Source organism: Panthera leo, chromosome F2 (assembly GCF_018350215.1).
Source record: "Panthera leo isolate Ple1 chromosome F2, P.leo_Ple1_pat1.1, whole genome shotgun sequence".
Taxonomy (NCBI): Eukaryota; Metazoa; Chordata; class Mammalia; order Carnivora; family Felidae; genus Panthera; species Panthera leo.
Genome location: NC_056695.1, coordinates 73425950 through 73497687, shown reverse-complemented (window position 1 = coordinate 73497687; position 71738 = coordinate 73425950). Strand labels below are relative to the sequence as shown.

General features: G+C 48.6%; 1 protein-coding gene across 1 annotated transcript; it reads left to right on the top strand.

The window, feature by feature from the left end:
• The first annotated feature begins 12567 nt into the window (after nt 1-12567).
• Nucleotides 12568-62078, top strand: LOC122210565 (potassium voltage-gated channel subfamily KQT member 3). The gene is made up of 14 exons (XM_042923332.1): nt 12568-12795; nt 14143-14269; nt 18138-18310; nt 23918-24073; nt 25553-25663; nt 27279-27374; nt 28692-28786; nt 35668-35694; nt 50961-51163; nt 52040-52142; nt 54411-54542; nt 57334-57432; nt 59116-59200; nt 60790-62078. The coding sequence occupies exons 1-14, from the start codon at nt 12610-12612 to the stop codon at nt 61522-61524; spliced, it is 2328 nt and encodes a 775-aa protein (XP_042779266.1). The 5' UTR covers nt 12568-12609; the 3' UTR covers nt 61525-62078.
• The last annotated feature ends 9660 nt before the right edge of the window (nt 62079-71738 follow it).

Below are 71738 nucleotides of genomic sequence, written 5' to 3'. Positions count from 1 at the left end.
GTTTATTTATTTATTTTGAGACAGAGAGCATGAGGGAGGGGCAGAGAGAGAGAGAGAGAGAGAGAGAGAGAGAGAGAGAGAATCTCAAGCAGGCTCTGTGATGTCAGCACAGAGCCCAATGTGGGGCTCGATCTCACAAACCGTGAGCTCATGCCCTGAGCCGAAATCAAAAGTCAGATGCTTTAACTGACTGAGCCACCCAGGGGCCCCTAACTGTGATGATTCTTTTATTTTGGTCTCCATTGTCCTCTTTAGAAGGTCTTTTGTGAAATGCACAGGATGGAGGGATCTAACTGTAAGCAAGATAACCAGGAACAGATGAGAGGCTGGTACCCTTTGCACCTGCAGTGAGAAATGCCTAAGAAAAAGATGTCGGGTGGCAATGGAAGACTGGAAGCCCCTTGGAGCAGATGTGACACTGGAAGGAAAGGGGTGCCCTAGAGCACATGCTCTGGACTCTAGACTCTGGGCTCCACCGGAGACATGAGGAGGACTGAAGAAACAATGTTGGCATCTACTGTGAGCCTGGGACAGATATGACCCTTAACTTCTGGAAGGTAGAGGGGTAAAGGGGAACCATACAACCTGTTTGCCATTCCCCCATCGCCTTCTCACCTTCCACCCTCATAGACCAAAGACCCTCTCCATGCAGGCCTGGGGAAGGCATCTGGGGAGCGAGCCTTCAATGGACCTTCCCAACCCTCTGGTGAGAGAGCAGTGACCCTACACTGAACATCTATAGGTATAGTTACTCTAGATAGTTTCTGCTCTGGCCTCCCTGGGAGAAGGTGCTGTGCCCAATACTTGCAGTCATGGCAACATTACCATTGAGCACATTTGGAACCTCCCACATATCAGAGTGTGCAATCGGAGACTTTGCATCTTTTATCACCAGTCTGTACTATAGTCCTGCAAGGTGGACACTGGTGTTACCAATGCACCAATAAGGAAGCTAAGAGGAATTAAACAACTTCACCTGGGTCACAAAAATTTAAAAAGGAAGGGCCGGGGATTGAAGGCAGTCTCTGATGGGGCATACTCTCCCCACCATGGCATACTGCCTCTAGTGCTTCATACATATAGGTGCTTCAAAAATGCACATATAAGATCCCTGCACCCCATTCTGTTTCACGGGAGGGGGGGTCCTCATAGTACCAAGCAATTCTCTGTCACCAACTGGTGTCCTACAATTTATCTCACTTCTGACACCATCTATCTGAAGATAGCATCCAATTTCATAATTTAAGAACTCAGTCCTACAAGAGTGGCCCCCTGGCCCCATTTTAGGCACCAATCAAAAATCCAAGTTGTTCTCTGTGCTAATGGCTATATAGATCAGAGATTCCAATGACCCCCTCATTGGGTTCCATTAATTTGCCAGATTAGTTCATAGAAACAGAAACATTTGACTAAGATTGCAAGTTTATGTATTTTTATTTATTTATTTTGAGGGAGAGAGAGCTCTCAGGAGGTGGGAAGGGGCAGAGCAAGAGAGAGGGGAAGGGAGAGAATCCAAAGCAGGCTCTGCACCAGTAGTGTGGGGCCCAAGAGGGCTCGAACTCATGAACCGTGAGATCATGACCTGAGCCAAAACCAAGAGTTGGATGCTTAACCAACTGAGCCACCCAGGTGCCCCTAGATTACAGGTTTTTTATAAGAGGGTATAACTCAGGAGCAGCCATATGCAGAGATGTCCAGGGTGACATATGGGAAAGCCACAGAGTTTCTATGCCTTCTCCAGGCATGCTGCTTTCCTTGTGTTGGCCAACCCAGAAGTTCTCTGAACTGAGTCCTTTGAGGTTGTTATGGAGGCTTCATTACATAGGCATGCTTGATTAAATCATCGAACTCAATCTCCAGCCCTTCTGCCCTACCCAGAGGTTGGTAGGGGAGGAGGGACCACAAGTTCCAACCCTCTGATCACATGGTTCATTCTCCTGGCCACCAGCCCCCATCCATAGATGGGTCCAAAGTCACTTCATTAACATAGCAAGAGATCCCTTGGTTCCTCTCATCACTTAGGAAATTACAAGGGCTTTAGGAGCTCTGTGCCAGAAACTAAGATGAAGACCACTTGTGTATATTTTATCATCAGTCCCAATATCACAGCATAGTAGGTGCTTTGCAGGTGTTTGTTAAATTAAACATCCTCTTGAGGTTGTTCAGTATCATTCTTATGGCAGTGTAGATGTCTCTGGAAGGATGGATTCAGACCTCAAAAATACCAGTCGTAGTGTGAAATGAAGAATATTTTGTTGACAACACTGACTGGACTTCTACTTGAAGCTTATGGATTTTTAATCCTGCCCTTGTTTTTCCACCCTGTAATGTCATGCAGACTCCTGCCATGAAGGAAAGTAAGCCCCTGAAATTTCTCTTTTCTGATTTTTCAAGGTTTTCTTTCTTATCTCTTTTGAACCCCATCCAGCTCTCTGATACTATGTATCCTGTGATAAGGTCTTGAAGAAATTATGAAAAAGTCAATAAAAATGTTCCTGGTAAAGTGTCCTGAGTGGAAATGTAGATCTGCATTTTCTCTAGCCTTCCAGGATCCACTTTCCTAGATGGGCATAAAAGAAATACTGCATTTTTTTTTTTTCTGGGCATGTGCTGTACGTGCAGGAAAGTTCTGTAAGATGATACGACCCACTCAGCATGGTTAAAGTTGGCAGAGAAAATGGATGGGGTCTGCAGTCCAGGCGCTGAGAATGGTGGGGAGGACTTTGTAAGTTATCAATGTTCATTGATAGTCACTCTTCACCTGCACTGGGATCACAGAGCCCTGGCAGGCGTTCCCACTCACGTTTTCTTAGCCTCATTGTACAAATTAGGATACTGAGGTTTTCAAAGGCGAGATAATGTGACCAAATGTACATGGCTGGAAACGTGATCCAGGATCCAAACCCAGATTTGCACCCCGCCCCCGCCCCAGGCCCTTCTCTAATAAACCAAGTTGCTCAGATGATGCTTGACTGTGTGTGTGTATGGAGGGTGGGGAGTGATGGATATAAGGCAGGGAAGGACAGCTCTGGTCCTCTCAGGAGGAACTGGAGGGGAAACAGTGGAGGGCTGCGGGAGTGCTTTCAGGAGACCCCTGGAGTGATTGGAGGGAAAAATGATGTAGCTTGACGAGGGCATTGGTCGAAGAGACAGAAAAGTAGAACGGATGTATGGTAGTACATCAGAGGAAGAATGGACGAAATTTGCTGAAGGGTCAGGTATGCCTGCAGGGGGTGGGAGGGGTCAGAAGGGCGCTCAGCTAGCTTAGGTGAGCCCCACAAATCTCATTCCATGAAAATATGGGAGCTCTGGTTCCAGCGAAATGTGTGGAGGTTCAGACAAACTCAGAGTAATGACAGCTGTGATAAAAATGGAAAGAAGGGCTTAGGCCAAATAAACCACGGACCCAGACTTTAATGCATGTGCCCCGCTAGCACTGGGGACATAGGATCTTCCTCCCGCCCCTCACACACACCTGAGTTGTGTGTGAACACCTCATCCCGTCCAAAGGGTTTCTGAGGACTTGGTTATAAGGCAGTGTTACCTACGTCTGTTTTGTCAATTCTAACTATATGTCTTTCCCCATTTTAACATCTCCAAAATGAGGCTGTGAATTACAATCAATGGCTGTCATAATTTATTTGGCAGTTTCCTCTTTTTAGTAGTTTCTACAATTATGTGTCTTACAATTAGTATCGTTGCTTAGTTTTACCCAAAGACGACATGTGTCTGATGAATTCCAAATGTAGTAACGTTTCCTCCCATTGAGAATCTATAAATTTCCCGGGCATTGTGTTTTATGAATTAATAAAAATAACAATCATATTAATAATAATAATAATTGCTAACATGTATTAAGCACTAGCTTAACATTTTATTATCCCATTTAACAGATGGAGAAACTGAGGTGCTTCAGTCCTCATAGCAATTCTGCGAGATTGAATAATCACCCCCACAACGAACCTGAGGGATTGGAGGGCCAGACGGGTTACGTTACTTACCCCAAGTCATACGCCGTTCAATAGCATAGTCAAAATTTAAACTTATTTCATGCCTGATGCCCAAATTTATGCTCCAATGATAAATATTTGGTAAATGAGCATAAATGTCAGCAAATTGGAGGGCGACTACAAATTACCGCATGCCCACTGCCTGCTGTATGCATTTTATATCTGTTACCTCCTTGAACCCTCTTAGGTAGCCCGCACTACATTCTCACCCTACAAATGAGGAGCCTGAAGCCCAGTGGTAAGGTGACCTTGAGGGACTGATGTGTCTGGCTCCAGGGCCCACCCTCTTCCCTGACAGGAGGTCCCCAGAATACTTGGTCAGGTCTGGAGCAGTTCGCCCTGCAGTCCAACGTAGTGCAATTAGTTCCATCCACAGATATGCTCCTGGGGCAGCCATAGTAAGTTCAAATGGACTGTTGCCACTGTTAATAAGACAGGGGCGCCTGGGTGGCTCAGTGGGTTAAGCGTCCGACTTCAGCTCAGGTCATGATCTCGCGGTTCCCCCATAATTTGTATTCTTTTCCCAAAATGTGTATTTCTTTTCCTCCATAAACCTGCATTATGTTCCTACTGTATTCCTCTAACCATGTTAAATATTCTGGTATTGATCTCAACAAAGGGGTTTTTAAGATTAAATCCCTAAATTTTAAGTTTCAAAATAGTTTTGGGGCGCCTGGGTCGCTCAGTCAGCTAGCCATCTGACTTTGGCTCAGGTCATGATCTGACGGTCCGAGTTTGAGCCCCGCGTCGGGCTCTGTTCTGACAGCTCAGAACCTGGAGCTGCTTCAGATTCTGTGCCTTCCTCTCTCTGTCTGCCCCTCCCCTGCTCATGCTCTGCCTCTGTCTCAAAAATAAATAAACACTAAAAAAAATTTTTAGGTTTCAAAATAGTTCTTCTGCACCACATCGGATGTGGAATGTATCTTCAGGTGACACTGAGGGAGTTAAATTGCCCTTGGCTCTCAGTGTAGGTCAGGGGTTGGGAAACTTTTTCTTAAAGACCCAGATGGTAAATATTTTAGGCTTGCGGGCCAGTCTCTCCTGCAGCTATTCAACTCTGCAAGAGCAGCCACAGATAATACGTAAACGAATAAGTATGACTGTGGTATTAAAAAAAAAATATTTACAAAAATAGGCAGCAAGCTGGATTTGACCCAAGGGCCATAGTTTGCTATCTCTTGGTTTAAATGGTCAAAATGTGCATCTACTGTATTACACATCTGTGGGTCTGTTGGTCGGTGTGGATAGGGCATAGATAGATATAAACACAGATTTGTGTGCGGTTATTTGTGTATGATATTGTTACCTCATTTCAAGACATGGAAGTTTTTATTTTTTAAATTTTTTTTAATGTTTATTTATTTTTGAGACAGAGAGAGACAGAGCATGAACAGGGGAGGGTCAGAGAGAGGGAGACACAGAATCTGAAACAGGCTCCAGGCTCTGAGCAGTCAGCACAGAACCTGACGTGGGGCTTGAACTCACGGACCGCGAGATCATGACCTGAGCCGAAGTCGGACGCTTAACCGACTGAGCCACCCAGGCGCCCCAAGAACGTGGAAGTTTTTAAAAACAAAGTGGTTTCTTTCTATATGTATTAAGGTCAATTTTTCGACTCCTCTCTATGAGCGTAAGATAAGGAAGGTAAGAAAGCAGCACCTGCTGAATGCCTGATGTTTAACAGAATTCTAGGCAGTTCACATACATGAATCTCTTCTAACCGCCATGCCCATCCCATGAGGCAGGTTGAGAGAGTCCCTTTATTCCACAGTTAATGGAATTGGTGAAAATCTACAGAAAGGGAATCTGCTGAAAATGGAACCAAACGTCACACCAAATAGTGAAGAAGACATCTCACTAGAAAATACAATTAAAATACAAAAATGTGTGTATTGTATCTCATCATTAACAAAACACAGGTTGTAATTGCAGCCGTGCTCTAATTTGTAGAATGAGCAAAGACGGAATTGAGTGTGGATCTGAGGGTGTATTTTCTATGCTCAAATTATTTGCTAATACAACGTGACTTTGCATTTTATCTTCTCGACATTTGGGGGGGGGGGGGAGGACTCTAAAAGGTTTTTAATGCTCTGAGGTATCAGCTGATTTGTCTTTAATTGTTGGAGTGAGAGTGTCACTTGTTAATGGCTGTGCTGTATTTAGAACATCCCTCCGTTGTCATGCCCATCAACCTCACGAAATCCTGCATCTTTTGTAAGCTTTGCCTTCTCACTGTGTACATGGTTCATGTTGTGCTGTTGGACGCGGTACGTGTTGGGGAGGCAGGGACTGGCCTGTGGCACATCCTCAAGGATGTTTGCATGGAGACTTCATCAGAGAAGTGGATTTGGGCTGTCACGATTTTTTCTGCCTTGCGTAATCTCTTAAAGGCTGGGATGAAGAATGCAATAACAAAAATCCCTTGTGTTGTTACTCCTGCATTGTAGATGAGAAACTGAGGCTCAGGAAAATAAACCTATCTAAGGTCATTTCGATTCTAGGTGGTGATCCAGGATTCAGATCCTGGTTAGCCAGGATTGGTTATCTATTACCGCATGACAAACTGCCACAAGATTTAGCAGCTTAACACAATATATGTTTATTACCTCAGTTTCTGGGAGGCGGGGATCCGGGGACTTCTGCTTGGGGTTTCTCACAAAGACCACAATTAAGTTGTCGGCCGGGGCTGAGGTCTCATCTGAAGGTATGACTGGTGAAGAATCCTCTTCCAGGCTGCCTTTGGTGGTTGTTGGAAGAATTCGGTTCTTTGAGGGCTGTTGGACTGAGTGTCTCGCTTCCTTGAAGACCACCTTTAGTTCTGTACCACCTGGGCCTCTCTGCTTGCGTCATCAAAGCCGCAAGAGAGAGGATCTCCCAGCAAGACGGCAGTCGCTGTGATTCTAAGAGGCTGTTGGGCCGACTCATAGGGAATCAGGAAATCCTTGGCACACAGTGGGTGCTTTACCTTTGGGGCATTTCAGCTGAAGATCGGTAGGATTCTGACGTCGTCTGAGGGGTTGGATTCTCTGCTCAAGAGCAAGAACCAATTGTGCTGCTGAGGATGGGGACGTGTGGGCTTACTCTGGCACCCGCAACACCTGCTCCCTAGAGGAGTCAGTTCTGCCTCCACCTGGCCGGGGAGAGTGTTTCTTACACGTCCCCACTTTGTGGCAGACAGACACGGATCGTAAGCAGGAGAGCCCGGTAGAGTCAGCTGCTGCCTTTCCCCCATCTAGGACCCTGGCCGAGCTCCAGGTGCTCTAGAAGCTGCCCAAGAGCAACTGTAATTGGAGCGGGAGCCAGCTGGGACCTCAGGGAACTACCTGGAAATGCAACTGAGCGTCTCTGTTCCCAAGCTGGGAGACCGGAGGAGAAGGGCCGGGCCATCAGCCCCCTCCCCCTCCCTGCCTGTTCCCGAAGATTTTCCCTCCAGGCCCCACGGTGGCTCTCAGAGCCGGTGGGTCCCCCCAGCAGCGCCGCCCCTCCTCCTATAATGACCCCATTGCCTGGGCCTGGAGGCTCCGTTCCTCATCTGTAAAGTGGGGACGCGAATATAATGGTGACAGTGACCCCACCTCGCAGGAGTAAGGGAAAATGGTGAGCAAAAGAAGTTATCAGATAAATTCTGGAGTTTCGCCACCTGTTTGTCTCGCTGCGAGGGAAGCCGGGGCTGGGGAATACTTAGCTGTTAGGCCTCGTGTCTTGTTCCCAGAGGACCCAGCTTTGTTCCTGCAAGGGAGGCCAGGCCTGGCTGAGAAGAGGGCGCAGGAAACCCGGGTGCCACTGTGGGTCCTCAGTCGCTTTCGCTTGCGCTGCGGCCCAACCGAGGTTTGGTATTAAGGGGCTTGGACCGGAAGCTCTGGACCTTACGCTTGACACAGCACACGCAGGAGCAAAGCAGCCTCCCTCCCACCCTCCGCAAGCCCAGCTTGGCTGGAAGATGCAGAGGATTCGGGGGGAAGCATGTAGGAGGTGGTGTCTGATTTAAGGGCATGTCTGAGACCCTTGATCATGACCAGCCTTGCTGGCCAGGACAGCCGGACCCCGCAGACAGGAGGACGCTGTTGGCTCTCTCCCAGACATCGGCCTCAAGCCCTGGCCCGACTTGCCGGCCCTGGGAGGAGGGAGAGTGTGGGCCGGAGGGAGGAGGGAGAGGGGAGAGGAGAAGTCAGGGGAAAGTCGGGTAAAGGAGACAGGCACAGATGCGGAGCAGGGATATCAGTGGCATGGCTAAAGTCAACAGTACAAGAGTCACACACACACACACACACACACACACACACACACACACAAGAAGCAACAAGTGTTGGCAAAGATGTGGGGAAAAAAAGAAGGTTTGTGCACTGTTGGTGGGAATGCAACCTGGTGCAGCCACTGTGGGAAACAGTGTGGAGGTTCCTCAAAGAATTAAACTGAGGGGCGCCTGGGTGGCTCAGTTGGTTAAGCGTCTGACTTCAGCTCAGGTCATGATCTCGAGGTTTGTGAGTTCGAGCCCAGTGTTGGGCTCTGTGCTGACAGCCTGGAGCCTGCCTCAGATTCTGTGTCTCCCTCTCTCTCTCTGCCCCTCCCCGACTCATGCTGTGTGTGTCTTCTCTCTCTCAAAAGTAAATAAACACTTAAAAAAAATTTTTTTTAATTAAACATAGAACTACCATATGATCCAGCAATCACTCTGCTGGGTAGTTACCCCCAAAATACAAAACCACTAATGCAGAGGGATACATGCACCCCTGTGTTTATTGCAGCATTATTTATAATAGCCAAGATATGTAAACAGCCCAAGTGTCCATCAGTACACAAATGGATAAAGATGTGGGGTGTGTGTGTGTGTGTGTGTGTGTGTGTGTGTGTGTGCCTGTGATGGAATATTATTCAGCCATAAAAAAGAATGCGATTTTGCCATTTGCAACAACATCGATAGAGCTAGAGGATGTTATGCTAAGTGAAATAAATCAGTCAGAAAAAGACAAATACCATATGATTTCACTCATGCGTGGGTTTAAGAAACAAAACAAACAAAGGGGGGAAAGAGAGACAAACAACAACAAAAAATAGACTCTTGAGAACAGACTGCTGGTTGCCAGAGGGGAGGTGGGTGGGGGAATGGGGGAAGGGGATTAAGGGCCACACTCGTCGTGATGAGCACCAGATGATGTAGGGAAGTGTTGAATCACTATATTATTGCACACCTGAAATTAATACCACACTGTGAGAGACACCAGAATTAAAATAACACACTTTTAAAAGTGACAGAGGAAGTAAAAGAGTCATCGGTGAGATGTGGGGGAGTGAGAGAGCCAAAACAGTAGGAGGGAAGACGGTGCCTGACCACAGACCTCTGGTTTCCATGGTGAGACTGGTAATTCGGTCTGCGTGTCTGAAATCAAGTGCATATCTTAAGAGTAAGTTGAAAAGTGTGAAATACCGAAGAGCATCTTCCCCTTCCCCGATTAAGGTGGGCTTCTTGATGCTCTTAGCTTTATAAATGGTTGTTCTCCAATCTCAGAAAGTAATTTCCTGAAGTTGCAGATGCTTTGAATTCCTTGAGGTCTGAGAAAATGCTTGGTGTTTGCTGCCCCCTGCTGGCTACAGCCTGGGTCTGCACACTCCCTGCAGATGGGAGTCAGGCTGACGTTGCCTTTCCGCGGCGGGTTAAGGCCAAAGGATCCCCTTTGCTGGCTCTAAAACCACAGGCTGTAAGAGCTGAAAGGAACTTAGGTTTCCACCCTCAACCTTTCCCCTGAGCTTTAGGCTTGAATTTTGATCAGCCTGCTGGATATTTCCACTTGAACCTCAAACTCAGCACGACGTAGTTAATATAATACGTTTTATTTCATATACAATGAAAACAAATGATTGCAAAATGATAATGGCTTATGCTCAGTCCTGGGATAGAAATGCAGTAGGGTGCTCCGGGACCCCAGGGGAGAGGCCACACAGGGGAACATGCAGAGAACAGCTGAAGACATAGAAGCCTCCAGAGGCAAGGCGTGACTGGTGCTACCAAGACGTCGGCAGGGGCATGAAAGGGTGCTGGGGGGGGGGGATGGGCACAGAAGAAGAGCATCGAGACCGGCACACACACACTGAGGGAGTTTGAGGAAACGCTCTCATTCAGGATAGCTAGCCTGGGAGTGGGGAAGCAGCTAAAGATAAGGCTACGAGGACAGCAAGGTCAGATCACCAAAGGCCCACATCTCTTGCTCAAGGAGAAGATTGCACTGGGTTCTGTGTCCATGAACATTTGCACTCTGCACATGCCCATGTTGTTCCTGATGCCTCGGGGGGGCATGGTCCGGGTCGACACACCTAAAATAGGCAATATCCTGGATACATTGGGACATACAGCCAGCTCTAGCTAAGCCTCAGATATACTCCCAACCCCTTGGCCACCGCCTCTTGGATGCTTTCGGTCTTGTGCTCCCGAAGCATGTGGTGGACATCCAGATCATAACCTCTATAACTGTTTGTCCTCTGTTTTCCCACTGCACTGGGAGGTCCTTGAAAAGGAGGGCTAGGTTTTATGCATGTTTGTATCTTTAAAACCAGTGCTGTGCCTGGGACAGAAGAGGCACTCGATACATTGATGTTAAGTCACCATAAAAATAATAGCTAACATTTAATGAAGACACTCTTCCAGGCACCTGACGTGGATTATCTCATTGAAGAGTTGGGGACGTGGGCACCTTTACTGGGTTCATTTTATCGATGAGGAAACCAAGACGCTGAGAAGTTGTGTTACTTGCCTAAGATGACACCACATAAAGGAGGAAGGGGATTCTAACCTAGGGCTTATCTCCAGAGCCTGTGAATGAATCAAATAAAGCCTTGAGAGAACCAGAGTGTGGATTTGCAGCATCATCCGAGACCATGTGCCCCAGGGCCTGCTGGGGAACCGGCCAGTGACGAGCACGTGAACGGGAGAACACCGGGCTTCATTTGTGTGATCCTGTACAGTTGAGCAGATAACTCCCCATCCACTGTCTCCTGTGGCCCTCACAGCAGCAGGATCTGTAGGCTGATCTGTTATTCCCATCCTCTGAATGTGATCACCGAGGTTCCCCAGGTCAATGAGCTACTCAAGATCACAGAGAAAGTGCAGAGCTTCCCTTTGAACCTGTGTCTTTGATCTCCAAACTCTGTGGTCATTTTACTGGCAACACGATTATCCAGATGGTAATGAATCCTTCTGATGAGTTTCTTCATCTGTCAAGTGGGAGTTCATGTCTACCTTGGGAGGTGGCTGTGAGGAAGGCCGCTGACAGTGGCCAGTGGCAGGTGATCACTAACAGGTGGTGTGGGGGCTGATGTTGTTACCGTCATCATCACCACCGGAGAAGATTTGGGATTCAGGGTAGGCAGATTCCAGGCATGGGTCAGGAACCGTAAGTTTAAAATAAAATGACCAAACGCGGGACGGAGTTGAAAATCTTGTTTAGGTTCCTGGAAAGCTTGGAAATACCGATTCAGATCTGCCGATCACTAGGCTTATTGATCAGAAAATGTGATCCGGGCCACCAAGGGTCAGAGCCAGGACTCGGGTCCCCAGCCAAGGCCAGGAGCAGACGTCTCCAAACCTCCCAACGTCGTGGCCCTTTCCATCGTGGCATGAGACGGCTTTCTGATTGGCTGGACTGTGGGCTCAGGAGGACAGATCCAGCTTATTCATCATAAGCCTATGAAGCCTAGCTCTGTGTCCCCAGTGACTACCATATAAATATCGAATGAATCAATGAATGAATGAATGAGTGAATGAATGCACAAGTGGGTACCCACATACACAAGCAAGCCACCAAAGCGTGGATGGGAACCCAGGAGAGTGGAATAGAGTGGAAGGACCAAGCCTCACCCATGGACCCTAAGGAACCTGGTGCTGAGCACTGAGCCAGAGAGTCTCCACCAAGGGGGAGGGAGAGCCATTTTTCTTTGCTGAAACAATGAAGCATGCACACACACACGCACACACAGTCTCCCTCTCCCCACCCTCCCCCACCACCGAATTCATGTAGATGATCATTTCAAAGGATTATTTGCAGTGTGCTCCTGCCTGAGGCAGGCACATGAACAAGATGACCTCTCTGTGACTTTTCCAGGACCAGCATTCTGCATCATGCACTGGGGTGGCTCCTCTTTTTTCCATTAGGAAGAACACTTTGTAATTTCAAAAACAATTCTGAAGGTCCCCAAATGAGAGAGGTTGTTTCCTCTAGTAACTAGTGTCTGTAAGAAGAATAATACTAAGACATGATCACGGAGGCCCTTGCTGAATTTATCAATCTTTGAAACGAATTTGTCACTTGTTTATACTAAGAATGTTTCATATATTTGAAAACCATTGTCCTATATGTTCAAGAGACATTATTGATTCATTTATATTCCTGTTGCTTTGCCAAAGCTTTGTGGTGACTTGGTCTGAAAAATTCTGCAGCACCCCCCCCCCGCCCCCCCCACCCCCGCAACTGGTTCCACTAACCAGCTGGTAAAGTAGAGCTGTGCACACTGCTTACACTTTCTCAGATCTGTTTTCTTTCACTGAATGATAATTCCTACCTGCCACCCAGGTTTGCTGTGAGGTTAAGGGGGATAACAGAGAAAGCGCATGCCAACGTCTGAGGGAAGTCATGGCTTCATCCTGTCTGACACCTTCCTCTGGAGCAAGCCAGGACTAGATGTTTCCTCCTTCCTCCCTTCCAGGTTCCTGATTGTCCTGGGATGCTTGATTCTGGCCGTGCTGACCACGTTCAGGGAGTACGAGACTGTTTCGGGAGACTGGCTGCTATTACTGGTGAGATCGCGCACCTGCCATGGTGCTGTTCCGGGGCAGACACCTCTGGTCGGACTTTCACAGTGAAGGGCAAGGGGGCTGCCCTGGGGCACCACTGGTGTTGGCTTCCTGGAGCCTGCGACCAAGTCCAGGCCCAAGAGAAAGCAATGCCGGGGTCAGTTGGTCAGGTCTGCCAAGGGTACAGGCGGAGGGGAATGACATTTGTTATGCTAGAGATGAGAGGGCACAAACAAGGTCATAGCAAAAACCAAACATTAGTTGTATTACAAACTGTAGCTTCCTAACCCTCTGAAAGCTAACACAAACACATGCTCTGTTTTACAACCTGCCTCTGCTTTTTCTCCTTGAACCCTGAGGATCTCTGACTCCCTTCAAGGCCAAGTACCAAATCCCATTTGTGCATTAAAGTCTCCACGTCCTCCCCCCCTCCCCCCCCGGGGCCCTCTGCCTATTTTCTCTCCGTGTTCACCATCTGCACAGGAAAGGGATGCCAGCCCCCCAGTTAAGGTCCACAAAATGGCAGAACCTTCGCCTTGCACTGAGCATGTCATTCGTGACACCAGATTCAGCAAATTCCTTCTCAGGTGATTTTAGTCCACACCGTCTCACGCTGAGACCTTAGCAGGTGCATCCTGGGAAGCCATCTAGCTCCAGGAGCTAAGTTTCGGGGATTATCACAGAGCGACAACCCCCCAAGGGTCCCAGGAGGTCACCAAAGAGAGGGGGGCAAAGGTGTCTGTGTCTGATCAACAAGGGAGGCGGGAAGGAAGGAGGAGGCCCTGGGTCCAGGGAGAGAGCACAGCATGATGCTTATGCCCGTGGGCTCTGAGCCTCAGTGCCAGTCCAGGAGTCCTTCTTTGCCACTTTCTAGTCTGGAGAAATGTGTTTACTCCTTGGTTTCTCAAAACGTAAAATGAGGATAATGTTAGAAAACACTTGAGGCGGTGCCTGGCCCAGGAGCCGCGCTTAGTAACCGTTGGCCATGATTAGCAATGCCAGGGGCCAGGCACTGGGTGAGATTAGTAGACTGATACTTCTCTCTTCAATTTAACTGCACTTAAGGAGCTGGAAAAGAGACTTTGAAAAAAATGATCCGTTGGAACCAAAGCAGAGAGAGGAAAGCAAGTGATCACTTTGCGAGGCTGATGTCAGGGACAGTTAGCACGTGAGAGTGGACACGGGAGCTGTCCCAAACCGAATGGCGGTGATAACGTGCTCTCCTCCCCCGTCCACCATGAAAATGGCCACAACAGAAATCCCGTTCTTCAGAGCCTCGGAACAGAAATCGCTCCTTCCAGACAACTGGGTCCTGGTCGATCAGTGTCTGTCCATATGTTCTTAACGCAGGAAACATTTGCTATTTTCGTCTTTGGAGCCGAGTTTGCTTTGAGAATCTGGGCTGCCGGATGTTGCTGCCGATACAAAGGCTGGCGAGGAAGACTGAAGTTTGCCAGGAAGCCCCTGTGCATGCTGGGTAAGCCCTGACCCCCCAGTCACATGTGGCCCTGGTCCCCTGCTTTGGGTGCACCATTTCCCCGAGGGAATTTTAAGCAGCCGCTGTTCTCCTGGGGAATCACGTGGTATTCTGGAAGCCAGCAGAGCCTCTGACCCTACCTCGATGGGGAAGAGGTGCTCCAGTGTCCGGATGCCGAATTCCTTCCTCCTTGGCTTGCCCTAACGGCTCAACAGGGCAGGGATTCTCAATGGGTCGGGGTGGGGGCCGCTCTTGGCATTGGGGCTGTGAAGGAGCAGCTCATTATAGGACGTTGAGCATCCCCAGTCGCGAAACTCGGTAGCCCCCAGTCACTGTGACAACCCAAACTGCCCGCAGCCTTCCAGACTGGCTTTGTGGGCGGGGAGGGGTGACGCCACTGCCAGTTGAGAACTCCTTCTCTAGGTCCACGTTATGCCCATTTTACAGAGGGGGAAGCCGAGGTTCGCGGTGCTGAGTCATTTTCCGGTCACAACAGGTAGTAAGCAGCAGATTCCATCCTGACACCCAGGTCTGGAAGAATCTAACACCTGTGCCCTCCCTCCCTACCATGTTGCTGGGCCTTGACCCAAAAGTTGCTTTGGGGAGATGTCACTGACACCTTTCCCTCCGGGTGCAGGCGTTTTGACAGCGGAGAAGGCGGTCACTTTCGTTTACCCCTGTTGGTGCAGCATGGACCCATATGTTCCCAACTGGAGATCCTACTAAAATCATATAGCGACAGGGACGGGGAGGAGGAGGAGTCTCAAATTCCTAGGTCACAGAACGCCAGGGCTCGGAAGGCCCTCCAAAGGCACTGAGTCCAACGTGCCACCCCGCCGGATGCTCCCGCCCCCTTTACAGCAGCCTTCAAGTGGTCACCTACTTGCATACTTCCAGTCCCGGGGCGCTCACCACCTTCCAAGGTATTTATGCCACCTTATGTCTTCGGACCATCTTCAGATAATTGAGTTCCATCATTCTGTTCCTCGTCTCCACTCCAGCAGTGGAAAAATGTGCTTCGTGGCTCCAGCTACACCTGGTATGACGTGTTCTTGGAATCATCACCTCTTCTCCGAGCATGCTCACCGCCCTTTTAAAAAGCAGCCCCCAGGACTGAACACAGCCCTTTGGGTATGGATGGCCAGCCCAGGGAAGAGGAGCTGGACCCCTCTTCGGTCCTAGGTGCCACACTTCTGTCCACGCAGCCAAGGGTGAGCTGCCTGGCGGCCACAGCTGGTGGCACCGCCCTGACCATGACTGAAACTGCTCTTTCTTCTGCCCGTCTGCTGCTGAGGTTGCATCCCTGAGGGTTTCGTTTCTGACTCGGAACTTTTAATGCAAGGAGAGGGCACGTGGGTGTACGCGTGTGTGCGCACGCTCGTGCACGCGACTTTGGAGAACTTTGCGGTTACTGATTTTTTTTCGTACTTTTTTTAACCTTTCTTTCTTTGGCCTCCTCCCCTGTCTGCCCCTGTCTTTGTCCATTCAGGCAGCTAGAACAACGCCCCAGACTGGGGGCTTATGAACAAGAGACATGTCTTTCTCATGGTCCTGGAGGCCGAAGTCCAAGATCAGGGTGCCGGGCTCTGGGCGAGTCCCTCTTCTGGGTCCCAGACTGTCCACTCCTTCTTGGTCTCCGTGCTGTGTCCTCACACCGTGGAAAGGGTGGGGAGCTCTCAGGAAGCTCTTTTATCAGGGCACTAATCCCACTTACGAGGGTTCCACCCTCATAACCTCATCACCGCCCAGGGGCCCCACCTCCTAAGACCGTCTCACTGGGGGACAGGATCTCAGCATATGAATTTGGGGAGGACACAGACATTCAGACCATAGCAACCCCAGCTTGCCTTCCCTTTTTTTTTTTTTTTTTTTTAACCTTCCTTTCAAGTCTTTTGCAAAGTGTTAAGCTGACTTCTTTTTCTTCTTTGGAGAGATCTATGTAAGTGCTGACCAGACGTCGTGTGTGTGTGTGTGTGTACGTGTGTGTGTGTTGGCAGGAGGTAGGGGAAGCGACTTTGTGCCCAAACTCAGAGGTTCCTACCCAGTTGGAGAACATCCTAGTGTTGTGTGGAGGCTGGACCCTTCCAGGACAAGCGCATTCCCCGTGGAGGAGTCTCTCCACGATTCTAAGAGGGGCTGATTTGACCGAGGTCCTAATGACACTGCAGCTGCCAGCCTCCCCTGGAGAGCCGAGCCCCCCCCCCCCCCCCCAGCATCCCCATCCTTGCTGGTTTCCTTTCTGGGGTGCCTGTGTTTTCTGCTCTCCTCATCTCGACTTCTCCCATAACATGGCTCTTGTGGGTAATGTTGCTGTTCTCTACGTGTTGGACATGAGAGCGGGTGTCCCGTCAGTGAACATCATGGCTTCCATATTCGAGGCAGCTTCAGACCCTGCCATTTCGGGTGTGAATGGATCCAACCGGGCCAGAACGTTCCATTCGCTCTGCGCATCATAGGCCTGACACATTTGCCACGCATCCAGGTTCTGTTGTGTTTTGCTTTCTACACACATTGTAAGTGGATAACTTCACACAGATAAACTGAGAAGCCTAGCCAAGGATACAGACATATTGGCATCCAGATGTTTGACACCCAAGTTTTTCCCAAAAGTTAAGCGCATTTTAGGCAACACTTTGATATGGCAAACGTAGCCAGGTGTGAATTCAGGGACCTGTTCCGAGCCAAGAGACCAACACAGACAAAGGTATGGAGGTGTGAGAGAGCGCTGTGTGCTCAGCAAACCGCACCTGCTTCTGGAAGGCTCCTAAGGGCCAGGCCACAGGGTTTTCAGGAGCTTGGACTTTACCCAGCGGATAAACATTGCTTCCAGTGTGTTCCTTAGAACCCGATGCTCTTGCAAAACAACAGTCCCATGGTCGAAATCTTTGGGGAAAGACTGTACTTCATTTGTTTAACTGAGAGCCACCGTGCATACTCGCATTTTGATGGTTCCTGGAAGTCCTAAAGCAGCAAAACCTTCTTAATGGATTTTTTTCCCCCAAATTGACTTGGCTATGGGGTCCTTTTTACCTGCTGGCCTCTGCAGTGGGGTAGGGAGATGGTCGGCATGGGTATTGCCTCCCTCGCCCCCAGTCTCCTCTGCCTCTCTGCTCTCAGTCGCCAGCATCGCAATTCATGGGTGGACCTCATGTTTTAGCACAGTCTACGCCAGGGCCTTCCCTGAAGCCGAGGGAGACCACCAGGTGGCACAGCTCAGAAGTGTGGGGACATTCACCACCCCAGGGGTGACCGTCCACCAGCAGGGGGCAGGAGCCCCCAGGCCGAAGTCCCAGCTCCCATCTTCCAGGGCGACAACCTTGGGAGGTGTTCCGCCTGCAGAATGGAGCCTGCTCACACCCATCTCACCTTGCCTTTCTCCTTCCCTGGCTCCCTCTCCCCTCTCCCCTCCCTTGTGCCTCCTGGGAGATTATCTCCCCACACGTCACCCACGGCCAAGGCCTGGATTTGGTGCCGCTTTTAGGGGAAACCTGCCTTCAACAGCGTCTGAGCTTCAGGCTTCACCTCCACAACCGGGGCAGCCCCGACCCCTCCTCTGGGGGCCGGGGTGGGGGAGGGGGGTGCCCTTGGGGAACCGCTTCCCTGGGATCGAGAGTAACGGCTCTGACAGCCCTGCCCCCAGTCCCTGCTCGGCTTGGGAAGGCGTGCGCGCTCACTTCCCGTTTCTCCATCTGCCACAGGAGACTAAGCCTGCCTACCACGTGCGACTGGTGTCACGGTTTCGCCCAGCGATGCCCGGCACGTGTGGGGCTGCAGGCAGCCAGTGGCTGCGACGGCTCCACTGCCTTGGCCTGACCTTCTTTTCCTTCTCCCCCCCGCCCCCCCGCCCCCCCTCTGTCCCCGCTGCCAGACATCTTCGTGCTGATCGCCTCCGTGCCGGTGGTTGCCGTGGGAAACCAGGGCAATGTGCTGGCCACCTCGCTGCGCAGCCTGCGCTTCCTGCAGATCCTGCGCATGCTCCGCATGGACCGCAGGGGCGGCACGTGGAAGCTCCTGGGCTCCGCCATCTGCGCCCACAGCAAAGTAAGTGGCGCGGAGAAGCCGCCAGACCGCGTGGGCCTCTCGCCCACCGGTGGTGCCTTGCGGGGCTTCCCCTCCCGCGCGGTGTCCCCCGAGGGCGGTCGCGTGCCACCACCGGTGATGAGGGGGAGGGGGAGGAGGAGGAGGAGGAGGAAGAGCGGCACAAGCAGGGGTGCAACAGCAGCAAAAGCAGGCACATCCGGGTTCAAGCCCTCTCCCGCTCCACCCTGTGGCCGAGGCGCTCAACTCTCCTTGAGCCTCGGGTTCCTCATTTCTAGAGGGAAGATGAGGATAGCTCTGCCTCCCGGTCGTCGAGGGGGTGAAATGAGCCAGCGCAAGGCAGCGGAAAGGTTCAGGGCGCCCACAGACTGGGGGGAGTCCCAACTCTGTTGGCGTGACTGGGGATTTTCTGTAACCTCCTGGGTCTTGGTTCCTGCGTTTATAAAATGAGGATGGGGCGCCTCGGTGGCTCAGTGCCTTGAGCGGCTGGCTCTTGATCTCAGCTCAGGCCTTGATCTCGGGGTTATGAGTTCAAGCCCCCCTCTCCTCCCCCGGCTTCGGGCTCCCTGTTGGACTCTATGTTGGGCTGTGTGCTGGGTGTGGAGCTTACTTAAAAAGGGGGTACCTGGGTGGCTCAGTCAGCTAAGCTTCTGAGTATTGATTTCAGCTCAGGTCATGATCTCACAGTTCGTGGGTTTGAGCCCCACTTTGGGCTCTGCACCAAGCAGAGCCTGGTTGAGATTCTCTTCCTCTCTCTCTCTGCCCCACGTCACTCTCTCTCTCAAAATAAATAAATAAATTTTTAAAAGAAGAAGAAGAAGAAGAAGAAGGGGGCACCTGGGTAGCTCAGTTGACTAAGCGTCTGGCTCTTGATTTCGGCTCAGGTCATGATCTCATAGGTTATGAGATCAAGCCCCACATCAGGCTCCATGTTGACAGGGCAGAGCCTGCTTGGTATTCTCTCTCTCTCTCTCTCTCTCTCTCTCTCTCTCTCTCTGTCTCTCTGTCTCTCTGTCTCTCCCTTCCCCCCCCCCCCATTCTGTGCTTCCCCCACTCACATTCTCTTTCTTTCTCTCTCTCAAAATAAATAAGCTTTAAAATAGATAAATAAATAATTTTTTTAAGTATAAAATGAGGATGATAATGCACTCACCTCAAACGGTGAAAAGATTTAGAACATGCTGTTCTTATGAGCTTCCTCAGCAGTTGAAATGAGAATCCTAGCTGCTCGCGTGAGAAGAGATACATTTCAGCGCCTGGATAATAGTAGGTGCTCATTTATTATTCCAAATATGCTTTTCTTCACAAACAATACAAATAAATATAGAAATAAAATGAAATACAAAGGTAGAAACACCTGGAGCCCTTCACCTCATGAAGCCATACATGCTTTATTCTGTCTCTGTTCCCTCTGACCCCAGACTCGGTGAGGTCTGAGCTTTCTTTCGAGATTTCTGTCCTCCACCTGACCGTTTACTCTCTTGGCAGGGGACACGCTAGCAGTTCCTAACCTTGTAGCCATGGAGCTGAGCTGATTCACGGCTCCGGCAGACATCAGGGCTGAAAATGGCTGGTTTCGATTCCTGTCCTGTGTTCCCTCAGATTCCAATAGAAGACTGTTGCATATTTCCCACGGAGTTCCCGGGAAGAGACAGATCCACGCCACCGCCAGACCCCACACCCGAGGTCAGGAGGGCCGAACGTCAAGACAAAATGACATCTCCGTGGCGGGAGACCAAAGGCAGAAAAAGAAACTGCTTGTCAAGCCCTACGTGCCATTCGGCCCCCAACACATCCCCGCTCTTAGCATCGTGCTGCTCCTAGGCCGCAGCATGGCTGCTGGGCCGCCATTCACTTCCGGGTCAGGCGGTGCATTTAGGAAGTGAGCACATGCCAGGATTCCAGCCCCGCTTCCCCATTTATTAACCTTACTCCCCACTCTAAGCCTGGTGAAGGAGCACTTGTCAATTCTTCTCTTCATCCACTCATTCAAAACCTCTGTCCTCCGGGCCGGGTCCCACGACTCGCTCCTCTGGGTTTCGGCAACACAGAGTGGAGGCCCGTGTTGCACGGGGTGAGGATTTCAAGGTCAGGCTAGGCCAGGCTGTGCTGCCGGGACAAAGAAGCCCAGAGTTTCTGCGACTTGGCGCAAAAATGCCGCTGCCTTCTCACTCACATGGAGTCTGACGTGAGCCTGGAGCCCCCTGCGCAGTGGACTTCAGGAACAGGCAGGAAGCTGCTGCCGGCATTCCCCCCACATGGGCTCCACCCTAGTCCCCCAGTCCCAGTCTGATCGCAGGGTGGCTCAGGGCAGGAGTCTGTGGACAGAGGGTGGGGGGGGGGGCAGCCACAGGCCGTGACCAGCAAAAAATCGTGGAAAGTCAGAATTACCTTGAAGAGCCTTCTGAATGACTGCAAAGCACAGAACTGGGACACATTTTCACTCATTTTCAGTGCCCATTATGCTACTTCTTAATAATCCAACAAAACCAATTTTCCTGTGCGCTGATGAACAGACCGCAGTTTCCCCAGCTAAGCACCAGATGAAACTTCTGACTCGCACTTGGGGGCCGGCGGGTATGACAACACATAGGAACATGAGAGCCGCGCTCAACGAGGCGAGAAGCTCGTGCCCAGACAGTCACTGGGGAAGGACCATCCAGTTCACGTTTCTCTTCTTGAACCTGCCCAGCAGGGCCGACAGTCACCAAAGGGAATGGCCGGCTGGCTGGGTTGCCTGCACCATTGAAACCTCTCTGGGCTGTAAAGTGAACTCACCAAAGGGCACTGTGCACGTGATGCTGTGGGGGAAGCCATACCTAAGCAGTGAGCAGAATAAGTGTTACAGGTTTGGAGAAGTCTACTTGGGACGTAACGAAAGCATAAGGGAACTACAGATGAGCTCCGTCTCCTTGAGCAAGTGAATGTTCGGGAAACTTGCATCATGGAGGTGACAGGAATCTCAAGATGACCCACTCCTCTTCATGGGGAAGGGCAGTGTGGGCAGTGAGACGAGTGTGAACAGCGGCACGAAGCACCCCTCTCAGCGAGAGCTGACCCAGAAGGTCAGAGAGATGGGGCATATGGATATGACCCACTTTGCTCCCCGGGAAGACGTAGCAGGGGCGTCAGATCTAATCTTCAGACTGTGTTTGCCAATAACCTTGACTTTCTTCTGCCCAACCTACCGTGCTGACCTTTGAAATCGGAATAGAATGAGAGAAATCGAAAGAGGCTTAGGGATCCTCTGGGTCAGGGTATTCGAAACTTCGGTGAGTGGCCGATCTTTGCCATATCCCTGCACCGTCCTTACTGTTTCTTAGCGTTTTTCTCTTAATCGACTCACTTTTGTGCATTCACTCCTACGTCCTAGTCTATCATGTGATAATATCCACGAAATAATGGGTTTTATGGTCATTTTAATTTATGCTAATTTTTAATATAGTTTAAATCAGTACGTGACTCTTTAACATAAAAACTGCCTGTCTTCCTTCCATGAGGAGTACACGTGTCACTTTGAGGAACTGTGATCTGGTACTTCCATTTCGAAAATGAAGAAACGAAAGCTGGGGAGGGGGATAATTTGCCAGGATCACACAGGAAATCAGTGGCAGGGCTGGGTTCCCTAGGCCACGCTAGCGACCCCTGCTGTTGATTTCCCAGTAGCGCCGAGCTTTATCTTGGATCTGAGAAGTTCTGCCCGGAATCAAGTCTCCTGAGTCCTGGGCCTTGTCTCAGAGGCAGCTGTCAGGTTTTCCTGCCTCCCTACCTCCCTGTGAAGTCTCGGGAGCTGTGATATTGAGGATCCCTGAAGACAGAACTCTTCCTCTCCTCCTAGAGCTATACACTCCTTCTGTTAATGATGGAAGGAAGGACCATATTATTACCACGAAGACAAGAAACAACAAGTGTTGGCGAGGATGTGGAGAAAAGGGAACCCTCGTGCACTGTTGGTGGGAATGCAACTTGGTGCAGCTGCTGTGGAAACAGTAGGAAGGATCCTCAAAAAAATTGAAACCAGAAATATCCTATGACCGAATAATTCCACTATTGGGTATTTACCCAAAGAAAACAAAAACACTAATTCAAAAAGATATATGCACTTTTATGTTTATTGCAGCATTATTTATAATAGCCAAGACATGGAAGCAACCTAAGTATCTATCAATAGACAAAGGGATGAGGAAAATATGGTGTATATATACACAATGGAATATTAGCCATAAAAAAGGACGAGATCCTGCCATTTGTGAGAGCATGGATGGACCTAATGGATATCATGCTAAGTGAAACAAGTCAGCAGAAAGACAACTACCATACGATTCCACTCGTCAGTGGAATCTAAAAAAGACAACGAAGAGAGCCCAAATGTCCATCGACTGATGAATGGATAAAGAAGATGTGGTATATATATACAACGGACTATGACTGAGCTATCAAAAAAGAATGAAATCTTGCCATTTGGAACAACATGGACGGAACTAGAAAGTATTCCACTAAGCAGAATAAGTCAGAGAAAGACAAATACCGTATGATTTCACTCGTGTGGAATTTAAGAAACAAAACAGATGAACGTATGGGAGGGGGGGTAGAGAAGAGAGGGAAACAAACCGTAAGAGACTCTTAATGATAGAGAACAAACTGAGGGTTGATGGAGGGAGGTGGGTGGGAGATGGGCTGGATGGGTGATGGGGATTAAGGAGGGCACTTGTTGGGATGAGCACTGGGTGTTCTATGGAAGTGATGAATCACTGAATTCTACTCCTCAAACCAATATTGCACCATATGTTAACTAAAATTTAATTTTTTTAAATTCTAACAAATAAATAAAATAACAACTAACAAATGAGTTAAGCAAAAACCAGAATCAGACCTTTAAATACAGAGAAGAGAGGCTCCTGAGTGTCTCAGTCAGTTAAGCATCTGACTCTTGATTTTGGCTTAGGTCATGATCTCACCGTCTGTGGGTTCAAGCCCCGCATCGGGTTCTGCACTGGTGGCTCGGAGCCTGCTTGGGATTCTCTCTCTCCCCCTCCGCACCCTGCCCCTCCCCTGCTCACACACATGCGTTCTCTCTCTCTCTTTCTGTCTCTTTCTCTCAAAAATAAATAAATAAACATTTAAAAAAATACAGAGAACAAACTGATGGTTGCCAGAGGGAAGGAGGTAGAGGGTTGGACAAAATGGGTCAAGGGGAGTGGAAGATACAGGCTTCCAGTGAGGGAATGAATAAGTCACAGGAATAAAAGACAGCATAAGGAATATGGCCGATGACATTGTAATAGAGCTATAGCGGGACAGATGATAGCTACACTTGGGGCGAGCATAACATAATGTGTAACCTTGCGGAATCACTATGTTGCACACCTGAAACGAATGCAATGTGTCAACTATACTCAAATTTAAAAACAGAAAGAAAGAAAAAGGAAAGAATGACCGTATTACTGATCCCCTTTCATGGTGACGGGAGGTGAGGCTCAGGGAGGTACATAACCCGCCCACAGTCACAATGTTCGTAAGCCCGGACTCCACCTCCAGGGTATCTGCCTCCAGCATGCGTCCAGAGACTTCTCAGTGACCACCTCCCTTGTCCACTGCTTGCTCTCCCAGGAGCTCATCACCGCCTGGTACATTGGGTTCCTGACGCTCATCCTTTCTTCATTTCTGGTCTACCTGGTTGAGAAAGATGTGCCCGAGGTGGATGCACAGGGAGAAGAGATGAAGGAGGAATTCGAGACCTATGCAGATGCCCTCTGGTGGGGCCTGGTGAGTCACCATCTTGAAGGCCCCCCATGGGGACTGACTGTTAGAGACAGAGGTGTGGAGGGCGCGGCATGGGTGTTCTCCTAGGTGGCAGCCGCGTGCACGCACAGGTGCATGCACTTGGAATGGGCTTTTCCTTAACGCTTACAAGTGATGGGAATAGTCAGTGCCCATCATCACCCAGGGACCTTGCTTCATTAGTTGTAGACTGTTATCAGCTGAGTTGTGCATGTGCAAACAGCCGCAGTGGCAGGTGCACACACGTGCACTCAGACCTTCAAACGCACCTGGAGACCCACAGCCCCGTACCCACCAGGGACACGTGTTACGAACGCTAGCAGTTTCCGAAGGCTTACTTTGCTCCAGAGCATTGCTCTAAAGTCCTTCCTTGTATTAACATATTTTAAACACAATTTCTATTTTGAGTCCCTTTTTTTTTAAATTTTTTTTTTTAACGTTTATTTATTTTTGAGACAGAGAGAGACAGAGCATGAACGGGGGAGGGTCAGAGAGAGAGGGAGACACAGAATCTGAAACAGGCTCCAGGCTCTGAGCCGTCAGCCCAGAGCCCGACGCGGGGCTCAGACTCACATACCGCGAGATTGTGACCTGAGCTGAAGTCGGACGCTTAACCAACTGAGCCACCCAGGCGCCCCTGAGTTCCTTTTTTTAAGTGGGGAAACTGAGGGGGCGACTGGGTGGCTCAGTTGGTTAAGCGTCGGCTCAGGTCAAACCACTTTGGCTCAGGTCATGAGCTCGTAGTTTGTGGATTCAAGCCTCACGTCGGGCTCCGTGCTGACCGTTCAGAGCTCAGAGCCTGCGATGGATTCTGTGTGTGTGTCTCTCTCTCTGCCCCTCCTCTTCCTCTCAAAAACAAAGATTAAAAAGAAATTAAAATAAAATGGGGAAATTGAGGCATGAAGCGGTTAAGTATGTAATGAAGCCAAGACAGATCCCTGAGCCAGTTAGTGGTGGAACCTGGGATTTAAACTCAGGCAGTCGGCCTCCAGAGGCCACACGCTTAACCGCTCTGCTTTCCCGTTCTCCATATTCGTAAGTATGTGTGCACAGTCAACTACACTTGTAAAAACACCCAGGACTATACAACACCCATCAGCACAGACAAGTGCACACATACAGAGATACCCATGCACACATACACAATATGTATAAACGCACTCATAGGCGCGCATACATTGGGAAACATGGCCATACCCAAAATCACACATAGGTAAATATGCCAGGAATTCCCATGCACGTGTTTGTAATTATTTGAAATGTTTGTTGGCTGATCGACTATAGGTAGGAAATCCGTAACTTAGAAACAGGTGTGGTCTCCAGGCTCCCACGTACTTACTTGGCACTTGGTACCTTGTCTCCCGTGGGGGAAACATCCCCAGGCAGTACAAAAGGCCGACAGGTGGAGCTCAGCTGACTTCCCTCTCCCCGCAAAGGCTCTTGTCTGACTTCTTCTCTCTTCAGATCACACTGGCCACCATTGGCTACGGAGACAAGACGCCCAAAACGTGGGAGGGCCGCCTGATTGCAGCCACCTTTTCCTTAATCGGCGTCTCCTTTTTTGCCCTTCCAGCGGTAAGTACCTTAGATGTTTACCCTAGAGTGACACGCAGGACCCCCTCCGCCGCCCACCCGGCCCCAGCTGAACCTCCCAGGCGGACGCTAGCCCCTGAGACCCCCTCAAGTCCACACGCCGGGCTGTTCCAAGTCCAGTCCCCAGGCTGCCTTCTCTAAGCTCAGTGAGTCCCTCCCTTCTCTGGGCCTGACTCTGCAAAGGCATCTCTGACCCCATGCTGGCTCCCCCCCGCCCCCGACAGCAGACTGTGAGCTCCCTGGGGGCTGAGATTATATCTCCCACCCACGTTTTCCCCAGCTCCTTGCACGTGGCAGGTCCTTCGTCAATGTGAGCTCCCTTCCCTTATCCTGTCATTTCGTGTCCTGGCTTCTGTAAAAACAATTCATTTCCCGCCAGAGTGAGTCTTGACTCGTGATAGAATAACCCACCAAAGCCCGGCGCCCATGAGCGTAACAGTAGCAACAGTCCTAGAAAGCACTTGTCGGACTTACCCTGTGCTGGAATCGTGCCAAATGCTTTACCTACATCATGTCTTTTAATCTTCATGACAACATCGTGAGTTTGGTGCGGTGTCTGTCGCCATTTTCCAGATGAGAAAACTGAGGCTCAATTAGGTCAGTCAGGTTTCCACAGTCACAAGGCTCTTGGGTTGTGGGTTCTGTCTCTTAATCGTGAGGCTGGAAAGAAACTTCTTAGGGAAAAATCGCCCTTCCTCACCCCCCCAGCCCGCACCCCGCTTCATCTCCCAGCCTTCCTCTTTAGCGATACTCGTCCTCCGTGGTAGCCCCACCTTGTCTGTTTCTCCTAAGCTCTCTGACCTTGGGCATATGACCTTCATGAATCTCAGTCTCCTCATCTAGAATAGGTTGGGGGCTGTGGGGGTGCCACATGGTCTCCTCTAACTTGAAAAGGGCGTGGCTTCTATCCATGTAATCCACGTGTGAGGCCGACCTGGACACCAAAACAGGTCACAATTCTGGGAACTTCCGGTAGAAGTCTTAAGGGACAATTCCAGCACTAAAATATTTTTATTATTTCTTTAACATTTACTTATTTTGGAGAGAGAGAGAGAGAACGAGTGAGCACAACGGGGGGAGGGGCAGAAAGAGAGGGAGACAGAGAATCCAAAGCAGGCTCCCTGCTATTGGCTCAGAGCCCATTTCGGGGCTCTAATCCACAAACCATGAGGTCATGACCTGAGCCAAAGGCAGGTGCTTAACTGACCAAGCCCCCCAGGTGCCCCAAGCGGCTAAAATATTCTTAAATTCCACTCAACATTTACTGGACATCTGTTCTGTGTCATACTTCTTCTTACTAAACAGCTCCTATACATGATTTCACTTTTTCTGTAACAAAATTTTGAGGAAGGTACTATTAGCCCACTTCCCAGTACAGGATGCCAAGGTGCAGTAGATAAGTGACTTGCCCAGATATCTCACCACTAGAAAGCGGCAGAGTCGGGAACTGAAGCCAGGCCTTCCTGACACCGAGATTCCACTTAACCCAAAACCTACTCCCTGGCAGAGAAGAAGGGGGTCTTTGTGGCCCTGGGAGTGGGGGTGGGGCCCCCAGAGAGGCCAGCGGGGCTGACCCGGGCCTGACTTCTCCCTCCAGGGCATCCTGGGGTCGGGGCTGGCACTCAAGGTACAGGAGCAGCACCGGCAGAAGCACTTTGAGAAAAGAAGGAAGCCGGCCGCTGAACTCATTCAGGTCTGTCCTCCTGGGGATAAGCCGGGTCGGGACTGAGCTCATGCATCTGTGTGGGGGCCGGGGGGCTGTGTGTGCTTGCACCGCAGTGGGCGTGCCTGGGACTGGGGACAGAGCCCAGGACTGTGCTTGCTTGTGGGCGGCTATGGGCGTCCTGTCTGTGTGGCACCAATGTGACAGTCCCAACGTTCTCCCATCCACGTTTGAAGACAAGCGAGAAAGAGACATGGGACTCCGAGAGGGACCAAGGCATCAGCTGTTTTACTAACCGTATTGGAAAATTTGACTCTGGGTCCATACTAGGCTTCTCCTCCTCCTACTTCCCACCCCTCTCCTGACCTAGGGACCCACAAGGAAGAGCAGACCTAGAGTCCAAGGACTTAGCTCATCAGCTACAAGGAAACGTGGCCCCTCACATCTGCCAGTGAGGGAGAACCCGTAAGCCAAGACGGAAAGAGTTGCCTTACGTGTGCCCAGTATGGGACAGCGGGCCGTTTGTCCTGCCCAGTAGACCATCATGCACCAGTGGATGTTGGACGCCTGCCAGATCCATCACTCCTGCCCCGTGGGCTGGATGTGGGGAGAATAGTGAGAGGTGGGGAGAAGGGTAGACGTGTTCCCGCTTAAACCTCAGAGGGAGATTCTGCTTCATGGTGTTGTGGGTTGTTGGGAGCACAGAGAAGAGGAGGGTGAAGTCCCCCGACTACAGCTACGTGGGACCGAACGTGTGCCTACCATGAACCTGTGTTACGGTGTACCCTCGTGTACGGATGGTCTCTGCAGGTCTGTGGGTCTGACACCAGATGGTACACGATGTTATTCTACGTAGTGAAGAGTCCAGGCCAGTCCCAGCCTCTAAGGGTCTGTTCCGTTACCCCCCAAGCCCCAAACCATCATGGTATTCCTGAAGTTCTAGTATATTCGAATCAAAACCTCATCTCCCAGGCCGTCTCTTGCACCCAAAGTGGCACAAAGATAGTGTGCACCCTCCTACCTGTCTGAGAAGGCTCAGGGAGCCTTGCAGCCAGAGTAAACCCTGCTCCTTCTGGGGATTCTATGCCCAGCCCCCTCCTCTCCTTCCTTCGCATTTCTCCACACCCCGATGGCCCCAGTTATGCCTCCAAGATGGTGGGTCAGGGAAGGTTTTCTTCCCCAAGGAGCTACAAAAAGCCAGGAAGCCTGGCTTCTCTGGATATTACCTCAATTGCATATTTAAACTCTTAAGAGTCAGGGGCTTCACAAATGTTTTAATCCTGTGGGATTCTGTGTGAGTGTTTCAGTGCTGTCTGGTCATTCCAGCCCCTCCCTTCTCCTCCTCAGGCTGCCTGGAGGTATTATGCTACCAACCCAAACAGGATTGATCTTGTGGCAACGTGGAGGTTCTATGAATCGGTCGTCTCTTTTCCGTTCTTCAGGCAAGTGACCACCTATCTGAACGCTCAGGGTGTGACTGACCATCCCCGCCGTGGGTCTGTATTTGGGCCTGTGGGCTCCGTAGTTTCTCGGAGAACAGGGCTTGGTTCCCAGACTGCGCCACACATTCGAATCACCTGGGAGCTCAAAAAACTCCCCCAGTTCACGGGCCACACCCCAGGCTATTTGATCAGAAATGCCAAGAGTGGAGTCCAGGGATCAGTACTTTTTTAATGTGTATTTATTTTTGAGAGAGAGAAAGAGAGAGTGCGAGGGGCAGAGGGAGAGGGAGAGAGAGGATCTGAAGCAGGTTCCGGGCTCTGCATTGATAGCAGAGAACCTGATGCAGGGCTCGAACTCACAAACCGTGACATCATGACCTGAGCTGAAGTTGGATGCTTAACTGACTGAGCCACCCAGGGCCCCCCAACATCAGTAATTTTAAAGCTTCCCAGATAGCCCCAGTGTGCCACCGGTGGTTACCAACTGGACAGTGTGGAGGGGCTGAGAAGAGAAGGTTCGATCATTGTTTGAGCAGGGCTGGGGTCTGAGGAAGTGGGAAGCCCGGGCAGTGGGCCTCGCTCACAGTTCTGGATGCTTCCCCCGCCTGGCCATGGCCTGTACACCCACAGACCGTTCTAGATGCTGGGAACAGGCAGGCGGAAGAAGCAGCAGGAGGAATCCTCCAATGACCCAGAGATGTCGTTTTGTGTTCTTAGAGGTGGTAGATTAAATTAAAGGCCTCGGGGGGGAAAAAATGAAAAGCATTGCCCACAGCCAGCACCTGTAAAAAGGAAGAGAGAGAAGTTAATAATCACTAGATATCCAGTCCATCCAAGGTATCTGAGTTCGTACTTCAACCAGCCCTCCCAGGCAGCCTAAGAAGCAGGCCAGAGGATCCCAAATGTTAAGAGGCGTTAAAATCCGTGGAGGGCGGATGTCTGGGTGACTCACTTGGTTGAGCATCTGCCTTCGGCTCAGGTCATGATCTCACAGTGCATGAGTTTGAGCCCACGTTGGGCTCTGTGCTGACAGCACAGGGCCTGTGTCTGGTGTTCTGTCCTCCCCCCTCTCTCTGCCCCTCCTCTGTTCACACTCCCTCTCTCTCAAAAATAAATAAACATTAAAAAAATCAGTGGAGGGCTCTGGGAGCTCGGGTCCTATACCCGCCTCCAGCCATTTCCATGGTGCTGGCCTAATAAAGCATCTTGGACAGATGCCCCAAGGCGAGTCCGACAGCGTGGCTCACGGTCCCCTCCCGGGGACAGGCTGAGTGGTCGGGTCACCAGGCTCCTCTCACAGGGGGGCGAAGCTGGGGCTCAGAAGCTTGGGGCATTTTGGCCGATGTCTGCCACGTCAAGAAGCCCCCAAAGCCCGTGATCTCTTCACTGCCTGGGCTACTGAAACAGACTGTGCTTCTCCAGGGGGTAGACGCTGCCGTCCTGAGCCGGGAGTTTACGCGTGTGGAAGGAATGCAGAATTGCTCTCGGATTCCTGGTTGGGAGGGAGAGTAGAGGGACCCCGAGCCTCACCCCTGAGCTGGGCCCTGCTCTGAAGCCCGTTTCTGCCACAGGCCTTTGGTTTCAGGGATTCTAGTGTGACCCGGTCACAGCCAAGTGGCCCTCTCGGTCCCCATCCCACCCTCCCACCCACCTGTCATGGGACCGGCAACCAATGTCAGAACCCAGCCTCACATATCCCCTCACCCCTATCGCCAGATTGCGGTACAGATTTACAGAAATTCAGGAGACCTGGGTTCTTCTGGCTCGTTTCCCTGCATAAAACCTTCCAATGGATGGCCGTGACAAGGAGAATAAAGTCCAAAACCTGACCATGAGCTGCAGGGCCCTGAAAGCTGACCCCTGCTTGCCTTCCGTCTCATTCCTGCAGAGGCCGTAGTGGCAGGTGCAGCTTTCTACTCCGGGCATCCAGTCCACCAATCACAGGTGACCAGCAAAGGAATCTAAACTTGATCCTGAGGGCAGAGAGAAGCTGCTTGAGCCCGAGTATGGCATGATCAGATCTGTGTTTCAGGAAGATGACAGGAAGGGTGTGGAGGCGGGCTGGACAGGCTCAGGATTCGAGACAAGGAGACCGGTGAGCAAAAGAGTGCAGGATTCAGGGTGAGAGGCAGCCGGGGCCTAGCCCAAGGTGGATGCTTCAGAAGGACGGTGGGTGGAGGACCAGAAAGGGAATAAGAAGAGGGGGGTATCTCAAGGAGTTATGACGGGCAAAGGAGTCAAGGGGATGGAAGAATCAAGGCTTCCAGAAACCAGCGATGAAGCTTGGGTTCCTAGGCTGCGTCTTCTTACCTGTCATTAGATCCTTTGGCTCAGGTGATGGCCTCCACGGTTCCCTTTGATTCTAAAATTCTGTTTTTGCCATCATCATTTTGGGTCGGGGATGACATCAGTTTTCTTTTGGGTCACAAGAGCCTTCGCAGGGGCAGGCGGCCTCCCTGGTAAAGGACAGAGTGACCTTGGACTTGGAGACGATGTGCAACCACACTGAGCTCAGAACCAAGATGCTTTCTGTTTGCTGGGCAGCCCCAGGTCTTGGCAACAGGCCTATTCTTTTGGGTTGATTTATTATAAATAAGGCATTGTCCTGGCTGTCAGAGACTCGGAGGAAGATGCTGTGTCGCAGGGCTGCTGTGATAGGGGAATGGCTTTTAAACTGAGAGAGAACACTTCTTTCTTTCATTCTTTCAAGGACAAAAGTATAAAGTCACTAGCAAGACTTAGCAAGTCCAACCAGAGTCACTTAGCAACCGTTCTGAAACAAGGCAGTCCCTTGGGAAAAAAATGTCCCTGAACGCCAACCCCCTCCATACGTTCAGCGGTAAAGGTGATAATTCATTGGTGTGTCCTCACCTGTCCCCTATAGGTTTTTTGTCTCTTGTTTATGCTTTAAAAACATATTGAGGTATGTTTCATATGCTGTAGGAGGGTCTCACACTAAAAAGTACCCCTTGAAAGTAAACAGTTTAGTGGTTTTTAGTGTAGTCATGAAGTTGAGCATTCATCACCAACTGTCTCATTCCAGAACATTTTATTGCCCCAGAAAGAAACCCTAAACCCATTAGGAGTTACTCCTCTCCTCCTTTCCCCCAGCCCCTGCAAGCTCTTGCCTATTGTCTGTCTCTATTCTACCTATTCTGGACTTTTCATATAAAAATGAAATCTCATAATATGTGGTCATTTAAGTATGGTTTCTTTCACTTAGCATGTTTTCAGGTCTCATCCAGGTTGTCCTATGTATCAGAAATTGATTCCTTTGTATGGATGAGTAATATTCTATTACAGACGCTCTGTTTTGTTTATCCATTCATCAGGTGACGCACATTTGGGTGGTTTCCACTTTTTGGCCATTATGCTGATGTACTCGTTGTGTGGACATAAGTTTTCAATTCTCTTGGGCTTATACCTGGGAGTGGAATTGGTAACCCTCTGTTTAACTTCTTGAGGAACTGCCCGACTGTTTACTGTGGTGGTGGCATCATCTTATATTCCGCTGAAAGACTCGGAAGAATGATGTTATTTAGCCCAGCCCTAGGAGTGGGGCCGTATCAGAGTTTCCGGCTCAGTGCAGTCCTCTGTGAATTTGCAGGATATATCTGTTTAGGCCTAGCGCTGATGGATGATGGTATTGCCTTTTTGGTTTTTATTTTCTGTTACTATTTAAAATTATAAACTCATCGCTGCTGAATTATAAAGAACTTCAGAGGGCTATGAGTCCAAGCCCAGATCTTCTGATTTATTGGCCTGTGGAGACTGTGTCTCCTTAGTGCAAGTAGGCAGTGGGAGTCTGAGACGGTACGGGGAGGACCTTAGGAGATGGTGGTTGTACATTGTTATGTGCAAGCACAGATGAGGGCAGACATTAGAAACTACATGTCGAGGCACCTGGGTGGTGCAGTCGGTTAAGCGTCCGACTTTGGCTCAGGTCATGATCTCACAGTTCGTGAGTTCAGAGTTTGAGCCCCACATTGGGCTCTCAGCTGTCAGAGCGGAGCCAGCTTCGAATCCTCTGTCCCCCTCTCTCTGCACTTTCCCCTCCTCCCCAAATAAATAAACATTAAAAAATTGGAAAAAAAAATCCCACATGTTGCCTTCCATTGACAGGGAACCTGCTTACCGTTTGGTTCCCTAAAGACAGTGGTAGAATTATCTACAGTACATCTGTGCCAATGTGGTCCCCCTAGCAGATGTGGCTTTTGAGCCTCTGTCTGTTACTCATGCAATTGAGGAATTACATTTTCGATTTTATTTCATTTCAACTTAAATAGTCAGATATGACCAGTGGCTACCATATTGGACATTGTAGCTCTAAAATCATTAGACGTTAGAACTAAAATGGAAATAAGACTTAGGCCCCACATGTAGAAGCCTCTTGACCAAGAAGACCCAGTTAATTTTATGTATAACCAGAACCTTTTCCTTTTATGACCAGCGGCAAGATCACTAGAGTGCCTAGCAATGGAGAAGGGGGGCATATCCAGTCATCCTTCCCTTTGGCCAAGTAACATGGGTCTGCTTTCATACATGCTAATTCATTGAGTCTTTAGAACGCCCTGGAAGAGCAGAAGAAGAGGTAACTCCATTTTCATGTGCAAAATATTATAGGTGAAGAATCGAGAGCAACGGTGAGGTTCATTAGCTTGCTCAATGTCGCCCCCTAGTAAGTAAAGAGGAGAACCCAGGTCTTATGCCAAAGCCCATTGTTATCTCTGGGAAGACAGAGTTTTTCAGGGAGAAAATTGGGTAAAAGTAAGATGAGACAAGGGTTACTGGGACAATAATACCTATTTCTGAAGACTCTTGTCGCGAAGGTCAAATTGAATAGGATGTGTGGAAGCACCTTTTACAGCACCTGGTTTACAGCAGGTGTTCAGTCTCCTCTGGTTGAATCTGGCCCGGAAGGAAGTATTGGTGTTACAGCAGGAAACGAAGACACTAAGAACCCATAGGAAGCCACTGCTAGTGACCACAGGGCTGAAACACCCTGTCTGGAATGTGGTTACAGATCTTTTATTTCTTTATCCCATTCATTCATTCATTCATTCACCAAGCCTTTACTGAGCCTCTCTCAAGTGCAAGTATTGTGTTTGGCATTGGGGATGTAACCGGCAACAGAAGGGGGTCCACTGTGCTGATCCTGTCGCAAGGTTGATGGAGACACGAACGGGGAAGTGGCCCCTGGATGTTTATCATTTGGGGGTTGTTGGAGCCTTGAAGCCAGCTCACAGGGAATAAAGAGTGATATGAAATGAGCATGTGGGGACAGGAAGTGCACATGACAGCTGGAGAGTAATGTGGGGCCAGGGCATTTTCCTTGACAGGAAGGGTCTAATGGAGAGGGATCAATGTGGATATGGGGGGAAGGAGAAGGACTGGAGGAGAGAGCAGGCAGAGGCGTGGGTTCTGAAGCACGAGTGGAGGATGGGCACGAGTGGAGTGTGAACCTGCATCCGTGTGCTCAGAAGGAAAGCCCAGGGTGCAGGGCCAGGTGTATGTGGCTGCTGACCTGGTGATGGGACCTGGGGAAGATCTCTCTCAGTGAGAAGTGAGTCAAATTCGTAGCCTGGGAGGGAAGCCAGAGGCGGGAAGTGTGACGATAGAGACGGCATGGAATCCTTGTCTTGGAGAGTGAGGAAGAAAGGGGGGGGGGGGGCTCTGTCTCTTTAACACTGCTCCCCACGGCACCCCAGCGCACCTCCTGGCCTCCACCCACCCCCACCCTTTTCTTCTCCTCTCAGTGCTCTCCCCACCTCCAGAGTCAGACATCCAGAGCATTCTAGAAAGGCAGAGCACTTTCTGTGCACATGCTTCAGGCAGAGAGATGGGCCCAGAGGAAGTGACCCGCCCAAGGCCACCTGGCACTAGTGGGGGAGCTGAGCCATGAGCTGGAAACCCCCCAGCTGGTCCCTCTGCTTCTCTGCCATGATGCTTCGTATTCTCTCCCCATTTCTCCCATAGTCCACCTATTCATTCGGTATTTATTGTGCATTTACCATGTGCCAGGGTATGGGGTGATCAGAGCACAGTGCCGTGTGCAAAGAGATCCGCTCAGCCTAGACCCTGGGGCTTTGGGTAAGAAACTCCAGGAGGGACCCCTCTGGCTGGAATTTGAAGGATTAGCAATACAGTTCTGGGCAGAGCCTGGGCAAAGGCTCAGAGTCTAGAATGTGCGCATACCCCACGTGGCCTCGTGGTCAGGACGGTGAGCTTCCCCTGGGTTGGAAGCCTGAGTCTGCTACTTCCTACTACTTCCTACTTCTGCTACTGTAAGACCTTGAGCAGCTTTCTTAACCTGTCCATGCCTTAGTTTTGTCAGCAGGGAAATGGGAACGATAATACCATTTCCCTCATGGAGTTGTTTTGAGGATTAAATGAGTCGATCTATAAAAATAACTTAACATGGTATCTGCCTAGTAATTATTTCTCAATAAATATTAGCGATGATGGTGGTGACGTCGACTATGATGGCGTGGTGGTGACAGAGCGATGGGGTGTGTGGCTGCTGAGTGACGAAATTCCTGGTTTCCCGGTCTGTCCCCACCGCTACACAAATCCCCTGAGCCCAGCACAAGGCCTGGGCCAGAGGAAGTGCTCAGCAGCCATGCTCTGGGTGAGGAAACGAACGCGCGGCCCGGAAGAGGCCCGAGAATGCAGAGCCACACCCTTGCGGCAGGGCCTGGGGTCTGGCTGGGGAAACCCGTTCCCGTTCACTGGGTCCCAGGCGCGTTCACCATCTTGTCCTACGGCTCCAATGAGCACCGCCATCTTCGTCAAAGGGAAGCTTCAGGCACAATGTGGGGAGAGGGGAGGCTGTTCGTGTAATTTACACTTTCTTTATGTTTTTCTTTCTCATCCCCTCCTAGGAAAGAACAGCTGGAAGCTGCAGCCAGGTACGTTGCTGATCACGAATCGCCTTCTTCCCACCACCATGGCGGGACAGAGGGTCCGGTTCAATATGGCGGAGGGCCCCGGGGCAGCATGCCGGTTATGAGGCAGAGTTTGGGGCTCGCTGCCGTCGCTGACCACCATATTCCTCTGCCGTTTCCGTGTGAATTTACTCAAGGACAACTCAGCTGTGATCACAGCCACAGCCACTTAGTGAGCAAGACGCAGTTCTGTGCCTGGAGTCCCGCCTATGTTTGTCTCATTTCGTCCTCACAACCGCAGTGTAAGACAGTCCCGGGTACCCCCAATTGTGGGTTGAGGTTGAGGCTCAGAGAGTTTGAGTTATCCCTCTTGGGTCACACAGCTCTTGAGAGGCAAGATCAACATTCGGAGTCAGGTCTGACTATCAAGACCACATTCTTTCCATTAGACATTGCTTCACTTGCTTCTTGGGTTCACACACGGCTCCTCAAAAAGTGAATCAAGACTGTAATTCATGATCCCCAGTAAACCATGCTCACTACAGACTGCTGCAGAGGCAGGTTGGGCTTCTGGATTATGAGCACTTGTGTGCCCCTCCCTTCTCTCTCCCTGTCAAGATGTCACAATATCAGGGACACTATGGACCCTGCTCGAGACTGTAAAGAAAAAACGTCAGTTAAGTTATATATTTATAAATATAAATAACTATAAATACAGATGTCATTTAACCTATTATGTTGAGCAACTACTTGTGAGGCCTTGCAGTCTCCTGGACACTAAGTTCAACATCTGTCCTTCTAGAACTGACAGAATTCAGGTAGAGAGGGTAGCAGGACCCTGGGCCACATGATAGGGGGAATACTTGAAGACAGTGACCTTTGGGAGGCTGAGTCAAATCCTCTTGAATGGAGTCCATGATGGGGCCCCATCCCAGACATAATTCCTCTTGGAAGAAACAGTGACAGACACAGCAGTTAAATCACATACAGAACAGCTAGGACTTCCTGGCTCTTTTGTGCGTGTTTTCGAAAGGATGGAGTGTTTCTTGCCTGGACCTGGTTTGGACTGTAGGGACGTTGGGGGAGATGGTAGAGGAGGGCAGGAATGAATGACAATGACCACGTCAGGGGACATTTGCTAGAGCAGCCACAGCAGGTCACAGAGGCAGGTGGGAAGACCTCAGATATCTTCTCCCAGATACATGTGTAGAAGCCGAGGCGCCCTTCGTAGAAGAGGGCAGACTCACCCCAAATTGCGGGTCTCAAGACTGCCAGAGGGGTACTTGTCCTCTCCTTCTCTCGTGACCAACAGGGTTTTGCATCCTGCATCATGCAGGCATTGACGCTGTAAGTGAATTGCCACATCCACCTGAGAGCCTTTTCTATACAGACCGAACAAGATTCAGCCAAATTGCATTGGATTATGTGCTTCCGGCTTCATGAGAGCCTGGGTAGATGCCTTCTGAGGCTTTGCTAGGGATGCCGCCCCGGTCCTCAGAAAGGGGCTGTCTGGAGTCTCAGCAAGCTGTTCATGCACCTCTCCAGAGCTCCGTTAGGGATGCAGAAGGAAAACGTGTTTCAAGATTTCTCAGGGTGAGAGTTCCCAGGTGTTTGCTGGCTCATCCTCCCCGGGGAAGAAGAACGAGGTCAGTTACATAAGCCACTCGGTCCCCCTCGTCCGGGCTCAGGCACAAATATTTTGGGTTTGCACAGCAAACGGGTTGGCTGACAGATTGACAGGTGAACTACCAGGTGTGATTACAGCCGGGAGGCCGGGCGTGAGACCTAGAGGATGTTACGGGTGAACTGTCGACGGAGACGTCAATTCCCTGACCCCAGAGGGCAGGGAGCAGGGTGAGAGAGAGGTCAGCAGTGGACACGTGCATGTGACGTTTGCTCGCTGATGGCCATTTTCCACCTTTGTGTTAGCGTCTTCAACAGGTTTCCGGCTAACTGGTGTTTCAGTCTTACTCATTGCTTTTTAAATAGCCAAAACCAGATTGGAGTTCATCTCCTTGTCCCCTCCAAGCATGGGTGGTCCACACTTCTGTTTATTTGTTGAGCTGATGTAAGTGTTCTGTTCTCTGTGGCTTAACATATCTCGGTTCTGCATTGGGGTAAGAAAAAGGAAGTTCATCAACTGAATGGAAAGAGCTCAAGCCCATGGTTGCTCACTAAGCCTGCCCCCCCACACACACCTCAGAGGGTCGACACAGAGATGAGCTTCTCTAGTCCTGAGGACAGGGCCATGTTTGACTGCTTTGATTCATGCAGACTTGTTTGAGGAACCTTGGTCCCACTGACTTCCCACAATGGCTGGGAGGTTGGCTTGGATCATTTTATGCTTCTCGGGATCTGTGATTCTGAGGCTAATCAGAAGGAAGAGAACCAGCTTCTGTTGTGGGCTTATGAGGAGCTGAGTACTTTTCCTAGGTTGTCTTAATTAATTCTTATAAAAACAGAGGCAGCTGACACACACACACCCTCACCCCTTTGTACCACTCATGGTGCCCCAGGTAGGACTCAGAATTTCCCTATGAAAGCTTTGTTTTGTATTTAGTCAAAACTTGATCTCTCATCCTCTCTAGACCATGAGCTAACACGGAGCCTGAAGTATAGGGGGTTACCCCCCCCCCCAAATATTTGCTGAATGAATAAATAAATGACTTAATGAAGGGAGTTTTGTACCATCATTTTACTTGTGTAGAGACTGAGCTCAGGCATTTAGTTAACTAGCACCTTAGCCAAGCACAGAAGTAGCCAAGGTGGGGATTTGGAGGGTGGGTCTGTGTGACTGGACCAGATCGTATCAGGCTGCGGCCCACTGTGGCACATTGGATTGCCATGCCCTCCTTGTACCCAGGGGTAGAGCGTGAGCTCAGTGAGTCTCACAGACACATGAACTTGGCATTTGTTCCCTCTTGGCCAGGATCTCCTATCTCATCTTTTCGTATAGCTCAGTCCTTCACTTCAGTTGGGACTCTAAAGTCATCTCTTGAGAGAGCCCCTCTTTGACCCTCTACCCACACCCCATCAGTCTCTATGCCCTTAATCCTACTTCATTATTGTTGTTAGCATTGATGACTATCTAATATACTATGTATTTGTTTCTCGTTTGCCTTCTGTACTAGATAAAATGCCTCCAAGGGGTTGGGCTCTGTTTTGTTCACTGCATTATCTCTGGCACCTAAAACAATGCCTGGAACACAGCCTGAGACATGGTTAGCTTTCAAGAGATATTAACGCACTGAAAAAAGTGGGTGGGTGAATGGGTGGATGGATGGATGGATGGACAAACTCTTATTCTACAAGTGTCATAGACACAGTCAAAACTACCTTGGACTAAGAGGGAAATGAAATGGCTCACATAGTCACCCAACGAAGAGGGTGAGATCCCCAGGAAACAAGGAATGGAAGTCTTCTGGAATTTCTCTTTTCCTCTCTCATCCCCACTTCTCCTTTCTGGTCTCACTCTCTTGCTGCCCTTCTGCATACTGATGACGATGCGGATGCAAGCAGCCCCATGACCACCTATTTTTCCCTCTTTCTGTATCTGTCCTTCACTCATCTCCAGTTTGAGAAACCCCAGGGAAGCACTTAGATTGACCCAGTCTGGGTCACATACTCATGCCTCGGACAATCTGTATGACCCAGAGAGAAAGAGGCTACTGCTGGCCAAACTCTGGGTCCTGTATCCACCTGTTAGTGTGGGTTCAAGACGCTATGATCGACAGCTCACAGTAGAGTCACTTGCTTGAAGTTGGCAGGAATCAGTACCCCAGCAGAACAGTGTCCTTTTCCCCAGCGTATCGGGGACGAAACACAAAGCAGACAAATACGAAGCTGCCCATGACAGGCATAAATTCCACCTGAAAATTTTCAAGTGCCTAAAAATAATACTGCATTAAAGAACATCAACAGTAGACCATACTGAGGCTCATTTATTCTATGGATGATTCCAGAAAAGACTGGTAGTTTATGGTAGGAACATCACTTTAAACATCAATTGCAACTATTCAGTAGACATGCAGCAGAGCCGATAATTAGAGGCATTTGTCTCATAGAAAATCGTGTTTTTGTGAATTTTCAAAACAGGTAACTGTGTTGACAGCAACTGCTTGCTTGAGCCATACTGTTTACTTTGTATTTTCAAACAATTCAATCTTAACAGCGGCGTCCGGGACTCAGCTCTTCTGTAGCCATCTTTGGAGAGGGAGGATGTTCATCCGAGCCATCTTCTTTATCTCCTGTCTTGTTATATCCTTCCCATTGCAGAGCTCTCACATTTAGTAGAGGATCATCCTTTGAGTCAGAGAATTTAAATACAATCACAAGAATTTATGAAGAAGGCTTCCTGCTTGCCAGGTAAAGGTCTCAGCACATCTAGCCCTCATAGCTGCCCTGATAGGGAAGATAACTATTTTGAATCTCTTTTTTTATGGATGAGAAACCTGAGGTTCAGAGAGGCAAGTGATTTGCACACGGTCCTGCAGCTAGACGGTAGCAGGAACAAAACCGGATCTGGTTCATCTGGCTCCGTGATGTGTGGACCCAGCCACTCGGCTGGTAGTTTCAAGTCATTGGGAACAGTTAGGTAACTGTAGTCAGTCACTGCGGGTGTCCCCTTTGGCTTGTTTTGTTTTCTTCTACTCTTCCTTGGCTCTCTGTGGCTGGAGTTCCTGCCATGAGAGGAGGTATATTTCACACGTTACTTTCTCCCTGTGACGTTGGCCCCATGAGATTGATCTCACAGGGTGACAGATGATGTGGGCAATAAATCTCTTTCCATGCCCTAGAATCGAAGACTGTTAAAGGTACGCGGGAATTTAGAGATCAGTGAATCCAATCCCCTAATTTTACTGATGGGAAAATTGTTACCGAGAGCAAAATAAGAGTCTTGGACACAATTCCATAGCTGTTAATATTTTGTCCCGCTGTGCAGTCCCTGAAACACTGGTCCCAGGCTGCAGAGTCAGATTTGGACCAATTTTGTTTAACCCCAGAGTGATCCCCAACATGCCCTGAGGGCTTAGTCTCAGTTTTCTTTTTGGAATATGGGGGAGTGTCTCTGAATTATGAGCTAATTGGGAAATAGGAATCCAAAACAGATCAAAATATAGGCCACATTTGTTGGGCAAAGCAGGATTGGCTCTGGGAGCAAGAGTGAATGTCCTAACACTTCCCAGTACGTTTGACCTTAGGACCAGCCACACAGAACAGACACTCTCCCAGCCAGACACCTGGGGCCATTGCTTGTCTGACCCCATGGAGCACTGACAACCAGAGAGAGACCACGTATGACCTTGAATACAGAACTGACCTTCAATACAGAAGCTCACCCAATCAAGAAGATGAGTCAATGGTTATTTCACACACCCCATAATCAGATAATTCACCTCCTTCCATGGGGAAAAGCTGGTAGAGGACCAGAGATTTCTTCTCAGTTCTTCTAATTGTGTGGAAATTCCATATCTATGGCTCTGCTAAAGTATGCAAAAAAGATGGTCCTCCCTACCCTTCATTGTAGCCCCTGTCTACCTATGAGCACATCATTCCGTAGCACACAAAAATGTGTTGCAGCTCTCTGGCTTGGTTATCAGACTAAAAACAGTCCTCATGCACCCACTGTGCCCTCGTTTTTGCTGCCTTTTCCTGAGGATTCCATAACAAATGACCACAAACTGGGCGACTTAAATCAATAGAAATTTATCCTCTCACTGTTCTGGAGGCTGGACGTCCAAAATCAAGATGTCAAGAAATCAAGGAATCAAGAGCCATTTTCCTCCAGTGGCTGTGGGGGAAGAACCTTTCCTTGCCTCTTCCTAGCTTCTCGTGGTTGCTAGTAATCCTTGGCCTTCCTTACCCTTGCGGACCCAACACTCCATTTTCTGCCTCCATTTCCACGTGGCCTTCTTCTCTCTGTGTGCATCTGTGTCTCTCTGTACCCAAACCTCCCATTCCTTTCTCTTATAAAGACACAAATTGTTGGATTAAGAGCTCACCCTACTCCAGTATGAGTAGGTCTCAACTTGATTACATCCAAAAAGACTGTTTCCAAATAAGGTCACATTATAGCTATCAGGTCAGGGCTTGGGCATATCTTTTGGGGAACACACTTCAGCCTTTCACAATTGCCAAAGGCAAGCACAATTTGCTTGCATACAAGGTAGGAAGCTGTCTGAGCAGATCCAGGACGCATGATTTTGAGAGGGACATTTATGAGTTAGAGTCCAATATCCCCTACACAGATGAAGACACAAAGCCTCAGCAAGGTGAAACAACTTACACAAATCCCAGCCCAAATCGCACAAATAGAATTGGATCCTATGTCTACCTGGCTCCCTCCTGATCTGTGGTCCTCTCCTCTTTAACCAGGGACTAAAAATAATCAGTTGGTGGAATTAGGAGGTAGTCATAGCAACAGGAGCTGGGAACAGACTCCAGAATTAGACCATCAGACCTCAATGCCTGGCTGCCCTACTTACTAGCTGTGTGATCTTGAGCAACTCGAGCAGCCTCTCATGTCCTCATGTCCTTATCTGTGAAGTGGGGATAATAATAGGAACAGCCTCATGGGCTGGTTGGAATGGTACCTGTGGCCCAGTACATAGCAAATGCTCACTAGAGATGAGTGCTGGCCAATTGGCAAGTTACTCATACATGAGATTTGGATACATGGAGAAAGCAATTCTTTTAGAAGAGCGACAGAGAGACCTCACGTCAGTGTGTGAGTCTGTGTGTCCTCCGACTACCAGCTGTAAATGTCCCGGAATCATGCTCATAGATTTTCCCAGATTCACTGGATCAGAGGACTCCAAGTAGGCCATTGGCCCAGCTAACTTTGCAAACCTCTCCAGATGAGAGAGAACCAGACGAACACATCAGGGTTATTTCCAAGTCGTGAAGCTGTTGCTATAGCCCAACAACCAACCCGGTCACGATCTTGCCTCCTCCTCCCTGCTTTATCTGTCCCCATTCTTTCTCAACCTAGACAGAAGCCCCCAGTCACCTGGCCTAGGCTGCCTCATCACTAGAAAGAAGAGGTTGGAATAGGGGATCCCTAAGCCACTTCAGGTCCTGTATGCTAGGAGTTTGTGGCCATGGCAGCAGAATTGGACCCATGTTATTTTGGTGTGATGCACACTGTGAGTTATGGGTCATTTTTAAAAATCTTGAGTACATTATCTTGGACACATTGCCAAACCTCTCTGCCTCAGTTTCCCCATCTATATAATAGTTCTGGTGAGAGTACCTACCTCCTAGCACTATTGTGAGAATTCAATGCTTAGAAGAGGGTCTTACCCATGATGAGTACTACATAGGGTTTGCTTTTATTATCATCACTATTATTTTCCTGATTGGCATCCACACTTGTAGGTTTCTGGGTCTACATTCTTTTCCACATTGTTCAGGTCTGGTTTAGGAGGCACATCAACATAGGTTTGAATCCTAGCCCTGCGATACTTCTCTCCTCCCTCTTACCCTCTGTCCTTCCTTCCTCCCTTCGGTTCTTTAACAGCCCTGCTTCATGTAAGGCCCTGAAGATTCCCAGAAAATTGGAACTCATTGTCTAGTGGGGAGGCAGAGGTTTCAACCAAAGAGGAGCAGTGTAGTGTTGAGGGTGCTGCTATGGGAATGTTACAGACACAAGGATAGAGAGAACAACAAAGGAAGAGAGCTCGGAGTTCTACCTATAGCAGGAGATCAGGAAAGGATCCACAGAGGCACTTTGCTTTCATCTGTCAAGGGCTAGTGGCTTTTCACCAGGCTAGGAGAGGGATTAAGACCTTAATTTTGTCCCTTCCGTCCTTCATGCTTTCATCCTTCAGGCTAACAAGCATTGGGTCCCTAGGCCTATGATCTTTCCACAGGCCATCTATTTCTATATGAGAAATCCCCAGGAATGCCAACTCTGTAAAGAAGACGGGCATGCAGGTGTCCCAAGGAAAATTCACAAAAGGCATAAATAAGTGAGTCTTCATTTCTCTATAGGGAAACTTACTTTGTAGCTAGTCACAAAGTATATGAGTTATTTGGTTCTCCCAGCTCTACTATGAACGGTGTGAGAGCCTAGAGAGATTGCCGTTGTCTTCCTCAGTGTTGATGCAATGGAGGCCATGTCACGCCCCAGCCCCTAATGCCACTCCACCTTGATCGTTGTCTAATCCCTACGTAAGATCTACTATTTCGTTAAAAAGAAACAAAGTCGAGATAGCAACGTTCATCCATGGTCTTTTCTCAGAGAGAAAAAAATAGGACACCAAAGCCTCAAAGGTTTGGCCCATGGATGGTGACAGGTGTTTTTTGTTTGTTTTTGTTTTTTTACCTCTTTGTCTTCTCTGTCTTTCTTGGGACAGACCATGGTGCTAAAGGAGCCTTCTGAAAGCAGGCTGCATAGCTTGTGTAAGGCCCCACCCTTTCCATCTGGAGAGATGGAAGGTGAAAGAATGAAGGAGAGAAGGGGAAAAATTAGGGCTTTAACCCCTGTAGGTGGGATGGGCTGCTCTGTGCTGGTCACTCAGTCTGTGCTCATGGGGCTTTCACAACAAATCACACAAGACTGATTGACCGCTTCTTCCAGAAGACTCTTCTCTTAGCTGCAGTGACTCTGTACTCCTGGTTTGTTCACCATCCATTCATTCATCACCCATCCATCTATCCTCTTTTTTTAACGTTTATTTCTTTATTTCTTTTGAGAGACAGAGAGAGTGCGGAAGAGGGGCAGAGAGAGAATCCCAAGCAGGCTTCCGGCTGTCAGCCCAGAGCCTGACTCGGGGCTCTGCCCCATGATGAGATCATGACCTGAGCTGAAATCAAGAGTCAGACACTCAATCAGCTGAGCCACCCAGGCGCCCCCATCCGTCCTCTTTTTCTCCCTTCCATCCAAGTACTAACCAGGCCCAACCCTGCTTAGCTTCCGAGATCAGACGAGATCGGGCGCGTTCAGGGTGGTATGGCCGTAGACTCCATCCTCTTTTTCAGTGACTATTTGTTAAGACGTTTCTGTGTCCCAGAAACCATTTTAGGGATTGTAGCTTCAGATAAGAAAGGCAAGGTCTGTAAGTGTTTGTTTGACAGGATGCCTTCCTTCCTGACACATCCCAAACTCAACTTTTGTTTTTCTCTTGTTTTTTTTTTTAATTAAAATTGTATTAGCTTTTCCAGGACACACATGCCCAACGAAGGTGACATGAGGAGGGTGGGGAATTAAAAACACCCATTGAAAACAACTCCCCATTTTCCGCTCCTCCCGGCTCCTGGCCACCACCATTCTACTTTCTGTCTCTGTGACTTTGACTCCTCTAGAGTCAACAAGCGGGATCATATAGTGTTTATCTTTTTCTCACTTGCTTATTTCACTTTACATAATATTTTCAAGATGAATTGCAGCAGTGTCCAAATTTCCTTCCTTTTCAAGACTGAATAATATTCCATTATGTGGATATACCACATTTTGTTTATCTCTTCATTCCTTGATGGACTTTTGGGTTGTTTCTACCTCTGGCTATTATGAATAGCACTGCTGTGAACATGGGTGTTCTTTTTTAAATGCAAAACTGAGGGGCGCCTGGGTGGCTCGATCGGTTAAGCATCCGACTCTTAGTTTAGGCTCAGGTCATGATCTCACAGTTTGTGAGTTTGGGCCCCACGTCTAATAGCACAGAGTCTGCTTGGGATTCTCTGTCCCCCTCCACTGCTCATATGCATGTGACCCCCCCACACACCTCAAAGATAAACAGAATAAATATTTGAAAAAATGCAGAGCCGATATACTCTCCTCAAAACTCTTGATGGCCTCCAAGTGCCCTTAAAATCAAAAAGAAATTTCTATTTTCCATCCTTAATTCTGAATCCTACTTCTAGAATCCCTGCCGATCTGGCCTCTGACCTCATGCCGCTCTGCGCCTCACTCACGATGTTCTGATCATGTGCCTCCCTTCCGCTACACAATCCCAGTGCTCGTGCCCCTTGCACCTGTATGTGATTCTTCTGCCCAGGGAGTGCTCACCCCTTTTCTTTGAGGCCTGGCCTCTTCTCACCCATCAGGTCTCAGCTTCACCATCCGGGCCACCATCATTTTAATCCCAAACTCCAGGGACCAGCTACTTAACTGGTCTTCCCATCCACCCAAAAGGCCTTCTCTGACCACTCCACCTAAGCTGACTTCCTGTTACACTCCATTACTGCACTCTGTTTCCTGGTCAGATTTCTAGCAATGTATGCATCATTTGCTTATTGTGTGTTTTCCTGACCTCATCATAAGCTCACTGGAGGCTGGAAACTATGTCTGTTTCAGTTACCACTGTATTCTCAGCAAGTTACCAAGAGCCTAGCACTTCCAGGTGTAGACTGCATTCTCATTGACTAAATAAATAACATTAGCTCTATTTGACAGATGGAAAAAGTAAACCAGAAAGAGCTAACGACTTGACCAAAGTTGAAATATTAACTACAAAGCAAAGGTTCGAACACAGGTCTCTTACTCCAAAGTCCACTCTTTCCACCACACGGTACTCCCTCTCTCAGCTGAGATTGGATGCATTTTATTAACAGAAGATCAAATGTTGCATTCCTTCATTCGTTCGATATCGTAATAATGCTTTTAGTCCTTACAATGCGCAAGGTTCCATGTTAGATGCTGGATAATTGACCAAACTGTGGGTTGCAGACAAATAGCTTACCTTTTAGTTTCTCAGTGTCAATAACGTGGGCATTTTGGGTGGGATAATTCTTCATCATCAGGGGCTGCCCCGTGTGTGTGTGTAGGATGTCTAGCAGCTTCTCTGGCCTTAACTCGCCTGAAGCCAAGAGCATTCCCCAAGTTATGTCAATCAAACATGACTCCAGATATTGCCAGATGTCCCCTGGGGGGCAAAATTGTCCCTGGTTGAGAACCACTGCTTTGGGGAGAGAGTCCCTAGTAAGTCAAAGATTTCACTATGGTGGCCAAGTGCCATGGTTGAGAAAAGCCCATAAAAAGCTATAGTGAACGGGAGGGGCGCTTGGGTGGTTCAGTCATTTCAGCGCCTGACTCTTGATTTTGGCTCAGGTCATGATCTCATAGTTTGTGGGTTCAAGCCCCACATCAGGCTATGTGCTGGCAGTGTAGAATCTGCTTGGGATTCTCTCTCTCTCTGCTTCTCCCTAGCTTGTGTGTTCTGCCTCAAAATAAGTAAATAAACTTTAAACAAGGAAGGAAGGGAGGGAGGGTGGGTGGGTGAATGGATAGGTATTTGGACCAAGAGGGCAAGCCAGCCTTGGGGCTGATGTTTGGGTCAAGTTTCAAAGGAAAAATCTGACTTTTCTTTTATCATTGAGATAAAAGAAGGGATGAAGTTTTTCCTGGGTACAGGCCATGGCATGTGCAAAGGCCAGGAAGCGGGAAGTGTGAGTGTCGAGGAACTGGGTGGTGTTTAACCTGGCTGGGGTAACCTGAGGCAGGAGCCCAGGGCAATGGCTGCTGCCAGGGCAGAATTTAATTTTTGATTTTACTTTCCTGTCCCCGGTACCTCCATTTCCAGTTTTACAACTCATATTTAAAAATTGTCTGCACTTGATAAATCAGGGGCCCCAGCTATCCAAGAAAACCTGATGTCAGTCCCGAGGGAGGCTTTTCTTGCAAGACTTCTAGGACCCTCCAAGCACAAGGCCTGAATTATGTGCTAGAAATCCATACGGAGAAGGGCAGAGATGGGTTTGAGTTTCAGCAGCGGACTTTGCCTTGCATCCGATTATCCTTCGGGGTCTCGGATTCCAGGCAACGCAATTAAGAAGTAAGCTGATCACCCACTTTGCTGGAGGCAGAATTCCGTAAGCCTCTTGGGTGTGATGGCCGGGAGAAAATCAGAGCTGAGGTTCCTGAATTGTGCCTGATGCCTCTGGGTTCCGAACGCTGTGGGAATCTCTCTCTCGTAAACCGTCCTCTGTGGCCATGGCATGTTAAGTAAACATCGCCAAAGCAACTCAGACTGTGAGAGGTTACAATGAAGCATTGAAACGTCAAACAGGCAAATCCTAAATCCCTACACAGATAGAACCAAGAGGGTCCCCTCATTAACTTTCTAACACTCAGGCATTTCTGCTGAGATTTCGAGCCAGGACCCCCTGGCTGCCATTACTTTTGACTTGCTTAGCCGATCTGGAATTAAGCTCCTCATATACTTACCTCCTGCAGAGGTCAAGTTCAGTGATAATGGCGAGTGTGTGAGACTGGCATTAGGAAGCACTGTAAAATAATATATAAACCCCGAGAACTTAGTTCATTAAACACACACACACACACACACACACACACACACACACATGATTATTTTGTGGCTCAGGAAATTTTATCCATCCTTTAGCCTTCTATGGCTTCTGAGGGAAGAGAATTATTTACTGAGATAATGGTGACAGCCAGCATTTACTGAAGGCTTCTCCAATCCTCATTCCAGAAGTCGGCTAAGCACTTTCCATGCAGCCCCTCACGTAACCCTCACGCGGCCCCTCGCAACGAGGGCCATCGTCACTGTGCGTGGGAGGGGCTGGGGCCCGAGACCATGGCTTGTGTGTCTCAGGTCACGTGTTTCAGGACCTTTCCACGCGGACTGGAATTGTCCCAAAGACCGTGATTTTCACGGCTACCCTGAAGAGGAAGGGCAGGGCGTGGGCTCAAAGATGACCAGGCCGGGTCTTTGCTTGACGGGGACTACACGTTCCGGGGGCTGGGGGGGGGGGGGACCGACGTGGAAACACAGGGTCTGCACACGGTGTGTTAGACACAGTGTTAGCCACACTGCAGTGTGTCGTTGGACCACGTGGGGAGTACCTGATTTCCAAGGGAAGACGGGTGACGCTCAGGCCGTTCTAAAAGGAGCCGGCAACGAGGGGCTCCCAGGAGGCAGGGCTCATAGCAGCTGGAGGAGGTGGGCGCACCTAGGCATGCTGTGGGGACTCAGGGCCGGGCAGGAGGCTCGGTGCAGATGGGAGGACGGAGCTGCTTGGCGGGATAGTGAGACACGGTCAGTAGGCAGCAGACAAGGAGAAGCAGACCTGAGAAGACACTGTCCTGAAGTCCCCCTTTTCCTGAGCTTCTGGGTTGGAAAGCCTTCTGTCTGTTCAGCCAACTTCCTGCCTCGTCCAGTATTTTTAGCCCACAGGCCCTGTCCTATCAGTCATTCATCTAGAACTGGTCTGGAGAGCCACTCCGAAAATTTTGACTCAGGGAGGATAAAGCCATCTGTGTCCTAGAGTTCCCCTGAATCTACCCCGGTCAGACTATTAAGGTAACAACGCTGGGTGAGAGAGAACCATCCAGAGGGGGCCATACCGCCCTTCCGTATGCTCATCCGTGTATTTGTTAACCAAACGCATCCTCGTGCCTTCCCTACGCCAGGCTGGAGGCAGGAAGCATTACGGATGTTACCACGTGTAATGCTCCCCAGGCCTCTACGCAGCAGGTGTTGTTAGGCCCGCTTACCATGGAGGACCTGGTGCCCAGAGAGTGCGGGGCACCTGCTGGGCAGGGGGAGTGTCCCGCCCTCCTCCGAGGCCCCCGCGCCCTTGACCTCTCCCACTGCATCAAGCCGCAGAGACACCAGCAGCTTCTGGCAGGAAGCACGGGGCTGTCATAACCCGACTCCTTAGAAATACTAAATCAGCTCAGGCCAATGCAGAGCCTTCTTCAAAAACCCATATTCACTCACTCACCATGTGTGCCACAAGTACGCGGTACACCTACTGTGTGCCAAGCCCTGTGTAGGGTAATGAGGGGAAGCCACCGCGTGGAGTGTATTGATGTGCGAAAACTTGTAGGATGGCTTTTCTCTGGTAGGTATCCCGCAAAGAAGGCCTTTGTCCTCATGCCCGCTAGGGTGAGGGGTGGAGGTAGAGAAATAGAGTGAAGAAATTAATACTTACAGGTCACCTACTGCGTGCCAAGCTCTGTGCCACATCCTTGACAAACATCGTCTCATAGCAACCGGGGCAAGCAGGGAGTAGTCGTCCCCATTTTAAAGATGAGGTAACTGGGGCACCTGGGAGGCTCAGTCGGTTAAGCGTCTGACTCTTGGTTTCAACTCAGGTCATGATCTCAGGGTTCGTGAGTTCAAGCCCCGCGTCTGGCTCTGTGCTGACAGCACAGAATCCTGCAAGGGATTCTCTCTCTGTCTCTCCCTTTCTCTCTCTGCCCCTCCCCAGCTTGTGTGCATGTTCTCTCTCTCAAAATAAGTAAATACACTTAAAAAAATAATAAAGATGAGGTAACTGAGGCTCAGAAAGGGCACGGGTTTGCCCAAGGTCACCTGGATGGCAAGGGGTGAAGTTGGACGCAAGTCAAGGCACTGCTGGCTTTTGCACGAGGGCTTTTTATGTTGGACTTATTAATCATTTGTTTGCTTGGTCGGTTGGAACCAAGAACACTTTGGGCAGTATGATGAAGTCCAGGGACCCCTTCTCAGAATACCCATCTTGAATTCACAAATGAAATGCATACGGTTACAAAAGACACTGATTATACTGACAACTGTCAAAATACGTGCACATCCGAGATGCAGTCGTGTCTGTGTTTCTCGGTGATGGATTTAATGATGAGAGCTGGGGCCGCTTGAATACCGACATAATTCTGAAACACTATGAGCACAGCAGTCCCCGGAGAGGACAGGATAGCAAATGCTCTGTGATTTCTGTTGTGGAAGACACAGGTTAAGACCGGGGCACTGAGGATAGTACTGGGGTTTATTGCCTACATTCGTAATTGAAAGATACGCTGATTTCAGTGAGTAAAGATGTGGTGTTTTCCCCCATCCAAGCTTAGGGACCGCTTCGCCTCCCAAGTCCCATCCTTGGGTGGGGCGTCTGTGGCCACCGGGTTAGGGTGCCTGCTTCCTGTAATTCGTGTCATTTATACCGTTCGAGGAACATTTGAAAGGCTTTTTCTGTGAAAGTTGCTACCTGGGCACCATGGAGTGGAGGAAGTTATGGAGGCAGAGATGACGGGACAGGGGAAGGCATGAGGCTCGGGGACCTGCTGCTGGGAGCCAGGCACTTGATGTCCCGTATGTCATTTGAGCTCCACCTAAGCATAGGAGGAAAGGGAAGTGCAGAGAGGTTAAGAAACGTGCCCAAGGTGTCATGGCTTGTAAATTGCCAAGCCCTGTGCCACCCCGAGCTGCTAAGGCAGATCGAGCCCTGAGGGCACGCCTCCCCCATCACACGTGGAGGTCAATGTGTGAGTCTTTATGGAGAGGGCCGGGTGATTACGAAAGCCTGCACTCAAGGAGGAAAATTGTTCACTTTTGCTTATTTTGTAGCCAAAAGCTGGGTCTCTTGGATCGGGTTCGCCTTTCTAATCCTCGTGGTAGCAATACTAAAGGAAAGCTATTTACCCCTCTGAATGTAGATGCCATAGAAGAAAGTCCTCCTAAAGAACCAAAGCCTGTTGGCTTAAACAATAAAGAACGCTTCCGCACCGCCTTCCGCATGAAAGCCTACGCTTTCTGGCAGAGCTCTGAAGGTGAGGCCTGTCTTCTCCCTCACTCTGTCTCCTCCACTTCTCCCTTTGCCATGCCCGCCCCTTCCTCACCTCCCTCCCTCCCCGGTTGAATACTGTCCAGTCTGCAGAGTAGCCCGTCTCCACCCTTCCTGAACCAACTTCTTGCTTTATCCCATTCATGTCCGCTGGGCTGGGGGCGCCTGTAATACATCCCCACACTTCAGGGAGCAGGGGGGTCCCGAGGTAGCTATTCTCTGTGCCAGGATCCCCACATTCGTCTGCACAGACCCCTCCAGGGAGCCTTGGGGCTTACTGCCATAGTTCCAAAGCGTAGCCACATTGAGGTGCATTGCCATGGAGGTCAATTTGAAGGACATAGGGGGCCAGGTGCAGAGTGATCTGGAGACCCAGGGGCCTCAGCACCCCAAGGGGTGGGAAGAGGTGATAGAACCGAGCCCAGTAGGCGGCAGTGGGAACAACACCTCGGTGTGTCCCTTGTGCTTATGACGAGGGAGGATAAGCAGTGCTCAGAAAGTGACCCCACAGGGTCTCAAGGGTAGTGACTGAATCTGGACTCAGGTGTGTCTGATCGTAACCCCCAGGAGGATGCCCTCTACTGCTTCTGAGAAGTCACTCAGGGCCACAGAACTCACGTCACCGCCTTCCTGGCCTTCTCCCCAGTCAACAGTCCTGAACGCGGGCATCTCTGACTCCTGTCTGGAGCATAGGAGATGCCACGAAGGCCTGAATGGCATCACAACTGGAGAACACCACATGGTTTCACACAGTGGGGGCAAGGACTCTGGCGGTTGAGCTTAGAAGGTTCTGACTGAATGGGGTCCCCAAGCCTTTCTAAGCGCCGTGGCCTGCTGGTTGATATGTGTGTCTCCCTCCCAGATGCTGGGACAGGTGATCCCATGGCAGAAGACAGGGCCTACGGGAATGACTTCCTCATCGAAGAGATGATCCCCACCCTGAAGGCCGCCATCCGAGCCGTCAGGTGAGGCCCCTTCCTCCCCACAGTGGGCCTCCCCAGGCCCCAGTTCAATTCCCACAGGATACTGGCTTTGGGAAGGTGTGTGGGAACTTGAGTAACTCCTGAATGAGGTCCAAGAGTATGTCAGTACTCCAAGGCAGATGCTGCTGGAAGAAAAATGATCTCTACAGCAGCAAGGCATCCTGGGTAACTCTTGCTCAGGCTCCTGATGGTATTTCTAATTGTCATGCTTTTTGTCTGGCTTTGGCCAGGTCTAGGAGAGGGGGAAGGGCATGTTGACATGGAGTTTTCTTCCTTTATAGGCTTCTTACCCAAAATAGCTTTTCTTATCTGTCTTCATCCATTAATATTTTCAACAAAATAGTCAATTATAGGATTTGTGTGTGTGTGTGTGTGTGTGTGTGTGTGTGTGTGTGTGTATCAGACGAGACTATAATCTACCCTGGCCAGTTTTTGTTTTGCTTCAGAATTCCAGAAGAAAATTAAAAAAAAAAAAATGCTTACTTACGGAAAACTTTGATCAGCATATGAGCTTACAAACAGTCTACAATGGTGGCTGTGAATTCTAGAAACTAAGCTGAATTCTCCAAGAATTAGCTGGGATATTTTCAGCCAGAGTCCTAGCCCAGTAGATCAGGGAAGCACAATAGTGTCACAATATGTGAACCTCGGCAAAGCCGTTGACCTGTCATCTCATGACACCCCATGTGCAATGTGACAGAAATGCAGCTGGACAAAAGCACAGCTACCTAGATTCATAACTGGTTGAATGATCGTATTCAAAGAAAACCAGTGAATGAATCTGTGGCAACCAGGAGAGAGGTCTCTGCTGGGATGGTCCACGGTCTGGCTTCTACCCTGTTCTTTTTAGAATTTTTATCGATGCCTTAGTTCAGGCATTGGCCAACTTTTTCTGTAAAGAGGATGATAGTGGGGCGGCTGGCTGGCTCTCAGTCGGTTGAGTGTCCGACTTCAGCTCAGGTCATGATCTCACGGTTCGCGGGTTCGAGCCCCGCGTCGGGCTCTGTGCTGACGGCTCAGAGCTTGGAGCCTGCTTCGGATTCTGTGTCTCCCTCTCTCCCTGCCCCTCTCACGCTCTGTCTCTCTCTCTCAAAAATAAATAAGCATTAATGTTTTTTTTTAAAAAAAGAGGAAGATAGTAAATATTTTAGGCTCTGTGGGTCACAGGTCTGACCCTGTTGCAAGTACTCAGCTCTGACTTCGTAACACAGATGCAGCCATTTACCGTACATATGTGAATGGAGGTGGCTGTGTTCCAACATCACGTTACTTTCAAACACAGGCAGTAAGGCAGATTTGGCCTTCGAGCCACCCCCTGCTGACCGAGCTGTGTAAAGGGCAGGCTTATCAAATGACACCTAGTTGGAAAGGACAGCACATAAACCGGATGGCAGAATCAATATGCCAAAATAGTGTTGAGAGGCTGCCGTGGACTATGACAAACAAGGAACTCTGAAGGCCCTGCGGAAAGAGATCTGCGCAAGTAGGCGGGGGGGGCGGCGGGGCCTGGGGTAGGCCGTGTTTCCCAGCCCCGGCTTACCATTAGGGGTGTTAACGGACGCCGTGCTCGGTGGGGGTTGACCCCGTGATGGGGTTTTCAAGGAACATTAGCCATCTGGGGTGCCTTTATTGGTTCCCAGGATTATAGAGATGAGGGTTTGGCATCTCTGAGTTTCAGGTGCCCCACCTGACTGAGAAAACCTGAGAACAGAAGCTAGTTTCTCTTTTCTCGGTGCTCACAAGCCAAATAATTAAAGAGGCTGTTGAGGAAGAAATTTGTCAGCTGTCCTCAAATAGAAGGCAGTGTGTCACAGTGATTAAGAGCATGACACTTGTCAGCATACAAACCTCGGTTTGAGAACAGCTCCAACATTATTAGCCAGATGGCCCTGGGAGGATGCTGGCGCTCTCTGGACCACAGCCGTACCATCTACGAGTTGATCCATTAGCGGATGGTTCGTAACATACTCAGCTCAGTGTCTGCCCTATAGTGCATGCCCAGTAAATGTTAGCTCTTATTGTTACTATGACTTTCTCGTTATTCAGATGATTGAAGGGAGGTAATCATGAAGACGAGAGACACTAGTCAGCCTCATTCTGGGTGGTTTGAAGGGAACCGGGAACTTCCCACCATCAAGTCGTTTTCTCTTTGGTTCTTTTCTCTCCCTGCCCCTGAGTTTGTTAGACTCGAATTATAGTTTCCTTCTCTCTCTACTCACGAAGCACAAATGTCTCTACCTCACCTTGCAGAATTCTACAATTCCGTCTCTATAAAAAAAAATTCAAGGAGACTTTGAGGCCTTACGACGTGAAGGATGTGATTGAGCAGTATTCTGCAGGACATCTCGACATGCTCTCCAGGATCAAGTACCTCCAGACAAGGTAAGACAGTGGCATCTGGAGGAATGATGCTCTCTTGACCACTAAGGAGTCAAAGCCAGATGAGCCCAGACCTTAGGGTGAAAGGCCTTCGGAAATGATCCAGAATGCCGGGGAGAAAGTTTAAGAACAAAAACGTTCATCGAGCACTGTGTACGTCAAGGCCGACAAGCACCAAACAGGCCGTGAAGAAGCTCTGTGACACTGACCTTGGCCAAGGTCAACACCCCAATCGGTCCTGGTGGAGAGAAGGCGTATGTCTGGCTAGCCCCTGACTATTATACTTTGGATGTTGCCAACAAGATTGAGGTGATAGCAATTTGCCCAATTCTAAATACAAATCGTTCACTATATTGGAAATGTTTGAGTGTTATTTCTAATAGTGAAAATACGGAAACACATCAATGCCCAAATAATAATTGCCACCATTTTTGTTGAGCACCTACACCTATGTGCCTAATCCTTTGTTACCTCATAAGGTATTGCATTGTGGGTGTCCTTTTACTGATGACAGAACCAAAGCTCAAAGGGCAATGGAGTTACCCAAGATTAATCAGTGGCAGAGCTGGAAGTCACACAAGATCCAACTGGCTACACAACTCCTGTTCTGTCTGACACACCACACTCCACTTCCCCAATTATATAAGTACCGATAAAGAAAAAAATGGTGTCTGCTCTCATTAAAAAGTTATGCAACCATCAAATGACATTTAGAAAATGTATAGGACGAGATTAAAAACTTATGTCCTCTTTGAATATATATATATATGCACAATATGATTACGAATAATAGTCGGACATATATACATATGCTTAAGTATATGCAAATGGTTATGTTGATACATATTCTCTGCATCGATCTTATGACACTAATAATATATACATACAATATGATTACAAAAACACATGCACATACATTTACTCAGAAATATATCCATGTACTCCCCATAGGGAGCCTACAGAAAAGGACTACATCTTCCGCCAAAGGATTACAGTGGCTGTACCGAGACAGAGAGTCCATATGTGATTTTTTTTCCGGTTTTTAAATTTATCAAATCTTTAATGAATTGTAAAAATATTCTTTTAATAAGAAAAACCATTTTATTTGTGTGTGTGTGTGTGTTTCCTAATGTTACTTAGCATAGATGTTACAGTAACAATAATATGTTAATATTTTTTACAACTTCAGTCAATATTCACGTACGTTGTTTATTTTATTTTAATTTTTTAATTTTATTTAAATCCAAGTTAGTTAAAATATAGTGTAATAATGATTTCAGGATAGAATTTAGTGAAAACCGTTTCAAAAAACTGAAGGACAATATGATGTCAAGGCATAGAACTGACATCATGAAACCAAAGCCCTGTAGGAGGCTCGCTCCCTGGCCTTTGTAAGATTTCCAGTGGACACAAGTCCAGTCCTGCTGGGACCTTGGGTTTCTCATCTGAATAATGTTTCTCTGCCGTAGTGTCCTGCAGAATTAACAGGACCATCAGATTGAATGAGTTGGAAGTTAACGATGATGTTGGGTTGGAGGAACGCTTATCTGTGACCTTGCTTAATCCATACCTGGGACATCGACCGTGACTTCCTAGCATAGTGGCGGGCACACAGTCAGTGCTCAATGCCTGCTTCACGAATAGATTTGCGAATGAGTTCTGAGCCTAACATGCTGCTATTTCTGCAAATATGGCTCCCTGAGAGATGGAGGGAGCCTGACGTCTAGGACAACACCAGAACAAAATACTGGCCCGTCTTTTTATTTTCTTTTAATGTTTATTTATTTTTGAGAGAGAGAGAGAGAGCGAGCATGGGAGGGGTAAAGAGAGAGGGAGACAGAGGATACGAAACAGGCTCTGAGCTGTCAGCAGAGAGCCCAGTGTAGGGCTCGAACTCAAGGACAGTGGGATCATGACCTGAGCCAAAGTGGGTCGCTTAACCGACTGAACCACCCAGGAGCCCCAGAAATATTGGCCCATCTTAACGCACGCAGTGTAGACCTTCACACTGCTGTTGCTTTCAGTATTTATAGGCACAAGTATTCCAAAGAGTCATGGCTGGAGGTTGACCACCTGGGTAGCCAACTGCATATCCCCAGCCATGCTGATATGTGACCAGAGAGAAAAGAAGGGCGATTGAGTACATGGTGGTATCAGCGGAGGAGTGCGTGGCCTTTGTGGTCCTGGGCCTGTGATGAACCTTCGAGGTCGCTCCCACACCCGTCCCAGTCCCACAGGGCTGTGGGGACATTTGTCTCCATTTGTGTTCGGAGTGAAATGGATGGGGAGCCGGTGCCTCATGCAGAAATGGAAGTGAGGTGCAGGGCGGGTGTGGATCCGTCCCTCCAATGGCCAGGAAGCCTGCAGAATAGCAGAGATGTGCACGGCTGAACACGAAGCCTAGGGTTTGTCAAGAAAACTCGCTAGTCAGATGTTTGAGGAAAGAATGAAAGACCTGGAAGACCAGGCAGGCTTGTAGCACACGTTTCCTATAGGAGCTAACAGGATGTGACCCTCACCCTCTCTCTGTGGTTGAGCTGCCTGTCTCCCCTGGGATGGGGAGATACCCTCATATCGCTGGACCAAATAATAATAATAATAGTAATAATATATGGGAATTAAAAATTCTCTCTCTCCTTCACTCCTGCTTTCTCCCTCTTCCCCTACCCCCCTTTCCTTTCTCTTGTATATTTCAAACCTTGCCTGACTAAAGAGAGAATAGAAGGAGTTGTTCTCCTGTCTTTACCTGTAATGCTCTTTGTAATGTAATCCCCTCCTTGTGTGTCTCTTCCAGAATAGACATGATTTTCACCCCTGGACCTCCGTCTACCCCAAAACACAAGAAGTCTCAGAGAGGGGCAGCGTTCACCTACCCATCCCAGCAATCTCCCAGGTGGGGCGCGGAGACGTGGACTGACCAGCGGCGTGGCCCATCCCCATCCCCAAATCTCAGCTCGCTCCCTTCATGGTTGGGTGGGGTGGCCATTCCCCTCAGGAAAGTGAAGAAAAGAGCTTGAAGCCTCTTCTGTCCGGCTTGTGGCCATTTGTGAGGTTTCTGTAACAAAAGACTGCCCGCCCCTCTTCCCAGACCATGTGGGGGACACTCCCTTCCACGGTTAATGAAAATGAACATAATAATGTCTGTGTTATAAAATAAGATGAGGCCTGTGAGTTTATTGGAATGGGAAGAATAGCTCATGTGGGCAGAGTTGAGGCATTCTTTCTCCGGTCAGCCTTTGGCTTTGCCTACATAGTCGGCCCTGTGTTGACCGATCCCAGTACCAGAGAAGGCAATCAGATGTGCGGCCTCTCGCCACATCATCGCGGGCAGAGCGTGTCCGTCAGCAGGGAAGTTCTGCTCATCCCACACAAAATGTTTGGAAATGTTCCTTGCACAGGTCCCGAGGAACCGGGAGCAGTCCCGTTGGAAGGCCAACACCCGAATGTACACCTTCTTTACTCCCAGAGGGCTTCAAAGCAGGGAACATAAATGAGTGAAGGGAGTCAGGCTTAAGAGCTCACGTACACCTTATAACAACCAGGCTCCTTATTAGAAACGAAGCAAGAGTGTAAGAGTGATGATGGAAGGCATCTGACCTTCAGCCTCAGTCCTGGGGATAGAATAAGGGAGTGTGGGCCCTGACAACCTAGAGGGCACTTGCCGTCACCAAAGGAGGTCATTGTCACTCCGATCTGCTGTGCTAATGCCAGGAATCAATATCCTCTGTTTCCGGATAGTCTAATTTGTCAGGAAGAGCCCATTATCCAGATGTCACGTGAACTTTCTTATTTTTGAAATGGCTGAAATGTCTTAAAACTTTTTGAGCCAAGGAAAACACTAGTGGGCTAGAATTAGCACGTGGGCCCTGAGTTTCTGATGTCTGCTTTAATTCAAGACCACTCAGCCGGAGACAGGCCAGGAATGTAGCAGGAGTGAGTAGCTTATGAGAGAGAAAACCAGCTACCTACAAAGTGCCTGATGCAATGGTTTTGAGCAACAGCCGGGCTCCCTGAAGATTCTCTTCTACATAGATCGTAACCCACACCGGCATGGAGCCCGTGCGAGGCACATCTCAACCCCTTCTCCGCCAGCATCCATTTTTGCATCGTTCTCCAGATTCAGCATCTGTAACAGAGGAGATATTGATACCCACTGTATAGGATTTCAGAGAGTGAACAACCCCACCCCACCCACCCTACCCCACACCCCTTGGAGTAGAAGCTCTCCGCCATAGTCCAACGCTAAAAGCCAAAGAAAGGACTATAATTTAAAGGCACTGAACCCTCAAGGCTCAGTTAGCTGATGTATTAACTTTGACCCAAAGCCTCCTAAGACAGCTTTGTATTTGGCTTCAGATAATTGCTGCAGAGAAAGTAAGATACCAGTGCTGCAGGCAGGAAAATGCTAGCCTTTCTTGACTCACATGTGCCTCCAGAGTTGAGCGGGCCTCTTCCAGACTGCATCAGCATGAGCATGGGAACGATAGCTCCAGGGACCATGGTCCGCTCTGCTGAGACAGCCTGGCAAAGCAAAGACAGATACAACAATCTTACAGACTCGTTGGCTCTTTCCTAGGAATGAACCGTACGTAGCCAGAACATCCACATCAGAAATCGAAGACCAAAGCATGATGGGGAAGTTTGTGAAAGTTGAAAGACAGGTAGGTCTTTCCTTTTCCTTACCAAAACAAAAAATCATATAAAATTTATTTTCAAATGTCATTTTTTTCTTCCATCGGGAGATACGATGGTTGAGTATCTGGGTATCTACCATTGAGAAGAAGGATGTGGAAATTAAATCGTGATTTGGCACTTACTGGCTCGGTGTCACATGCAAGTTCATTGTGCCGAGCCTCAGTTTCCTCACCTGTAAAATGGGGATTCTAACACCTCATAAGGTTGCTATGAGGATTGAACGAGTTGGTACACGCGAATCACGTAGACGAGTGGCCGACGTACGATAGACACTCAGCAAATATCGCTGCTGTTCCCACATGCCTCACGGTGCTCCCTTAAGAAATGATAGTTCCCTTCCCCACATGTCCTGGGTCCCTAATCCTTCCCTCAGAGGCCGGGTCAGTGTGTGGTCCCTGCGAGGAGGCCTGGAGCAGGGCGGGCTGTGGGTGGGTTCGGTCAGGGCAGAAAGAAAAGCCATTCACGCCCAGCTCACCTCTCATTTCCGCAGCAAAGGGCTTATATTAGAGTGTAGTCCATTCAAATGCACATCAGATAAATGGCACTGTCAGTTCCCGCTAGGGTCCCCACCAACCTTCTTATTTTATTCATCACCCCAAATTGGATCTGCTCAAGAGAGGCAAGAGGAAACTTGAATGATTATTCCTTCCTGGCACTTCAAGAATATCATTTTTCATTTAAAGATTTTAATTTATAATCTCAGCTCTCCCATTTATCGCCTCTGTGACCTTTGACAAGCTACTTCCTCTCTCGGGGCCTCTGTTTCCTCACCTGTAGAAGAGAGGTAATCCCAGTCTTAGGGCTTGTGGTGAAACCCCTCCTAGGGTTGTGGTGAAATGAGATGAGTTAACAACTCGAACGGGCACCAAGCAGATCAGGTACCTACTAACTGCTCTGAGTCTTAGTTGCCAGGAAGGCTTGGATGCCGTCTCAACCCCTACCTGGTTCCGTGCTTCCTGGGGGGGTCGTGAGTCGTCGGGGAGAGAACGTCACCCGTGCCTACACGCACATGCACATGGGACACACACAAAGACAGAGCCGGTTCCCAGTTTTGCGGGTAGGAGCAGATACAGCTTACCTCAGGGCGGCTCGCGTGCCAAGGCCCCTGCGTGGACCCTCAGCTCTGGGGGGCACAGCCCTTGCTACTGACTGCCCTCGTATCTCTGTTAACACCGCACAGAGGAAGAACGGACACTCAAACCCACGTGCTTCTGTCGAAGCGAATGTTTGCAAATCAAGAACTCCCTCTCCTTGACCCCACCGTCAGCAGCAAGGCCACCTGCTCCTCGGGTAAAACTTGTCCTCGGGTCACTTCTCTGGTTCCAGCCTTCCCTTCCCAGAAAGCCCCCGTCTGGTGGGTTCTAGGTTAGCGGTAACGGCTGCTCGGGGCTCAGAGTCAGGAAGCGCGAAATAATTAGCTGTGGTTAAGATTACGATTCGCAGGAACCCTCTCGCTTTCCAAAAAGTAGACGCCGTGGTTATTTCCTCCCGCCTGGGAACGGGTCCCCCCACAGCCCTGCAAAGGCAGTGATTCCCAGGTCCGTGTATTTTTCAGGTTCATGACATGGGAAAGAAACTGGACTTCCTCGTGGATATGCACATGCAGCACATGGAAAGGCTTCAGGTGCACGTCACGGAGTACTACCCGACCAAGGGCACCTCCTCGCCGGCCGATGTGGAGAAGATGGAGGACAACCGAGATTCTGATTTGAAAACCATCATCTGCAACTATTCGGAGACGGGCCCCCCCGAGGCCCCCTACAGCTTCCACCGGGTGCCCATCGACAAAGTCGGCCCCTACGGGTTTTTTGCCCATGACCCAGTGACCCTTCCCCGAGGAGGACCCAGTGCGGGAAAGGTCCAGGCGACGCTTTCCTCCTCAGCAACGACGTATGCAAAAAGGCCCACCGTCCTGCCTGTCTTGACTCTTCTCGACTCCCGAGTGAGCTGTCACTCCCAGGCTGAACTGCATGGCCCCTGCTCGGACCGGGTCTCCCCTCGGCAGAGACGGAGCATCACGCGGGACAGTGACACGCCCCTGTCCCTGATGTCGGTCAACCACGAGGAGCTGGAGAGGTCTCCGAGTGGCTTCAGCATCTCCCAAGACAGAGACGACTACGTGTTTGGCCCCAACGGGGGGTCGAGCTGGATGAGGGAGAAACGTTACCTCGCCGAGGGTGAGACAGACACGGACACGGACCCCTTCACACCCAGTGGCTCCCTGCCTCTGTCATCCACAGGGGACGGGATTTCTGATTCCGTATGGACCCCTCCCAACAAGCCCATTTAAAAGGGGTCAGGGGCTGCGTCCTCCTTGTAATGTAGACACACGTCGTACGGCTCACTTGCTCTCACAGCCGACACTTAGCAGTGAGACCACCAGTGGCTGCGTGAAACACATGCATGTGCGCGGCGGCCTCCCACCGGGCAGGGCCTTCTTCCTCCCCAGGTCACCACAGGGAAGCCGCTTCCTTTTCAGCATGGTTTGCATGACTTTACAATATATAAATGGTACCGCTAATCTCTTCTAGGATACACATTTCTCTGCTGTTCTTACTTTAAATCATGATCGGACCAGTACGGGGAGAAATTATCGACGAGCCGTGCTACTTGTCCGTTTGGGTTTTGGTTTGGTAAGCGGGGAATGTAGTTTAAGTTATTTCTCGAACCACTGCCCCTTTGTGTAAAACAGTTCGGTGATTAACTGTTTTCTACGGCAAGCAACTAGTTTGCTCAGCAAAAATGCATTGCGTGTCAGTGAGGTGGCCGACCGAGCTAAAACGCTAGGAAAGGAACAAGGCAGTCATCGCCTATCCAAAAGTAAGAATTTTAAAAATTACCTGATTAAGGAAAAACTAGCAAAACCATCTCAAAGCTCTCAAAGGGACCTCACCTGGTCTGCCATTGTCTGGTATCATGCCTCGGTTTCCTCATCTGTGGTAATCCCAAGTGTAGCATTTCAAGTGAGTTATGAATTGACGGGGAGAAAATACACACACACACACACACACTCACACGCAAGTTCAAATCGTGTCCAATTTATGTAGCCAAAGATAATGAAATGTATCAGAAGTAGGGTGCCCCTCTGGGCAGGAGCTAAGTTCAGTGCCTTCAAAATGAGGTTTCAACTCCCATGCCTCCCCCTGATACTTGTACAAAATATCCATCTCAGATGAAAATTAGAAACCAGAAATTATCTGGTCCAAGTTCTCCTTTGTAAAAATGAGAAACCTTTGACTCCTGTAGAGACAAGCCGGGGTCGGTCCATCGTCCCCTGGAGATCCGGGACTCCAAGCCCAGTCAGCTGACTCGTTCCATGCCCTGGTCTCCTCCTTTCATGCCACTCTGCCCTTTATACGATGGGATCCAGAAATTGTGCCAAGATACCTGTCCTCCATGTCGTGTGGCAGGCGCCTACAACACAATTTCCTCGGCAAGAGGGGGCTGTTTGCTTTTATTGCAAAATGTGCTTGCCTGACGCATTGCATTTAGGATCCAGAAACACACACACACACACACACACACACACACACACACACACTACAAGCAAGCTTCAACATTTACTAATATGCAAAAGGGCAAAATTTTCAGAATCATCCAACTCTACTCCTCCAGATTTTTTAAACCACACGTAGCCGTAAGATTAGCCAAAGTGAGAACAGAGCCCCTGAGAGCACTGCCCTCGTGGATGAGTATTCCATATTAAGCACAAGCCCTCCTGTGGCCTCTTACGAGATGTCACTACTCTCTGAAACACTTTGATGGAGAAAGGTTTCTGTTAGGCTTGGGCTGGGTTAGCTAAATGACTAGGCCACAGTATCACTGTCTCGCTGTTATCCCACATCTAAGCGCTGGTTGTGGGTGGTTACCATGGTGACCATCAAGCGGATCAAAGGGCCTAACCATCTACATGCATATTCCACTGTGTCAGATACCTGGTTGATGGTTTCATCGTGACCTGATGCAGGACTCTTGTAGTGTGTTAGGAGGCAGAACTAGTTTCTCAGAGACGGGCTCCTTTCGACCCCCATGTCAACAGCTACTGTGCAAAAGGCTCAGAGTACAATAATAATGAAGGTTTGGTCCCTGACGTTAGCAGGGCACAACCAAAGCCTGCAGTCTTTGGCCCAGGGCAGGCATTGTCAGAGGTAGGTGACATTTACATGGAGTATCTCACAGAGAGGTATTGACGTTGCGGTCCGAGGTGGGAAAGACACAGGAATGAGCACACACTTCGGATATGAACCTCCTCCCCTATGGTGCGCCATTTGACCTTCTAACAATCTGAAGGGCAAAGGGAATGGGACACAGGCATGAAAGTGCCATTGGAGTTAATGACCTAAGAAACCCAATGCCCCTTCCTTAAGGTTTGGTTCTTGCTTCTGACCTTCCTGGAATCTTTTACTACAAATGATTGAGCTTCTATCATCTAACATATTACTATGGTTTTCTTTATGTACATGAGTTATTTGAAACAAACAAAAAAACTGGAGAATGAATCAAAGCCTCCACATAGGCACCAATTATTTTTACCTACCTTATGAATATTCTTGCAGAAGCGACTGGCCTCAGTACCTTACAAATACATGCATTCTCCAGGAACTCAACGGAGTCCTCAGCAGGATAAGTGAAACTTTCTCATCCTCAAGCTAAAAATAGTTACCATGGATCCAAAGTCAGAGGACCGCCTTGGGTTCTTTTAAAAAACCTACAAAGGATAAGAGCTTGTATTATCTCTTAAACCACAGGAGGACAGCCTAGCTTCCCCTGCTGGATCATAAGGCCAGGATGACAGAGATTGGGTTTGTGTCAATTATCATCATGTCTCCAACATGTAGTAAGCTGTCATTATCAGTGTAGACAAAGACAAAACACATTTTTCATGAATGACTAAATGGTAAGACTTTTTAAAAGCTATTCTTTCCCATCTAAAAAAAAAAAGAAAAGAAAAATGATCTTCTGGAATTTGCTGCTTGGATATCCCTTAAAAAAAAAAAAAGTCATCCCAGAAAAGCAAGCCAAATCTGTTCAAGTTATCTGCTCATGAACAACATCATCATCGTGGCTGGCATTGATGAAGCAGATATTCAAGGTGTAGAGTTGAACTTAAGTTATGGGGAGAAACAACGTGTGCTTCCACAAAGATCTTTTTGTCAGACAAAAGAACAGCATGATGGAAAAATCCAACAGAACAGGCCAATAACGTGGCCCAAGATTATTCTACTTCAGATTTACCAGTGGTCCCGAAGCTTGCAGGAAAACTACAATAGTTTTAGCAGAATACCATGAAATTGTGACAAATTAATTCCATTATAAAAACTGGGAATTATTTCCTCGAGTGGAACCATAATCCCATTATAGGTATTCAGTCTCTCTGTGTCACACTATGATATATGAACACTTCAAGAGGTCATTTTTTAGCAGAATCAAAATGAATGAGATCAATCTATCTTCCAAATGTTAGGTGAGAGGTGATCCTGTCAGGCTGGGAAGAAAGCAGTTGAGATCAAGTGTGCGTTTTGACCATCAAACACCAGCACACAAGCAAACACGAAAAGTTTAAGAAAAAAAATTGTGAGAGGCAAAGGAAAAAAACCCCATCAAACTGAGAAAGTTCTATTCACTGACTATTCTTTTTCTGGGGACTAAGAGCTTGGACTTCTTAGATATAACATGGATATAATAAAGCTCTAGTTTCAATGAAAACATCAGAAAACACCAAGATATACAATAGTTCAAAATGAGCTAATTAGTCAGCAGTGAATGCATTATGCCTTGCCATCTTTGTGCAAGGCAGTTCCTAGACACTAAGTTGAAAGAATAATTACTTGTAGAAAATCCCAATATAATAAGATATACTCAAATTTGCAAGACCATTCTCCTAAATCCATGCCACTCTACTAAGAAGGTAATAAAAACATTCATTTGTTTACCCATTTACAAGATTTACTAAGCACCGCCGTCTGCTAGACACTGTGCAACATACTGGAAATTCAGAGTTAAGAAAACCACAGTTCCTGCCACCGAAGAGCTAGGAATCTGGTGGCCTCTAATATTGGAGGTCTCTACAAATTATGTCTACCAGGAATGGAAAGTATCTGATTTTATCCCCGAAGACATCTGCACAGATAGGAACACTTCCTCACGTGGAATCGGTGGGAGATTGAGCATGGAGGAAAGTAAAAGCACGAATTCTCCATCAAAATGATAATGATACCATCAGTTCAGGGAAGACTGAGTGGTTGAATGAGGACTTTGAGTTTGGGTCCAATGCACTGGGCTTTATAGCTCCAGATAAACTACGTACAAAAGAAGTTCTAGACTGAGAACGTTCTTGGGAAAAAACTAGCTTTCTCCTCCTCTCCAGATCCCTACAATGATTGAGTCCAGGCAAGAAGCTGGGCTACCTCCATTTCATTATGTTGACCAAGAGAGACTTGTACTAGCCAAGACATATATTTCAAGAGAAAAGTGTCACTCTGCCAGTGGGACTCTGCTAATCAAATTCTCCTGAAGTGAGTGAGAGAAGAAATTTGTTCAGTGGTCTAAGTTGACTTCACTTTGGGCAGTACTGACAAACATATCCCCAGCTTCTCCCAGAAGGTGCCACGTAGCTGGCCTTTGTTTTCTGTGAATATGCTTCCAAGGCACGTAGGACCATATGGATTTCCTTTGCTTTCTGAACCCCAGGCATCCTTAGGAATTTGCCTCGTGTCCTCACTTGTCCTTGGAGGCTTGCTTATTTGAAGATGAACTTTTTCAAAGAGTAGAAGTCCTTTCTTGGCATCCAAATCACCCAAAGTTTTTATGTTACTGATATTACACTACTCAAAACTGAGCTAAGAGTTCCTTAAACAAGGCAGCAGGTACCACTTCTCTGATGCCCAGATTAGAACATGTTAAGAACCAGGCTATCTCTATAGCTTTCATGGCTTGGGAAACCAGCAGTGGAAATCTCAAACAGATATAAAGGATCTAGAGATGACCTGGATGAAAATTTGAATCTCAGGACACTCAAAAGTGTTTGACTTTCCTGGTCTGTTTTGATGTTCAAATGAGACAATCGAGATATATATATATATATATATATATATATATATATATATATATATATATATATATATATATTTAAAACCCCTAGTACAGTGATGTCTGGGGACTCTTACACATGTGCTTTTTTTAATACTGTAAATGGATGCCATTGCCTCAGTCTTTGGTATTATTTATGAATTCTAAATTTACCCCAAGAAATCCTTTTTAGAAAAAGAGTGGTGGAGATACAATGCCTATTCAGGCACTCTTGCAATGGCTTTCTTTCTTTCTTTTTTTTTTTTAAGTACATCTCTACCAATGAAATGAGGAAAGACAGGAATGTTGGAATGAAGGTGGCAGGACTGTTGGGTTGCGGTTGATTGGGTTGTGGCAGTTCCCTTGGACACACAATACCACCTGTTGGACCATTCTCTTAAAGGATGATCTCTAGGAGGCAATGCCAAGTAGCAGGGATAATTAAATATGAAGGAACTAGTGGCTGCAATGAGGAAAGTTAACCAAGCCATGATGTCTGTCAGACAGCACCCTAGCAATGAATGGAGAACTTCCAGAGGAAAGGGTTCAAGCTCGCTCAAACTCGCCCTGGGGGGATTTGTTCCCAACCTCTAACATCCTCAACTTTGTTATCCCTGTAGGAAAAGTGTGACCAGTAGGTTGCTTTATTATAATAGATGCAGGGAGATACAATTTCATAGATTCTTGATGCTCAGAGCAAGAAGAGTCCTTGATCATCAAGAACAACCACTTCTCTGCTCAGATCAGGAAGTAGAGGCTCAGAGTAAAGGGAGTCACACTAGTCACTCCGTGGCTGAGTAAGTGATTGGGCAGCAGAGTGAATCAAGAACCCAGGTCTCCTAACTCCTGGTCCAGATATCAGAGATCAGATACGGACGGTAAGTAACAACCGAGAAGAAAACATTATAGGTGGGCCCAGAAGATGAATGAGAACTTCCTGGCCCACTCCGGAAACTGCTAAACCAGATGCATTGATTGGAACTCATTCCTGTCTCTGGAATATGATTGATCTCATGCCTTGAAAGATGACAACGTTTCTTCTCCCAAGATCCTGCTGACTCTCAGAAGGCCTGGCAAAACCCACGGCTGCTGTGGGCAGTTGAGAAAAGGGATAAAGAATAGCCTCATGGCCATGCAAGCACTCTCCTTCACTTCTCTGGCCTCGACAACTCTGTCCCCTCCTTGTCCTGCTAAGCCTGGACTGGTTCTATTCTTTGGCCCCCTCCCCTGGACTCATTCAGCTCCAGAGCCATCATCCAAGTTGTATCCTCATCCAGAAGCCAATTTAACAGGATTCTTCCTTGGGAAAAAAAAATCTGTGTTTTTGATTTTAGGAAATGGGATGTGATTTCTTTGGGGATCAGTATGACCCCAAGTCATTAGTTCTACTAAGGTATCCCTTTGCAGTGGGATCTCTGTCTCCTGCTTTGTCTCAGAACATGCCCATGTTGGCCGGATCACAACTGGCACTCTAGGGTTGTCACTAAAAGTTGCAAAGAAGCAGACAGGATCCAACTTAAGACACCTTATGTTTGTGTAACTGGGAAATTATTTTAGAAAGTAAACAGGCCTCTGTTGGCTCAAATGAAGATTAACATAGTTGGTTTCCACTTATGTAGTGCTTGGGATAGATTTGCCAGAATTTGGTAGGCCTCCCGATAGCCCTTGCTAGACCCCGTAAATAGACGTCCAGGTCTCCTGAGTCAGACTGAACCAGAAATTTCTAAGACAAAGTCAGAATGATGGCAGTAATTTTAGACTGTCATTCTACCTGTCTTCTTAGCCTCTAAATAGCCCTGTTCTGTGGTTTAAATAAGTTTCAGGGGGAAATAAGTCAAAAATGGGCTCTATGTAAGAATAACCTGAGTGTGACTTATAATTAAGCAGTCAAAAGCCTGGCCTAATGCTTAGGAATATCTTTGTAATTCCTCTTATATTTGTCAAATGGACTATAATCTGATGCCTAAGAGGAGTGAAAAATGGGAACGTGTTTTCTTCCAGTGTTCCGTTCTCTCCTTCTGCCCACAAGACGGGTCAAGGAAAGGGAGAGAAACTTACCCAAACTGTCTTTCTGAGTTGCATGTGATGTGATGGTCTCTCTCTTGACTTCTGCGGTCCTCACCACAACCCCATGTAGGCGGTGTTATTGTCTCCCTCGTATAGTCGAGAGAACTGAGGCTGGGGGCAGGGGGTGGGGGTGGGGGATACGTTGCCAAAGGTCACTCATTATAGAAGTGCTGGGTTTGTAACCAAAGCTCATGTACCTTCAAAATTCATGTCTCCCCCTACTGAATCTCCTACATCAATGGAAATGCTCCCACATCATGCCCTGTGGTCCCCTACCAAGACTTGCCCTCCTATATCTAGTTGACTTTGTAGTAAAACAATCAGACCCATTGATTCCCCGGATAGAGTAGTGATCCCTGTGTCAGCTGCTCCACTTGGCTGTTCAGTGGGTCCTGCCTATTCCTTTGAGTGGGCTCACAACCCAGCTGTTAGTGGCAGAAAATAATGCCACATTAATTCTTCACCTCGTCCATGGTGGAATCCATTAGTTCTTAGAGCTTGGGGTGGCTGCAGATAATGCCACAAATGCCCCTTATTCTCTGCCCCCAAGCATCTCCTGTCTTTGTTTTATCCAAACAAATTCAAATGTCCTTCCTGCCTCTGGTCTTTTATCTCTAGGCTATGCCTTTATTTCAGGGCTTTGAAATCCTGCAGAAACAGGTGAGTGTGCAAAAACATTCTTTGGGAGGCCAAACTCTCAGAACAGTTGTGTTTCTCTTCCTCAATATTCAAAAGATCACAGGTCCCGGTGGAAGTCAACCTGATCTGGTAATTGGGCCCCTGCCCTCCTCTGAATACTTTTTCAGGTGAAGAGGGAGCCGCTCCACCTTCCACATTCCTTGAGGGTTAAGAATTCACGTGCGAGAACAACCTCCAAGATTGGTGGCAGCCAATTTTCAAGTGTCAGAGATTTTGCTGTTGGGGACAAGAGGCAGGCTCTGCCCCATCTCAAAAGTCACCTTAGTAAGATGGGTCCACTTCATCAGATTTGTCAGTCATTTCCTGTTTTAAAGAGAAAAATGCTCTCTACGTTGCTTTCAGTGGGATATGCTTTTCTTCCTTTTTTTTTTTTTTCTTTCTAACATAGCAGTGATGGAAAACACAAATCTCTGCAGAGTAGATCGAGACTTCCAATGACATGGATCCATTGTATTTGATTTTGGATTGTATTTTCTTTAACCCCCTTTAATGGCATAAAATTCTGGTGCCTTGCTCCCTGAATTTGTCTCCATGCTACAAGTAGGCTTTCTTCACATTCTGGCTTACACGGGAACACAACTATTCCACAAGTGGCCTTTAGTGCTCTTTATAATATGATTTCCTGTAATTTTTAAACTGTATGTGTAATTTCTATTCTGGCTCTGGCCAATATTTGAACAACTTTAATCGGTTGATTTCCATATATATTATGCAAACACTTCTTACCTGATTTTTTATGTTCTATCTTAAAACAGATACTGCACCACTTATTAATAAATAGACATTTCAATGGTCATGGGACAGAGTGTTATTTGCCCCATTGGCAACATGGAGTGACAACACAGTCTGTTGTCGGTTGTGGGAAGGCGGGTAAAAGAGGAGACATGAGCATATCTGTAAATGTGAGGAAAGAAACAATTGAGAGGGAGAGGATAAAGACTCAAGAAAGAAACTATGATGGAGGCAAGAGTGATGTGGATTACTCTTGGACCCATAACGTGTGAATCACACTCCCCAGAAACAACCACTATTGTCTCTGGAGGTAACAAAGGCCTTCGAAAGGCTGGAGGTACAGCGTTTCGTAAAATATTATCCCACCTTCACAGTTTTTAGACCTGATCGCTCCCACTTTATAGATGAGGAACTCAAAGCTCAGAAACATAAAGAGACCTGGTCAAGGTCAGACCCCAAGAAGTGGAACATTAGGAATAAGTCATAAGTGGAATAAGTCACAAGTAGAACCCAAGACCACCCACCCCCAAGCGTTGTGCTACTTCCTTTGTAGAGGCTTCACCTCCTACCCCATGTGGGAGGAAGAACAAATGGATGGCTCAGAGAGACTGTGAGTGAGGTGGGAGGAAGTCAGGAAAGCACACATCAGTTTGCCTCTCTCTGTTGTCAGTAAGTAGGAAGGGAAGTTTTCTCATGAGAATAGAGTTGGAGTGGGGAACCCTGGGGGGTTACTGAACCTTTTGATGCCTAAGTTCATCATCTAGAAAGTGGGAAGTTTGAACTGATATCTATAGAGAACTCAGCAAGGGAGATAGCACGTAACAAATGTTCAATGAGTGACAGTCAAAAGCTGTACCCACATACCAGGTTGCCTGAATTTGGGTTTCCAGAAGAATAGAAACAAGATGGTGGGTTCAGGGAGTTTATTTGGAAAGTGATCCCAGGAAACACCACTGAGAGAGCGGGGAGAGTGGAAAAGGGAGGGAGAAAAGCCAATAAAGGAAAAACTAATCCTTCAGGTAACTGGGCTCAATTCTATCAGGAACCCCATAATAACCATGTGAAATGTACCAAAGGATTATTCCACCTTGAGACAGGAATCTGGGGCGTTCATCCACTGACTCCCATTCTTCCTTGGTTGAGGGTTGCCCCTGGGGTGTTAAATCTCCTACTCTGTCAGGTTTCCCTGTGCTACAGATGAGCAAGCTCCAAAATGCCAAAGCTCTAAGGCAGTAGAGTGGAGAGACACGGCCAGTGGAGATGTCAGCATGTTGCAACCTGTCTACCACAACTACGAGTGAACTCAGAGGTGGGCAGAGGGGACACCAGGTGGGGTGACAGAAGCACCTGGTACATAAGCCCACTTGAAAACACTACATGCACAAAGGTAAGGTCGACTGCCACAATTTAGTCTGTAAGCCAAAGGACAAATTTGACCCACACTGGACAAGCCGGTCATGGCGCCCATGACCATGATCCATTGTTAAAATGGTGCCTGTAGCCTCCAGGAACCAGGGTAGGTAGCCGCTCTTCTGCTAGAAGGTCATCGTGCTGCAAAGTCCACATCAGTCATCAGAAATGCCTGTGGCTGACTTTGCGGTTATGAGAAGAGTATCTACTCTACAGCAATATATTTCCCTCCCAGCAAAGTTTACCCACCTCTGGCAACTGTATGACAGAGAAAGAGCGTGAAAATGATATCCCTGAGAAAGTCTCTTTCCGTCTGCACAAATGGAGCAGCAGCCCATTCATAGCCCACTATCCCAGATACTCCTGGGACCCAGTGGCTCCCGCTCCCTGAAGTCGTGTAAGGTGTCTCCCCTGAGAAAAGTCCAATTGTCCTTGTATCCTGCCTCCACATCAGTTTATCTTCTGGTCCTGGGCAGATCAGTGTCAGAGCAGTGGAGAGCAAGGGAGTCAGCAGAACAAAGAGGAGTG

Coding starts and splice junctions, on each gene's coding strand:
- LOC122210565 (XM_042923332.1), top strand. CDS start 12,610: ATGCCAACGTCTGAGGGAAGTCATGGCTTCATCCTGTCTGACACCTTC. Junction 24,074..25,552: donor ATGCCCTCTGGTGGGGCCTG/GTGAGTCACCAT, acceptor TTCTCTCTTCAG/ATCACACTGGCCACCATTGG. Junction 54,543..57,333: donor ATCAAGTACCTCCAGACAAG/GTAAGACAGTGG, acceptor TGTCTCTTCCAG/AATAGACATGATTTTCACCC.